Genomic DNA, 72,089 nt, shown 5'->3' on the forward strand with positions numbered 1-72,089 from the left:
TCTCTCGATGGGCAGCGCAGGCGCCTCCACACACACACACACGCTCAGCGCGTGATGTCAGAGCATTCTCATTGGTCAATCAAAATTCAACTAATAACTGCTTTTCTTAAAGTCCCCGTGAACCGGAAGTTGCAAACGACTTTTCTCCAGTGTTGTGAAGTATTTCCGAGAGAAACGGAATACTAAATGAGGCAAAATAGTGGGCGTGGCTTTTTCCCAACTAGCACCTGATTGGATCTAGAAAAGTAGGTGTTTTCATTCAGCCTGTCTACTGTCAGTTGGAGGGGCGTGATTACGGATGTTAAGCAGACGCCCAAACCGTGAAACCTACGTCATCAGGCAAGGTCCTCCAACGCAGAGGGGAGGGGAAATTTCAGATTTTGATTAAAGATTACGAAGCCAAACATTTTTTTTGTGTGGATTGACTTGCATGGATGAATTGTTCACCACAAAACGATCAATTTAGGCAAACAAAGTGTCACGGTTGATGAATTCACTGACTGTTCCTTGCGCTGTGTTTATGTGTGTGTATGTGCACGTGTGTGGGCGTGGTCGCTGATTATCCTCCCGGAGAATCAGCGACAGGCAGTGATGGGAATAACGGCGTTATGAATAAACGGTGTTACTAACGGCGTTATCTTTTTCAGTAACGAGTAATCAAACGAATTACTGTTTCCCCCGTTACAACGCAGTTACCGTTACTGACAAAAAAAATGTGGCGTTACTATAATTGAACTCACTGAAGCGGCTTTCATCGGAGTAGGCTCTCTCTCTTTTCTCTGGTGTGTGTGTGTGTGTATGTGTGTGTGTTTATGAGGCGCCGGAGTGGACAAAAGCGAAGCGATTGGTGCGAGCGCGCTCAATGCGCGAGAGAGACCGAATGTGTCCGAGAGCGCGCTCAACAGTTGCGCAAGAGAGACCGAGGGTGTCCGAGCATTATATAGTTTGTTTATAAATAAATGACACATATCTGCAACGTTAATTAATTTACATGGTTATACAAATAAAATCTAAAAAATTACCGTCAGGTAACGTTCTGTTTAGGTTATAAAATAAACCCGAAAATAACCTGCAGGGAACATTCACAGAAAACATCTTTGTTTGACCGGTTGTAAACACGTGCGGCAAACATGTCTATAATTTGGCTTAAATAACCTCTGATGATGACGTTCGCTATAGGTTATAAAAATAAACCCCCAAAATTTTATATTTTAGTATTATATTTTTTTTGGGTAATTGTTCAGTATTATATTGAGAGAGCACTTGTTAAACTGTTTACTTTTGTTAGGAAGAAAATACTCAGGCTACAGTATGTCTACTAGTTGTGAAGTTGTGTAACAGTTTTATCATTTTAATATGCACAAAGAGTATGTATATTTTTTATTATTATTTATTCATTTTTGGTACATTTCTTAAGAAGCATAATTTATTTTTAAACGTATTTGTTGGCCAGTTGGGGTCTGTGCGATATTAAGTAAACCATCTATAATGTTTTATTGTTCTACTATAGTAATGCTAATATTTAGAATAATATATTGAATTTAATAGGCGTCTCTCACATTGTCCCACAGCAACATTAAAATAGAATAAATTATTATTATAAAACATTGAACACTAATCTACACTATTAAGTGTCCATTTCATTAATTTAACATATTTAATACTGGGGGCATCCAAATTATTTGACATAGGCCTATTTGATTTTTTTTTTTTTTAAGTAACGCAATAGTTACTTTCTCTGGTAATTAGTTACTTTTATAATGATGTAACTCAGTTACTAACTCAGTTACTATTTGTGAGAAGTAACTAGTAAATATAACTAATTCCTTTTTTTAAGTAACATGCTCAACACTGGCGACAGGTGATACTCGTTTCCAGTGCCTATTTATACTCACCTCATGCGTCTTGTGTTTGTCAGATCGTTGTTTGTGGATGTGTCTAGCCTGTTCCAGTTCCTTGGGTCCCAGTCTGTTTCTTCGTCGGATGTTCGCCTCGTTTCATCGTCATCGTGTCTCGTCTTCACGGAGGATTCGCTACACACTGACCGTGCACCTCTGAGTTGCTCACGCAAGCCTGGGTTGCCAACGCTTCTGTTCCTGCACTGTTTCCATTGTTTCTGTGAGTTCGTGAGATCGACTACATCAGACTGAGACTTTGTTCTGGTTATCTTCCTTCACGTTTCTGAGGCTGGCTTATCTTATTGTTCAATAAAGACCAGTTTTACTTGCACTTGTCTCCTCTGTTCACTATCCGTAACACAAAGTAAGTATGGTCAATTTTGAATTCATGGGGACTTTAAATCGCTCACTATTTTTCTTAAATCGCTTTTACACATCACTATTTTACCTTTATTAGGGAAATTAGATGTTAATAAATTAAACTTAACTTCCTTTATTTAACCTGTGTTATAACTAGGTAGGATAACACTGTATTGCATACAGAATATGCTAAAGTTGTTACAGCGAAGGTCACATCAGCTGAAGCTCAAATGATGAATGTCTCAGAAGACCGTCTTGTGGATGAGCTGATGAAGCAGAAGGTGGAAATCTTCATAAAATTCAACTTCACTTGAATCATGTGATCTTGAGAAAGAAGCATTGTTCTGACAATGTGCTTGCATTATTTAACAGGTCAGTGTTGTCCGAAATCTATGCAAGGCCTGTAATATTGATTCTAAGGGTTCTCGTATGGATCTAGTTTCAAGATTAAGAGCGGAGATGGAGAACAGGCAGTCATATGACAAAATGTTCCAGAAAATCTGGGGGAGCATCAGGTGGGCATATTACTTTAATGAGATGATAATTGAGAGATGATCATTTTACATGTCCTTATTCAGTTTTTATTATGGCTTTTCCAGGTGGCTGGTCAGTTATCCTATGCCCACATGGTGTGGTGTATAGTATAAAGTTCAATTTGAGAGCCGAAAGTCCCAGAGATTTTGCGGACCTGTTGTTGTCATGGAAGGACATTCCTAATGTCTATGACTTTGCACGAGGCTTGGCCACACATGGTAATTTGCGTGTACCCACTGCTATTCCATTTCAACCTCATGAAGGGAGACTAGCTGAGCCAACACCAGAGAACATAAGTTCAGCAAAGAAGGGCAAACTAAATGTCTCTCTTCCTTGGTTGTTTGAGAAGACAGACAATTTGAATACCAAATGCCATCCCATCACTGGATCATCTGAGCACTACGTGTTATATGACAAACTTCATGAATCGAACACAAAAGACCCCCAGGAAGTACTCAGAAGAATCAGCCTGGTCCCAGAGCTACAGGGTTGGCTAAATAGTCAAATAGCAGAACAGTTTTTTGCAAGCTTGCGAAAAAGCAACTGTTTCCTGAACAACATGGCACCATCAACGCAAGCTTCTGGAAGTACAGCTGCAACGTGGTCACAGACCTCATGGAATTGAAGATATCATCCTGTCTGACGTGGGACAAGCTATTCTAGGTCAGTAGCCAATAGTTATGCTGCATTGCTTTCTTTTATAAACCATGACTTTACAATAGTAACCTTGTTTTACCCTGGTTTTCTTAGCCCCACGAGCCAGTGAAAGAGAAACCGTCAGGCAACATCCACATCACATAAACCTGGACATTAGTGAGGGAAATTTTTTTCGATGATTTTTGCCTTTTTGCTAATACTACTTTTTTAACATGCAGAAGACTGTGGACCTCAATGTGAAGCATTCACCAAGTGTGAAAATATTTCAGCCTGTCGAGCTTCATGGACTTTGGGAAATCATCCAGCTCAAAAAGAACTAGTTAGTCTCAATAAATTATTAATACAGCTCTGTTTAACTGTGGGATTTTGAATGTTGAAACCTTTTTTTTGTTTGTTTATAGCTAAACTACATACTGGACATTGAGAGACCAGGAAAGGAACTGATCGTTCGAACAACGAATGCTGTCCTAAACCGTGCTGACTTTTGGACACTGGGCTTTAACAGAGACATGGAGTCAACTGTAAGATTACAGCTGTTTTACATTGCTTTATATATTTGTTGTTACATGGATTTATAATTAATATTGTAATTATTTTATTTTTTTTTCAGATTGGAAATGGTTGTTTTCAGTTGATTAAAAGCATTGCATGCTCAAAGGTATTTTAATTGTGTGTATTTATATATATATATATATATATATATATACACTCACCGGCCACTTTATTAGGTACCCCATGCTAGTAACGGGTTGGACCCCCTTTTGCCTTCAGAACTGCCTCAATTCTTCGTGGCATAGATTCAACAAGGTGCTGGAAGCATTCCTCAGGGAGTTTGGTCCATATTGACATGATGGCATCACACAGTTGCCGCAGATTTGTCGGCTGCACATCCATGATGCGAATCTCCCGTTCCACCACATCCCAAAGATGCTCTATTGGGTTGAGATCTGGTGACTGTGGAGGCCATTTTAGTACAGTGAACTCATTGTCATGTTCAAGAAACCAATTTGAAATGATTAGAGCTTTGTGACATGGGGGAAGTAGCCATCAGAGGATGGGTACATGGTGGCCATAAAGGGATGGACATGGTCAGATACAATGCTCAGGTAGGCCGTGGCATTTAAACGATGCCCAATTGGCACTAAGGGGCCTAAAGTGTGCCAGGAAAACATCCCCCACACCATTACACCACCACCACCAGCCTGCACAGTGGTAACAAGGCATGATGGTTCCATGTTCTCATTCTGTTTACGCCAAATTCTGACTCTAACATCTGAATGTCTCAACAGAAATCGAGACTCATCAGACCAGGCAACATTTTTCCAGTCTTCAACTGTTCAATTTTGGTGAGCTCTTGCAAATTGTAGCCTCTTTTTCCTATTTGTAGTGGAGATGAGTGGTACCCGGTGGGGTCTTCTGCTGTTGTAGCCCATCCGCCTCAAGGTTGTGCGTGTTGTGGCTTCACAAATGCTTTGCTGCATACCTCGGTTGTAACGAGTGGTTATTTCAGTCACTGTTGCCCTTCTATCAGCTCGAACCAGTCTGGCCATTCTCCTCTGACCTCTGGCATCAACAAGGCATTTCTGCCCACAGAACTGCCGCATACTGGATGTTTTTTCTTTTTCGGACCATTCTCTGTAAACCCTAGAGATGGTTGTGCGTGAAAATCCCAGTAGATTAGCAGTTTCTGAAATACTCAGACCAGCCCTTCTGGCACCAACAATCATGCCACGTTCAAAGTCACTCAAATCACCTTTCTTCCCCATACTGATGCTCGGTTTGAACTGCAGGAGATTGTCTTGACCATGTCTACATGCCTAAATGCACTGAGTTACCGCCATGTGATTGGCTGCTTAGAAATTAAGTGTTAACGAGCAGTTGGACAGGTGTACCTAATAAAGTGGCCGGTGAGTGTATATATATATATATATTTAGTTACTTAGAAATACCTTCAAGTTGTACAATATTCAGTTTATACAATATTGCAATAGTTGAGTTGACAGTACATATTTTGAATGGCACCTTCTACACACAATACCCTGCAGGGCAAGAACATTTATGTAGCTAATCTTCATGTTGTACCAACATGGCTGCAACCAAACAACTGTGATCCATTTTTGAGTCTACCTGTAAGTACATGTTGTTCTCTTCCCTGTTATGCATGCTGTTATGATGTGTTGACTAAAACTTTCTAATTCATGTCAGGATGATGCTCACTTGAAAGATGCCCTGGTGATTCCGATTTGGACACCAGGGGCCGTATTCACAAATAATTGTATCTTACCACTAGGAGTACTCCTAAATCACACTAAAATATTTTAGCTAGGAGTTTTGTCTTAAAAGTTATTCACAGCGCCTTTCAGACCCACTCTTAGTAAGGAAAAATGACAACTCCTAAACTAAGAGTGAGTCTTCGTTTCTATGGATGACGTCACTTCTCAGGCACGAGCTTCCTCGCAATGATCACGGTGATTGGTTGTTAGATGACAGGGCCATCATGCGGATCATAACACAGACGCAACAAATCATGGAATTACCACATCTAAATATGTCTGTGTCCTACACAAAATAATAATAGTAATGTCATCGAAATACATATATGAAATACACATATGACATGTTTGTGCAGGCCCCAGTGAAGTGTGATTCTAAAAAGGCAGAGAGAGAGAAAAGTCGTGAATTAAAATAAATTAAATCAAGGTAGCCTAATACCCTAATGAAAACCTCCACTTGCCTAATAATGAAAAACAACACTTGCATTAACACTTGCTTGGTTAATTGACATCCTATTAGCCTAAATAGACTAGTTAAAGCAAGGAAATGTTGCTCTTATTGAAGTAATGTAATAGTTGAATGACAGTGGATTATAAAGTCGCCAAAACGTAAAAGAAAGCCCAACTGGACGCAGGATCAGTTACTGCTGCTGGCCGAGTTGGTGCAAAAAAAAAAAAAAAAAACATAATAAAAGTGAAATTCGGCACTGGGATATCAAGCAAAAATATAGCTGCGAGCAGCGATTACGGGCCCAAGCCGGTGGCACCGCAACCCTGGTGCACCAGGGTGGCGGTACCGCCGGCTTTGGCCCTTCATCGCTGCTCGCAGCTATATTTATATATATATATATATATATATATATATATATATATATATAAAGCCGGTGGCTCGCCACCCTGGTGCCATTAGGGTTATTGTGCACGACGTGAAACAAAATATCTGCTCGCTATCTGTCGAACGGCTCTGGTAGTTCCGCTTCAGCACTGATGATGTTGTAGAAATAGTGTGCTCCGCTTGGTCTGGATTATTCGGGATTTTTTATTTTATACAGAAATAAGTTAGTGTTGATTAAAATGAAGGAAAACAAATATATTGATCTGAAATATAGCACATTAATTTTACATTTATTTAGGTTCAATTACCAAACATACAATCTTAATTTAATTTAAAGCAAACAATACATTTAAAATACATGGGTTGTATGAAAATAAAAAATAATGAAAATAGAGACTAGTAGGTTAAAATGATTAAATGTTAAAACGGCTTGCCATATTGGCTCAGAGAGAGAGAGAGAAAATGACATTTTAGATACAAGTAGCTATTAATAGATACTAGTATTTATTCAATAAATACTAGTACTAAGTCATTAGATACTAGTACCTATTAAATAGATACCAGTACTTATTCATTAGCTACTAATACGTATTCAAAATAATATCTAAAGAATACGCACTAGTATCTAAAGAATAAGCACTAGTCGCCAATGAATAAGTACTAGTACTTAATGGAATAGATACTAGTATCTAAAAAATAAGAACTAGTAGCATGAAAATAGACTAGTAGACTAAAATGATTAAATGTTAAAACGGCTTGCCATATTGGCTCAGAGAGCGAGGGAGAGAAAATGACCATATTCAAACCAAAATATCTAACTTCCTCTTGGTCTGAGCTAATGACAGTTAATTAGAAAGTTGTCCGGCTTGATCTGAACCATATGCATACCTGTGTCTGTCGAGTTTCATGCAATTTCAAGCATGCTAAGAGTCTCAAAAGCATCAAACAAGAATATTAAAGTTTGATGTGTTGCCACGGCAACAGTATCTAAGATATCAATAATCCTTTCACAGGTCTACATCTGCCGTGTGTTTACATTATACACATAAAGTTTGAAGCAAATCGGGTAAAAATAAGAGGGTGATTTCAAAGCATTTAGGAAGTGACACACTTCCTGCTGCCAGTTGGTGGCGCTATAACTTTGACTCACAATAGTCACATCCATGTGAGCGGGCTCTTACAACGAACACACTGTTGAAGTTTCATCAAGATCAGTTAATGTATGCAGTAGTTATGACACACTTCCTGTTTCACGTTTCTCGCCATAATTTTGTTTCCTCGCCACGGCCAAACCGTTCGAGATATCAAAAATCCCCTCGCAAACTTTCATCCTCAATGTCTTGACTTAATGCTGACCGAGTTTCGTGCCGTTTGTTTGAATTCTCTAGGAGGAGTATTTCACATTCCATTGCGTGTGTTTTACCAACAACCCTAAATAGCCGACTTCCTGTTGGGCTGGGGTAAAAAGTAAGAGTGTGAAGTATATATGAAACGAGGAGATCTACATGTGTACCGAGTTTCATATTATTACATGCAAGCGTGTTTGATTTATGGACCATGTTTTCGGACCCCGTTCCAGGGGGCGCTGTCGAGCCCCCCTGCCACGCCCGGGTACCATCTTCAGCCCGGCCCTGATGGCCGCGGGTTCTGACATGTGTGCAAAGTTTCAGGAGTTTTTGAGCATGTTAAGGCCTCCAAAAGTGTCCAAAAGGTAGCAGAAAAATAATAAGAAATATAGCTGCGAGCAGCGATTACGGGCCCAAGCCGGTGGCACCGCAACCCCGGTGCCTTTAGTTACCTAAAGGCACCGGGGTGGCGGTACCACCGGCTTTGGCCCTTCATCGCTGCTCGCAGCTATATATATATATATATATATATATATATAAAGCCGGTGGCACCGCCACCCTGGTGCCTTTAGGGTTATTGTGCACGACGTGCAAAAACGTAACCCTGCTTTGACTGTCGAAAAGAAGTGTGCTGTAGAGCTTGTATCAGTGTGGGCTCTGCAAAAGTGTGCATTGAGGGCACATATCAACCACAAAGTATGCGAGAGCAACCTTCTGAAAGGTCAGGTCTACATCCAGGTCTACATCTGCCGTGTGTTTACATCATAGTAGTGAAGTTTGAAGCAATCAGGTGATTTCAAAGCTTTTTGAAAGTGACAGACTTCCTGCTGCCAGTTGGTGGCGCTATAACCGGGGTGGCGGTGCCGCCGGCTTTGGCCCTTTCATCGCTGCTCGCAGCTATATTTATATATATACACACACAAACACACACACACACACACACACACACATATATATATATATATATATATATATATATATACATAAATATATATATATTGTTTTTTTAAGAGACAAGACAGAATATTACTTGCCTGATCTGATTAGAAAAATAGTGTTTGTGTGTGTGTGTGTGTGTGTGTGTGTGTGTGTGTGTGTGTGTGTGTGTGTGTGTGTGTGTGTGTGTGTGTGTGTTTGTGTGTGTGTGTGTGTGTGTGTGGCGTAATTGAACAATGTAGACATAAAAACATACTCCGTCCTTTTGTTCATACAGGACATTATTCAAACTGCAAAGTGTTTACTTATATTTGTGTACACTTGCAATAAAACACAACATTGTGCTTTTGTCAAGCTATAAACTCTTGTCAAACTGTAAACTACAACTGTCACCCAACCAAAATCTCTTACACACACACACACACACACAGTTTAAAAGCAAAAAATATCAAACAATCCTATTTAAAAACAGTCTGTGGGAGCCATCTTTTGGACATTCATCATATCGCATTGGTTTTCATTTCTTGTCATCAAACAGAGCCCTAATCTGTTTATTTTTTCAGTTACACATTCTACATTGATTAAAAAAGAAAAATCAAATGTGTTTTTATTTTATACAGAAATAAATAATCTATCATTCAGATGAGAATAAAGTTAGTGTTAGTTCAAATTTTAAGGAAAACAAATATATGATCTGAAATATAGCACATTCATTTAAAATTCATTCAGGTTCAATTACCAAACATACAATCTTAATGTAATTTAAAGCAAACAATACATTTAAAATATATGGGTTGTATGACTATTTTTTTATATAAAAAGATATATATCCAAAAAGACAAGGCCTAAAGTTTAACAAGGGTTAAACTCTTATCACTGTAACAGACACAATCACACACACAATCACACACACACACACACAAGTCAAATCACTTACATTTTACATGCAATATTGACTTTTTTTCTGTTTCAGCAGCGAAAATAGTTAAACAAAGATCACAGCAGAACCATCGCGCATCTCACAGCAACGCGTTCTCATTACTGAATGATTCAGCATTTTGAACGAATCGGTTGACTCAAAGATTCAATGACCAATCAATCCATAAACATCTATCTCATTCATGAATGACTCAGTCGTTCAAACGAATGAATCAATGACTCGCTCATTAAGACGGTCGCCTGGCGACACCTAATGACGGTTTAGTGTTATGTTTAAAAGTATCATTCTTTCCAACGATTGTTAATTAACTCATATTTGAAACATAAGCTATATTTATATATATACATACATATACACACACATACACAAAAATAAAATAAAAACACATTTGAAACGTGTTTGCTTACTAAATTGTGAGCTGAACGAAAGTTGCAGCAAATATCAGCAACAGGAGTCAAATTTCATTAATCACGAGAGTGAAGTGCTGACTGAAAAGATGATGATGGAATAGGCTATTTTATGTAAAAACGCCTATTTAAGCGAATCTGTCATTGTACTCTTTTATTGTTGTGTTTTCCGTGAAAAATAATAGACTATTGAACTCACAATTCAAGCAATCGGCCCCCGAAATTGCACTAATTTTAGTGACACTAAAAAGTATGCGGCTGCACTGGCATTCATAATGGTGCGCGTCCATGGCGACGAGCGAGCAGAACAGAGCGAACGTTTAGTTAATTTCTACTTCCATAGGAATTCATTCGAGCGCCACCATTTCAATGTCTGTGCGGACGTCCATATTATACTTTCGCTTTCAAGTTAGTGTTTTTAAACCCCCCAGCGGGAGGTTTACACAATTGGTTTACACAATCACACGTTGATTAACCGGTGGGAAAATATTCCCATAGTAACATCCCTAATATATAAATATTTATAAATTCAATAGGCCTACCTGATTTTGAACACAAGAGGGCAGTATAGCACTATATATGATTTGGATTATTATTATTTTTGACTAAACAACCATTCTGGCTGTTTTTAAACTTAAAAATAATTCTTAAATTGAAAAAAAGGAATAAAATGGGTTTAGTTCTAATATTTGTATAATTTTATATAAAAATAAATGGTGTATAATTACATTTTAGAAAGATATGAGACATGCCCTGATTCTTTTTTTGACATTACTTGAATCCCTCAACCATAGCAAAACCGTTTGAGATATTCAATATCTGTTCACAATTTAGCATCTTCAATGTATTTTCATCATGTTGAAAAAGTTTGGCATGAATAAAATAAACTACTTAGGAGGAGTAGCTAAAAACTCAGAATCTGAAATCCACATTCAAACCAAAATATCTGACTTCCTGTTGGTCGTAGCTAATTACGGTAAATTAGAAAGTTGTCCGGCTCGAAGAGTACAATATACATATCGAGTTTTGTTACTGTAGATAAAACTAACCCCCCCACTTTTGTCAAAAGCATTTAGAAAGTGACACACTTCCTGCTGCCAGTTGGTGGCGCTATAACTTTGACTCACAATAGTCACATCCATGTGATCGGCCTCTTACAGCGATCACACTGCTGAAGTTTCATCAAGATCAGTTAATGTATGCAGAAGTTATAACGCACTTCTTGTTTGTTGTTTCTCGCCATAAATTCGTTTCCTCGCCACGGCCAAACCGTTCGAGATATCAAAAATCCCCTCGCAAACTTTCATCCTCAATGTCTTGACTTCATGCTGACCGAGTTTCGTGCCGTTTGTTTGAATTCTCTAGGAGGAGTATTTCACATTCCATTGCGTGTGTTTTACCAACAACCCTAAATAGCCCACTTCCTGTTGGGCTGGGGTAAAAAGTAAGAGTGTGAAGTATATATGAAACGAGGAGATCTACATGTGTACCGAGTTTCATATTATTACATGCAAGCGTGTTTGATTTATGGACCATGTTTTCGGACCCCGTTCCAGGGGGCGCTGTCGAGCCCCCCTGCCACGCCCGGGTACCATCTTCAGCCCGGCCCTGATGGCCGCGGGTTCTGACATGTGTGCAAAGTTTCAGGAGTTTTTGAGCATGTTAAGGCCTCCAAAAGTGTCCAAAAGGTAGCAGAAAAATAATAATAATAATAATAATAATAATAATAATAATAATAATAAATAATCCTAAGGAAAACAATAGGGCCTTCGCCCTTTGGGCTTGGGCCCTAATAATAATAATAATAATAATAAATAATCCTAAGGAAAACAATAGGGCCTTCGCCCTTTGGGCTTGGGCCCTAACTAATCGTGAGACATGGGAGAGGATTTGTTTGCAGATCAATGCCGCATTCCCGCTTGTGTCGCGGACCCCGGACGACTGCGAGAGGCGGAGGTATGCGCTACAATCCTTTGTGAATAGGTCTTAGTGAGTTAGGAGTCCTCTCGACTTCTTTTAAGCTGTCCCAGACTTAGGTGCTACTTTTAGGGCTAAAATGCTTCGTGAATTACTCTTAGTGAAAAAAATTAGGAGTCCTAAAGTTAGGAGTGACACGCCCATTATTTTTAGGAGTTGCTCCTAAATTCGCCAGTTAGGAGCTACTTTTAGCCTTAAAATTCTTTGTGAATACGGCCCCAGATATTGTTATACACCCCAAAACCAAAAAAGGACTAAAATATAGCCTGTCCGTATGGGAGTTAAGGCATATAAACTAGTGCAGATCAATCACACAAGCTCTGAGAGCTTTGAAACTTGGCATGTTTGTTGTCAGGAAGTTGCTTTAACTACTAGAAAAGACTGGATGTGAATATCTTGATGTTGTCACGAATCTGGTCCATGCACTTCCGGTCAATCACCACCAGAGGTCACCAAATCACAGCATGGACTCTTGCACTTCACACAGCTGATTCCACTAATCACGCTCACACCTGAGAACTATCACACACTATCTCACACTCTTCATAAGCCTTGGACTTTCTCTCCCTGATGCCGAGTATTGTATTGCGTTTAGCGCTCCCCTAGTGTTAGCTACTCTACTGAGCCCAGTAGCGGAGTGGCAATCGGGAGAGTCGGGAGTTTTCCCGGTGGGCCGGTATTGTTTCGAGGCCGCGAGGGCCGGTCTGATAAAATATATTCATTGCAAATTCGCAATTTGCACTTGGGGCCCAAGCGAGGGGAAGAAAACATTTTTTTTTTACATTTTCTATAACAGAGCGTATATTTGCACTAAGTGCCTGTCTTTAAAGCAAAAAGACACTCGTTACGAAACAGCTACAGTGGCGTAGGTCGTAGGGCGTGAAGTGCTTGAAAGCAGCTTTTGATGCGCTCGACCCGAGTTCGAATCCGCCTTTTGCCGAACTCTCTCTTCTCCCTTTTCCCAACACATATGTAAAGATGTAAAATGTATAACCTAACATTAAGGTCTCTAGCGTTATATTTTGCCAACGAACTAAAATTTAAACCATGAAATGGCTTTGTGTCTTTATAAAACAGCACAAGACTTTAAGAATAGGCATCCTGTCTGTGCTGGGTGATTACTTTGCTCACGCGATCAGCATGGTTATCTGGTGTTTTCTCCTAAAAGCTCAAGGGTTTATTTCTTGCAAATGAAGAAATTAGGACAAAAATATTTTAATTGTCCTATATTATAGTGTAATGTAGGCTAAAATATACTTTTGAAATATTCATTTTCATTTATATAGTACATTTATAGGCTAAATGGATTTTACGTCATAGGAATAATTATATAAATCATTATTACATTATAATAATAATTGTTTGGCATCCTAAAACATCATTGATAATGTAATGCAGACTGAGACTCTCATAACTAAAAAGATGCCCTCTTTATTGTCCTGGTACAAATCAATGCTTTTTCTTTGTTCAACGAGCAGTTCATGGGTTGAAGCTCTTAATTTTGATCTCTCAAAGAGCACCAGATTGATGCATTTAACCTTAAAATGTAAAAAAAATTCTTGCGGGGGAGCATGCCCCCGAACCCCCCTAGAGGCACAGAGGTCCACCCAACATAGTTTTAAAAATTCCTATGGGAAAGAACGACCATTTATGAACTTTACTCCAGCATAGTACAACAAAGTTACTTTTAAATCAGTAAAACTGTAAATGCCGTATTAAAATGTCCCTGGACAAAATATACATTTGGCCTGCCTAAGAGGGGACCTACAAGACATTGTGCCCAGGGGGCTCTTAATCCGGCCCTGCCGGCGACGAGGGCCGGTGGTCTACGAAATTTCCCGGTAGATTTTTTGGTCCCACTCCGCCCCTGACTGAGCCCATCCAGTGTTCATTGCCTTGCCTGTTTACCTGTGTTCTGATTCTAGCCTGTGTTTCCTGGATTTACCCCTAGCTTAGCCCTTTGGACTCTGTTAGCGCCTCGTTTGGATTTTGCTGGTTACTTGGATTATCTCTCGTTGCTCCTGTTGGATGTTGTTTGCTGATCGTCGACCCACGCTTACCCTAAGGATCACTCTGTGTCATGCCTCTGCCATTCATGTTTGTTGACCTTGCCTGTATACGACCATGTTTTGGAATAAAGCCCTGCAAATGGATCCGCACGTCTCTCCTCTTGTTCAGCCCGTAACAGATGTATGGAATAAATAGAGACATATAAACACATACCTAAAATAAGCGGACATGCACAAATTGAATATCTATGCAGAATGTTTTCATTTACTTTGTGGTTGCTTTGCCAGGGATTATCATAGAAACACATATGATGGCTTATTGAAAAGGTGGGGTTGTGCTGAATCCAGCAATACCAAATATGTAAATATGTATAGCATGACAAATCAGAGTGTCCTGTCACTCAATGTATGAGGTGCCTAAAATGAAAGAAAATGGAACACTGACATAGTTTTCACAAGAGGTACAGTGTTTTGTTACATGACTAGCAACAAAGTCATAATAATTGTAAATGGTTGTTGTTTTTGTTTTGTTTTGTTTTTTGTTGTAAATGTGTTTGTTTTATCACAGTTGTATCTCCCTTGTTCTCCGTGTTATTTCACAGAGTCGATTGATGCCAGATTTGAAGATAGCCAGCAAGTGGTGTTTTGATCAATATAGTGCACTGCATGGTTCTGTTCAGTTGCCCAAAGTACTGTGTATGGAGGAACAAGACGTTGCGGAAGCCATTGAGAGATTGGAGAAGGCTGAGTTTCCACAGGACAGAATCGATGCTCTGGAACCCTTTTGCTTCATCTTTACTGTAATGAATGACATGCAAATGTTTCTTGAACATGTAGTTGATGTCATGAAATTAAAGGTAAACTGTCGAACTACACTAGAGCAAAGTGAATAATGTGCCAATGTGTTTTTATATATTGTCTATTTGTACCTTGTATTTGTCTGTTTTGCACATTAACTGTGTGTACTGTAAATTGACATTTACAATAAAAAGAAAAAAAATGCATCATCTTGATGTTTTTCATTTACAAACTGTTCCCACAAAGTTGGGAGCACAAAATTGTCCAAAATGTCTTGAAAATAACTAAAAATAATTTAATATATAATAATAGTAAAAAATAATTTCTTTCTTTCTCAAAACTGAGTTTTGATTTCTAAGTGATCAATTTATGTACAAGTGTTTTCCGACATGATTATTGGCTGTAGGTCATCAGTAAATTACAGTTTTTCTCAATTGCTAAAACACAATTTCTGAATCCTTGCTCCTTTTTCTGAAAACATTCAACACAAAACCTCATCTTCAAGCACTATTTACAAAACCTCTGACTCTTCTTGCAAAATGAAACTTTCGCCTCAAAACAGTTTTACTTGTGTTCAAAATCAAACACTGCTCTCAAATCATAGACAAAGTGATCAAAATGATATACACTATCAAGCAGTCAGTAAACAATACACCAAAAAATAGAAAACACATTGTTCAAAACATACAGTTCTCGAAAGATATCTACGGACGGCTATTCTGTTTGTAGACTTACCCGTGACACATTACTGTACCATCAAAAGTTCAGGGAGAAGCACATTTTTAATCTTAAAACAAATTTCATATTTGTCCGTCATTGTCTTTTGATGAATGAAAACATCATAGTAGCGCAAAATTGATCAGAAATTACTACTCTGCTTTGCTCTTTGCAATTTTATTTGTTCTTCCTCCTCCTTGTACCCCTATTTTTACAGTACAGTGCCCTGCATCTCACAAACTTCTCCTTTGTCAGTTCTATTGTTTGATACTGTAATTCTTGTTCTTTGTTGATATTAACCTGCAACCAGTAAAATCTATTGAGCATTCAGTACTGTAACAAATGGTACTGTTACAGTAACGCTGTTCGGGGCCATATAATTTGTTAATTGTACAGTATACAGCCAGAGGTGGAAAGAGTAATAAAATATTCTACTCAAGTAAAAGTACTACTACTTCAATGAAATTTTACTTAAGTACAAGTAAAAGTACCGGTCTAAATCTACTCAAGTAAAAGTAAAAAGTAGCTCATTTAAAATTTACTCAGAGTAAAAGTTACTGAGTTACTTTTTTAACAGCGGGTGGGGGAATCCCCCGTGTAGGGTTGTATTAATGGTATGAGATTTTCACAGTAGAAAATATCGCGGTTTACAGTATTAATCAATTATTAAAGGTGCTATATGTATTTTTTAGCGGCCTCTATCTGTGATGTTTCAGATTGCAACCAATTTTTACAAGAGCGCTCGTGCCCGAACACAAGAGCGAGCACTCATGGTACCGGCCACACTGAGACTTTCAACACACCGGAGAAAGCATCACACAACATGCTGGAAACTCATGTAAACTCCCACTGCAACGTTACAAACAATATGATAGTGGGATGAGTGACGTTAGACAGTAGATCTAGTACATAAAATAAAAGTTACATCCTAAAGCACTTGCTATCCTGGAACAGTCTTTTGTATTCATTTCATGTCTCATGTATGTTGTAGTTTACCTTGCTATTTCATTATAGTTTAACATTATTTCAGCATATCTGAAAACTTGTAATTTATCACAATAAAAATAGCGGAGGTCTCTCCTTAATTTAAACGCTCTGCCGATGTTGATCCGTGTTTTCGTCCTAAGTCGATTCGATTCACGTTTGGCCTGACGAGCTTCAGCAGATACATTTTTGTTTTGTTTTTATATTAATGTGGAGTTTGTGTTGGAGTGTGTGTTGTGCTGGAGGCAGGTCGTTTTTGGGTGTTATCAGACTCCATGTGGTCAGCTGCAGTCCCGTCGCATAGACTGTATATAAAAAGGAGAGAGGCTCGGGAGCGCGCGTGCACGTCACATCCGATGGCTTTCGCAGAAAATCCGTCCCGGAGACTTCACATAGAAATAGGAATACCGGCCTTCAGAGGTAATAGCAAAACCCGACAAGTGGATCATTGTAATGTGTGATTACAACCCCTTCACACACAGGCAATAAAAAAAGGATTCATTTTAGAAGAAAAGTTACATATAGCACCTTTAAATAAATAAACAGTATTATTAAATTATGGTTATTATTATTATTATTATCATTAGTTAAAATGACAGTTAAATTAATGAAAACAGAGGGTTTTTTGGTTGAACAAATGCTTTTACTATAACAAACTTGAAACCATTTGTTTGTTTTGTTTATTAAAATTTCAATAAAACATGTCTAATCAATTAAATTCAATAATTGATAATGAATTAGATTAACAACTTATTTTTAACATTAATAATTTATTAAAATGTTTAAGAATAATATAGTCCTATGAAATGTATTTTATTCAGAAAATGAATGTTTCTTTATATGATTTAATCCAAATATATTATCAAAAACGGTGGTAATCAAATGTAAATTTAAACTTTGTGTCCTTTTATTTTTTGGGGAAGCGCTGCAAAAACAGATTTACTAAATTAAACCATGGACAAAAAATATATATATTCCTTTAAATAATGTTTAAATAAAATGTATTATTGTTGTTATTATTATTTTGAGAAGTTCGTTCTATTGTATGCCCAGAATTTCTCCTTAGTAAAACCGAACTTTTATTTTGACAGGTTGTAGTGAAGACCCGTTTCAAAGTGTATTTGACAATGGTTTTTCTCAAATAAAATTATGAAAATGCTCATTAGGCGTTCTCTCAGAGCAGCTCTGGAAATGTTCATGTATTCATGTCCTCAAATTGTTTGTGAGACGCTGAAAACACCATGAACGTCACGCGTACTTGAGTATGTAACGTTAGTAGACAAAGCGGCTCAGCTCAGCAGAACAAATATGTTATATATTTACATGCAGTATTTTTGTGCTTAAATATTCACAGACCATGTCGCGATTGGATTTATTGCACAGTTCTACTTTCCATGTATTCATCCATTCATTCATTCTGCGTTATGTGAATTCCATTTTCATGACTGGATTCCGGGATTCCCTCTGCATCACGTAAGTCATTCGGCCTTAAGTTATAATCGGGACATACCTTTAACGTTATCTGCAGGAAGGATGGTGTCCTATGTATCCTCTTTTTGCAGCCACTTTGCGTCCACATTTTTTGCAAATTGGACATCTATCCTCGAGGACAACCACTCGTTTTTTCTACAAAGTATTTCCATACTGGCCATAATTCGCTTCATAAGAATTCGAGGGCGCTTTCAGCTTCAGCTTCAGCTGGGTCTGCGTCACCTTTCTTGCGCGTTTGTTCTCCCGCCCTTCAAACAATGCAGTAGTTTCCGGAGTGTGATTTTTTTTTTTCTCTCCCTTGTATTATTATTTTTTACTCAGTAACGGATATGATTTCAAATGTAGCGAAGTACAAAACTTCAAACAAAACGTACTTAAGTAAAAGTAAAAGTACAGATTTTAAAAACTACTTAAAAAAGTAGAAGTACACAAAAAAACTACTCAATTACGTAACACGAGTAAATGTAATTCGTTACTTTCCACCTCTGTATACAGCCTACAATGCACTGTACTACAGTATACAATACTAAAAGGGACAAAAATCAAAGGAGTAAACGTGATCAGTGTGCTTCTTCTTGTCTTTGGGCATCATTTGAAACAGGTTAAATCAATTTTGAGTGGTTGCAACCTGCTCGTGTCTGAGAGTGCAAGTCCGAGAGTGCAAGTGACGTCACTTGTCTGCAGCCAGACGCTATTGGAACACCCAGAATCAGTGGACAATAGAATGTCATTTGTGACCTTTAACAATGCTGACTCAGTGCTATGCAGCACTCTAAAACCAGATTGAAATGGGTCTAGAATATTAAAAGTATCCAGGTGTGAGGTAAACTGTAACAGTGCAGCTTTTTCCAAAATCTTTGAAATGAATGGGAGTTTAGAGATAGGCCGGTAGCTGTTGTGCACAGTCTGGTCGAGGTGATGTCCTTTCAATAGGGGCTGTACAATAGCATGTTTAAAACTTTCTGGAAAAACACCATTTATTAAAGAGCTATTTATTATAGATAAGAGAAAATTCAGAAAATTGTATACACGTCTCAAGATTCACATCAGGAACTGAACAAACCACAGGATTAAGAGCCGAATGTATGGTTTTGAACAAAACTTTTGGCCTGTTTGTGTTTTTTGCAATCAAGTTTGAAATTATTCAGATTTTGCCTCACTAACCGAGTGGTGATAGATTGTTAAGCAGTCTTTCAGAATTTGGTAGGAGACTTGAAGCCCATCCCTTTTCCCTAGTAGGCCTCTCTGTGGCAGCAGAAACTGTTTCTTCATCCCCATCGTCCTGTGAAGATGAGCATTTGATTGAGCACATTTTATAATACTATTTGTCGTAATTTCTGGTGTATTGAGTAGGCTACTTACAACTGTCTGGGGTTCTGTTGGGACATGAGGCTCCAAAAGACAGATATTACCACCAGAATCTGTTGGGAGCAACAAAAAACCCAACCCAAAGTAAAATATATCAAAAACAGCCTATATAAAAAATAACACATATGTAGACCTCTTATACATTTTATGAAGGCACTTGAATCTTCGGGAGTGACTGGCTCTGACGAAGTCCCTCCAGGAATTCCCTCAGCCATTGGCCTTCCAGCATTCAGGCTCAGGGCCATCTCTATCTCCTCTGCATCTCCCTCTGCATCTTCATCTCCATCTTCTCTGCATCTCCATCTCCATCTTCTCTGCATCTCTATCTCCTCTGCATCTCCATCTCCATCTTCTCTGCGTCTCCATCTCTATCTCCTCTGCATCTTCATCTCCATCTTCTCTGCGTCTCCATCTTCATCTCCTCTGCATCTTCATCTCCTCTGCATCTTCATCTCCATCTCCTCTGCATCTCCATCTCCTTTGCATCTTCATCTCCTCTGCATCTTCATCTCCTCTGCATCTCCATCTCCTCTGCATCTCCATCTCCTCTGCATCTTCATCTCCTCTGCATCTCCATCTCCTCTGCATCTTCATCTCCATCTCCTCTGCATCTCCATCTCCTTTGCATCTTCATCTCCTCTGCATCTTCATCTCCTTTGCATCTCCATCTCCTCTGCATCTTCATCTCCTCTGCATCTTCATCTCCATCTCCTTTGCATCTTCATCTCCTCTGCATCTTCATCTCCTTTGCATCTCCATCTCCTCTGCATCTTCATCTCCTCTGCATCTTCATCTCCATCTCCTCTGCATCTTCATCTCCATCTCCTCTGCATCTCCATCTCCTCTGCATCTTCATCTCCTCTGCATCTCCATCTCCTCTGCATCTTCATCTCCATCTCCTCTGCATCTCCATCTCCTTTGCATCTTCATCTCCTCTGCATCTTCATCTCCTCTGCATCTTCATCTCCTCTGCATCTCCATCTCCTCTGCATCTTCATCTCCTCTGCATCTTCATCTCCATCTCCTCTGCATCTCCATCTCCTTTGCATCTTCATCTCCATCTCCTCTGCATCTCCATCTCCTTTGCATCTTCATCTCCTCTGCATCTCCATCTCCTCTGCATCTCCATCTCCTCTGCATCTTCATCTCCATCTCCTCTGCATCTCCATCTCCTTTGCATCTTCATCTCCTCTGCATCTTCATCTCCTTTGCATCTCCATCTCCTCTGCATCTTCATCTCCTCTGCATCTTCATCTCCATCTCCTTTGCATCTTCATCTCCTCTGCATCTTCATCTCCTTTGCATCTCCATCTCCTCTGCATCTTCATCTCCTCTGCATCTTCATCTCCATCTCCTCTGCATCTTCATCTCCATCTCCTCTGCATCTCCATCTCCTCTGCATCTTCATCTCCTCTGCATCTCCATCTCCTCTGCATCTTCATCTCCATCTCCTCTGCATCTCCATCTCCTTTGCATCTTCATCTCCTCTGCATCTTCATCTCCTCTGCATCTTCATCTCCTCTGCATCTCCATCTCCTCTGCATCTCCATCTCCTCTGCATCTTCATCTCCATCTCCTCTGCATCTCCATCTCCTTTGCATCTTCATCTCCTCTGCATCTTCATCTCCTCTGCATCTCCATCTCCTCTGCATCTTCATCTCCTTTGCATCTTCATCTCTATATCCTCTGCATCTCCATCTCCTCTGCATCTTCATCTCCTCTGCATCTTCATCTCCATCTCCATCTTCATCTCTAACTCCTCTGCATCTTCATCTCCTCTGCATCTCCATCTCCTCTGCATCTCCATCTCCTCTGCATCTTCATCTCCATCTCCTTTGCATCTTCATCTCCATCTCCTCTGCATCTTCATCTCCTCTGCATCTTCATCTCCTCTGCATCTCCATCTCCTCTGCATCTTCATCTCCATCTCCATCTCTATCTCCTCTGCATCTCCATCTTCTCTGCATCTCCATCTCCTCTGCATCTCCATCTCCTCTCCATCTCCTCTGCATCTCCATCTCCTCTGCATCTCCATCTCCTCTGCATCTTCATCTCCATCTTCTCTGCATCTTCATCTCCATCTTCTCTGCATCTCCATCTTCTTCTCCATCTTCTTTGCATCTTCATCTCCATCTCCTCTGCATCTTCATCTCCATCTCCCCTGCATCTCCATCTCCTTTGCATCTTCATCTCCATCTCCTCTGCATCTTCATCTCCATCTCCCCTGCATCTCCATCTCCTTTGCATCTTCATCTCCATCTCCTCTGCATCTTCATCTCCATCTCCATCTCCTCTGCATCTTCATCTCCATCTCCCCTGCATCTCCATCTCCTTTGCATCTTCATCTCCATCTCCCCTGCATCTCCATCTCCTTTGCATCTTCATCTCCATCTCCTCTGCATCTTCATCTCCATCTCCTCTGCATCTCCATCTCCTCTGCATCTTCATCTCCTCTGCATCTCCATCTCCTCTGCATCTCCATCTCCTCTGCATCTTCATCTCCATCTTCTCTGCATCTTCATCTCCATCTTCTCTGCATCTCCATCTTCTTCTCCATCTTCTCTGCATCTCCATCTTCTTTGCATCTTCATCTCCATCTCCTCTGCATCTTCATCTCCATCTCCCCTGCATCTCCATCTCCTTTGCATCTTCATCTCCATCTCCTCTGCATCTTCATCTCCATCTCCATCTCCTCTGCATCTTCATCTCCATCTCCCCTGCATCTCCATCTCCTTTGCATCTTCATCTCCATCTCCCCTGCATCTCCATCTCCTTTGCATCTTCATCTCCATCTCCTCTGCATCTTCATCTCCATCTCCTCTGCATCTTCATCTCCTCTGCATCTCCATCTCCTCTGCATCTCCATCTCCATCTCTTCTGCATCTCCATCTCCATCTCCTCTGCATCTTCATCTCCTCTGCATCTTCATCTCCATCTCCTCTGCATCTTCATCTCCATCTCCTCTGCATCTTCATCTCCATCTCCTCTGCATCTCCATCTCTTCTGCATCTCCATCTCCTCTGCATCTTCATCTCCTCTGCATCTCCATCTCCTCTGCATCTTCATCTCCTCTGCATCTTCATCTCCATCTCCTCTGCATCTTCATCTCCATCTTCTTCTCCATCTTCATCTCCATCTCCTCTGTATCTCCATCTCTTCTGCATCTCCATCTCCTTTGCATCTTCATCTCCATCTCCTCTGTTTCTCCATCTCCTCTGCATCTCCATCTCCTCTGCATCTTCATCTCCATCTCCTCTGCATCTCCATCTCCTCTGCATCTTCATCTCCTCTGCATCTTCATCTCCTCTGCATCTTCATCTCCTCTGCATCTCCATCTCCTCTGCATCTTCATCTCCTCTGCATCTTCATCTCCTCTGCAACTCCATCTCCTCTGCATCTCCATCTCCTCTGCATCTCCATCTCCTCTGCATCTTCATCTCCTCTGCATCTTCATCTCCTCTGCATCTTCATCTCCATCTCCTCTGCATCTTCATCTCCATCTTCTTCTCCATCTTCATCTCCATCTCCTCTGCATCTTCATCTCCTCTGCATCTCCATCTCCTCTGCATCTCCATCTCCTCTGCATCTTCATCTCCATCTCCTCTGCATCTTCATCTCCATCTCTTCTGCATCTCCATCTCCTTTGCATCTCCATCTTCTTCTCCATCTTCATCTCCATCTCCTCTGCATCTTCATCTCCTCTGCATCTCCATCTCCTCTGCATCTCCATCTCCTCTGCATCTTCATCTCCATCTCCTCTGCATCTTCATCTCCATCTCCTCTGCATCTTCATCTCCATCTCTTCTGCATCTCCATCTCCTCTGCATCTCCATCTCCTTTGCATCTTCATCTCCATCTCTTCTGCATCTCCATCTCCTCTGCATCTCCATCTCCTTTGCATCTTCATCTCCATCTCCTCTGCATCTTCATCTCCTCTGCATCTCCATCTCCCCTGCATCTTCATCTCCTCTGCATCTCCATCTCCTCTGCATCTTCATCTCTATCTCCTCTGCATCTCCATCTCCCTCTGCATCTTCATCTCCTTTGCATCTTCATCTCCATCTCCTCTGCATCTTCATCTCCATCTCCTCTGCATCTCCATCTCCCTCTGCATCTTCATCTCCTTTGCATCTTCATCTCCATCTCCTCTGCATCTCCATCTCCTCTGCATCTTCATCTCCTCTGCATCTTCATCTCCATCTCCTCTGCATCTTCATCTCCATCTTCTTCTCCATCTTCATCTCCATCTCCTCTGCATCTCCATCTCCTTTGCATCTTCATCTCCATCTCCTTTGCATCTTCATCTCCATCTCCTCTGCATCTCCATCTCCTTTGCATCTTCATCTCCATCTCCTCTGCATCTCCATCTCCTTTGCATCTTCATCTCCATCTCCTCTGCATCTCCATCTCCTCTGCATCTTCATCTCCTCTGCATCTTCATCTCCATCTCCTCTGCATCTTCATCTCCATCTTCTTCTCCATCTTCATCTCCATCTCCTCTGCATCTCCATCTCCTTTGCATCTTCATCTCCATCTCCTTTGCATCTTCATCTCCATCTCCTCTGCATCTCCATCTCCTTTGCATCTTCATCTTCATATCCTCTGCATCTTCATCTCCATCTCCTCTGCATCTCCATCTCCTCTGCATCTCCATCTCCTCTGCATCTCCATCTCCATCTCCTCTGCATCTCCATCTCCTCTGCATCTCCATCTCCTCTGCATCTTCATCTCCATCTCCTCTGCATCTTCATCTCCATCTCCATCTCCTCTGCATCTTCATCTCCATCTCCATCTCCTCTGCATCTTCATCTCCATCTCCTCTGCATCTTCATTTCCTCTGCATCTCCATCTTTGTGAGCCTCTTCCTTCTTTCTGTTGGCTGAGTAGAAGTCAAATGAGAATGAACATTTAATTGTGTTAATTAGACCTATGTCAAATGCTTTTGCACTGCTAAACACTGGATGCTATAGTTATTTAACCCTCTGGGGACTAAGTCCTTTTTGGTCCGTTTTCTCTATTTTTACATTTGGGCTTATAAACCATATGTAATGGAGATGGATCACTATGTGTTTGGTATCTATGGATTCAGAAGACCCTAAGATAACATAAGCATGCATGTAATGTGTTTATAAAGGAAGTATGAGTGAAAAATGTACTATAAACTAGAGAATTTCAAAAACGGAAATTAGATTTTTCTCATTTATTTCTGAAAATCACACATCACACAAAAATAATGAACAGTTTTTGAACAAAAAATATATTTGTCAAAGCCTTTGCTTGACAGACATGTGTAATTGTTAAATAAAATGTGTAAAGAACAATGAAAAATGTAACTTTATTTACAAATAGTCCCAGGCGATTTTCTTAGGAATGCTTAGAATTTTCTAAGCATGCTTTCTCCTCGTCACTCTCCAGTAATTGTTCCAGAGCTTGTTCCACCGTAAATCGTTTACTGCTTGCCATCATAAAAGTGCTAAAACAATAAATAATGCTATAATTGTATGTATGTGTATATAAATATATATATATATTATAATTGTTCTGTCTCTCTCTCTCTCTCGTATAAATCTCTGATAATCCGCTCCGTAAGCCTCCGTTCGCTCTCTCTCCTTCTCTCCATTCAACGCTGTTTGCGTCATGTCCCTAACTATATAGTACCACCCCTTGCAAGGCTACAGAGTCCTCTGATTTGCTAGAAAGGCCATGGTAATGAAGGAATACAAATTTATTTAAATGTTTAATTTAGATTTATAGTATATAAACTGAGGAAGTTTATTAGTGTGAATTTTGTAACTAAGGTAAATGTCACAAACCTGCCTTTTCCTGTCTGTCTATTGCAAGTTAAATGCAAACCATTTGTCGTGGGGTTCCTGTCTCAGTGCGGGAAGCCCTGTGGAGCAGGTGTGAACACCTGCTATTTTATTATCCTGACTGTCCTGTCTCAATACGAGAAGGGACAGCCTTTCCTGTTCTCGTGTCTCACCGGGTGAGGACACATGCTGAGCAGGTTCCAAAGCCTGTATACCTCATTTACATGTATTGTTACAGAGTGTTTCCACCTCCATGTAACTCCTCCCCCTTGAAATGCCTATACGATACCATGTAAAGTTACTTTAGATTAGATTTGATTGAGATGCTACAGAGATGAAATAAAGAACGTATACCTCAACAATCTCCTGGTCTGAACTTTGACTTTTCTACACTTGAGAAGAAAATAAGTTTCCAACAGATGCCGCCGTGACCCGGATAGAATTAACTTCACCAGAATCCAGAACTGGACCTCAACAAAGATCTCAAAAAAGCGGACTGAGTTCCAGAACTGAATCTTGAAACTTCAAGCAACAAAGATTTCAACAAAGAATTCCAGAACTGAATCTTGAAACAAGTTCAACAAAGATCTCAACAAAGAAGAACTTTTCGGACTGAGTTCCAGAACTGAATCTCAAAAAAGAGCTCAACAAAGCTGACTGAGTTTCCAGACTGAATCTTTCTGAACAACAAACGATTTGGTGAGTTTCACTCTATTCAAAGAACCACTGAAGACCAGTACAAATTTTATTCCTCTGCGCCGTCAGAGAAAAGTTAACAGACTGCTGTAGAGTTTGGTTAACTAAAGTTACCCTTTAAAAGTTTTCTTTTAGAGATGAAGATCGATCCTCTGTTCAGGCAGGGAAGTTTTTAGCATTATGTGCTAATATTTTGGTTTTATCCTCTGAATAGTCAGGGAAGTTGTTTGTATCCTCTGATTCAATCAGGGAAGATTAGCGTAAAGTGCTAGTAATTTGTGTTACCCTTTGCTCTGCCAAGGAAGGTTAACAATAGTTTGATCTGTGTTAACAAGTGTACCCTCTGTTGATCAGAGAAGTTTTAGTGTTTGTTTGTTTAGCATCATGTGCTAATAAGATTGTACCCTCTGTTGTAGACAGTAGAGAGAAGTTTTTTTTTTTTTTTATTAAATTGGTAACAAAGAAATCCACAAAATGGTTAGGAAGAATGCTAGACTGATTCCAACAACTGAGAAACGTGGATTAGCAAGCCCTTTATGGACAGACAGTGAGTTCAAGTCATTGTTAGGAGAGAAAATGGACTCCATAGTGACTGAGTCAGTTAGATTGGATTTGACAAAGAAATTTGGTATTGATCCAGACAAAGTTTGGTCTATTGAAGAATGTAAGAAGGTGTTAGGTTCATGTATCAGAAAGAAAAACATGAAAGGCATAATCTGTTGCCATAGAGAATATAGCTTATCCATTGCACAAGAACAAGCTAGGTGTATTGATAAGTTAAATGAACAAAATAAACAATTGCACACTCAAGTGTCCTGTCTCAAGAAAAAGGTGGGCCACAACCAGGCCTCAACCAAATGTGACTCAGAAAACCAACAGTCAGATGAAACTTATCCTGATGTACAGTTTTTTTGATAGAATAGAGGACAATGTCAGTGCTGTATTGATGAAAGATGTAAATGCAGTTGAAGTGTGTGGAGCAAGACAAAAGGCTCAGAGTAGGGGAAAAGGGAGTGATCCAGTTCCATCAGCAACCCCCATAATGCAGCTACAAGCAGTCAAATTATCTTTAGCTCCTAAAGAAATATAGAGAATTGCTGAAAGTTTGCCATCAGTACATGGACATTTTTCTGAGTTTAGGAGAGAATTGTCCAGAAAGATGCGGCTCTATGATATGTCTCTAGCTGAAGTCACCCAGCTAATATCACAGATCTTGACTGAGTCAGAATTCAATGATTTTGAAAATGCTGTAAACAATTCTGAACTACAGCATGCCAGAAAAGATGAATTGAGAGAGGGAGTTCTGAGAGTGTTAAAGAACATTGTTGGACCAAAAGTGGACTGGTCAAAGATCACTAGTTGTGTACAGAAGAATTATGAAAATGTATGTGAGTACACAGAAAGATTTTGTCAGACAGCTGCAGCATACAGTGGGATTGTTGACACTTCAGAGAAGGTGCTAGAGGACAATGGTGCCCTCGTTCGCACATGGTATGATGGTCTTTTGTCAGAGCATAGAAATGCATTGCCTTTCTTAGACGTCACATGGGCTACCAGTACCCTGCAAAGTAACCTAGACAGGTTAGCTACTTGGGAAAGAGATTCTGATGTTAAAGAGAGAGTAAGAATTGCAGCAGTTTCCTTTAAGGTCAACGCAGAGAAGCAACAGAAACGCAAATGTCCTAAGAGAGAGGGCAGTTGTTCCTACTGTGGTAAGCCTGGACACTGGAGAAAAGAGTGTAGGAAAAGCAAAAAGAACTTTATTGAGGTTAATAATGTTGCTCAGCTACTACTCAATCTGCTTTCTACTTTGAAGCAGCCACTGCCCACGTCATTAAACGGGTGGGGCAACATGTTGAGGTGCTAACCATTTGTGCTGTGAGTGCTTAATTCTCCCCAGTAACTTGCAACAGAGATAAAAGACTTATTTTTGTTTAATAGAACAAAAGGAAAGTGACTGTCTCAGCTTTCCTTTGTGGGGACAATGGTTAAGTAGACTCACAGCTTTAAATGTTGTCTACAGCACAGGCCCTTCAGTAGTAATGAGCTGGGTCAGGCTGTAAACTTAAAATGGCCTCAATGTATTAACTGCAATAATGAATCAAGCAAAAGTAATTTTTGTCACCATTCTCATGTATGATGTCTCTACAATGACTGAAGTTTTGTTAGAGGATTAAGGAGAAATGACTCACAATTGTGTTACGCAGATAAAGGTACACACTTCACAGGACAGGTAGTCAAGGAAGTGTCTAGAATATTGCAAGACATTAGAGCCTAAATAGCACGGACCACATCAAGTGATGTAAATTAAAGTAGTGGCAGTTGTGTTAGGGAAGATAAACCCGGACTCATTGTGTCACACTGTAAAAGTTGTTCCCCCTCCCACAGGGAAATGACAGGACACGGAACAGTGAGGAGCCCAGGGAAGAACCGATTGCAACAGGCATCGGGGGCCAACCCCTGCGGTGAAGACTACCTCATAGGCCTTCCCCCTCCATAGTCCACCCTACCTCACTGCTTCTATTTAGGTGTCAAACAAATTAAGAAATAGGGAAAGAAGGAACAACAACAGCAGACTCAGAAAAGGATACAGCCGTAGTGTTTTAAACAAATACTGCGACAACCCTAGTGTTTGAACAAATACTGCTCTGTCTTTTGTTTTCTCTCTTCCTCTGTGCAGGTAACACTGGATGGCTGTCCTGAGACCCATACGCACCGACCTCCTGCATATGAAGCCACAACCTTCCAGAAAACAGCTAGAACCAATGACGAGCCAACTATCACAAAAGATAAAGAAAAGAAAAAATACACAACGCAGAGACCCACATACAGAACCTTCAGTCATCCATCAAAATGATCAAGATTTTACCATCATGGACATCGCACAAAGTGTAGACTCCAGAAACCACATATTCTTAGAGAGATGAATATGTCAAGAAACGCCTTGTTTGCTGGAAAGAACGTTGCAGGCCACACCAGAAGATGGCTGCATACCATGATTCACTTGTGTACAAACATGATGTTCCAAAAAGACATTCTTGATCTTTACAACAGATGACTGAAGATAAATTCTTCCGTAAAAATTTCTAATTTCACGGACCCTAATTGCATGTTTTGTTTCTGTGTCAACATGCAATTACAGAAAATCAACACAGAACAAGCTTGTGCCTGTAACTTACACAAGTTACAAGAATGAATTTTTAAGTGTTTAAATTTGTTTATAATGTGGGAGTTATTTTAGAACTCCCAAAGGGGGAATTGAAGGAATACAAATTTATTTAAATGTTTAATTTAGATTTATAGTATATAAACTGAGGAAGTTTATTAGTGTGAATTTTGTAACTAAGGTAAATGTCACAAACCTGCCTTTTCCTGTCTGTCTATTGCAAGTTAAATGCAAACCATTTGTCGTGGGGTTCCTGTCTCAGTGCGGGAAGCCCTGTGGAGCAGGTGTGAACACCTGCTATTTTATTATCCTGACTGTCCTGTCTCAATACGAGAAGGGACAGCCTTTCCTGATCTCGTGTCTCACCGGGTGAGGACACATGCTGAGCAGGTTCCAAAGCCTGTATACCTCATTTACATGTATTGTTACAGAGTGTTTCCACCTCCATGTAACTCCTCCCCCTTGAAATGCCTATAAGATACCATGTAAAGTTACTTTAGATTAGATTTGATTGAGATGCTACAGAGATGAAATAAAGAACGTATACCTCAACAATCTCCTGGTCTGAACTTTGACTTTTCTACACTTGAGAAGAAAATAAGTTTCCAACAGTAACCTTCCTCTGATTGGGTAAGAAAAATATTTCTCCATCGGCAATTTTTCAATTGGTTGTTGTTCGCGGAATCTGCCAAACAACATCGATTTCATTGGCCTTTTACATAGTGGTATTGCGCAACAAGGAAGTGTGTATATTTACAAAGCCGGGTATCACTGTTTTCAGCGGAATCTGAGGAAGACGGTAAAAAAGACCGCAGCTCTCTTTCATTAATAGTTTTTAAGATAATTACACATTTGTAAAAGTATGCCATTTTGGGCGGTACCGCCCAATCCGTCCCCAGAGGGTTAATATGTCAAATGTTTGTAAAGTCAGGTACCCTACATCCATGATATGCTCAAGCCTTACCTGATTGAATTATGTTTTTATATTTCATTTTCAGCTGCTGCCATGTTCTTTTAATGCCTGCAGGATTGCACCTACATGAAAATTAAAATTAGGTTGAATAGCATACTGTTCTTCCAGTTTCACCTCTGATATTATAACAGTTGGGTAAGTTACTCTAAAATAGTTATTAATCACTAACTACAAATGACATCTTCAACAGTGTAATTAGATTAATGTAATAATTACTATCTCTACAAAGTATTGGTCTACTCATTACTAATTACTTTCTAAATCCCATATCGACCTCAACCACTTGAACAATACAAAAAGAGACAATAAACTGCACTTTTAATGCTTTCAAATTAACAATATACAATTGCATGAATTGTTCTTGAATTGACCAAAGTGTGTAGAGAGAGAGGTTACATTAAAAATATACCTTTTAAAAATGTTATGTTAAATCCACATAACTGTATATTGTTTTATACAGAATTGTTCTATAGTCTATGCATGCAGTTGTTTAATGCAATGACATCATATTTACTTTATATTACAGAAGAATTAAGAGTAATCCCTTTAACTAAATTACAGTATTTAGATTACTTGGTAATTACACCCAACACTGTATAACAGTAAATAAAATGTAAACTTACGCATTGACTTTTTTTTTCCAAACTAACTCTCTCGATCGCCGCTGCTGCCGTGTTGCTTAATTATTTTTTATTTTTTTTGCGTACTGGTGAGAAATATGCAGACCTCTTTTTGTCTGGTGCTGTTACCATGGAGACTCATAATATCTGCGCTCCATTGATAATGGCTTTTTATAGTTGGTGTGCACGCGCTTAACTCAGAGTCAGTCAACTTAGAGTTGATTGAACTTACTCATTTCAGCTGTTCTGTAACCGAAAACTCAGAGTTTCCCCATCTCAGGGTAAGTCAACTCAGAGTTCAAGTTTTAACTCAGAGTTGGTTGAACCTCCTTATTGAAACGGGCCCCTGGAGTGCAGTAAACAAAACCCAGACATGCTTGCTAATTTCTTATTTTAGAATGTGTTTTTGTTTCATATTATTTTTGAATAATAATTTGCTGTACACACTTTTCCTAATCATTAAACATGAAATTTAAACTTACATTAAGGTGATGAAAAATATTCTATATAAATATAATATAATTGTTTATGTAAAAAGGGGATAGTTCACCCAAAGATTTTTTTTCTTTGGGTAAACTATCCCTTAATTAGGATACACATCATTAGGTTAATCAGCTGTGCCATATCCCACTCTGAAATGTTTAACCAATAATTAGGGATAACAATGTAATTTAGTGCAGTACCTGTGTGCTCATTTCTCATTATGGCTTTGATTATAAAAGGCATCCACAAAGTTAACAATTGTAGCAAGATGGAGAATGTGTTATTAACACTATCAGACTCCCAGGGAGCAATAACATTAACAGTAAGCAAAGAAATTGCTGAGACAATAAAGAATGGTGTGTAAAAAAAAAAAAAAAAAAAGATTGGTTGCTTGATGATGGAATTAATTTTATTTTATTTATTGAAATTCCTTTTTACAGATAAAAAATATGCAGCATATATAATGCAACAAGTAAGATCTGCAGCACAGAAACAAGGTAAGGCATTTTTTTTAACCATAAAAACATTTAAAATTATCTTTTTAAAATGGGATTTTTTATTTTTTTTTATTGTGTTCTCTTTGGCAGATACTACCCACTGTCCAGCATCTCTGTCTCAGTGTCCCCCTTGTAAGACTGGAAAACTGGTTGAAGAGACCTCACCACTGGTCTAGGAGACAAAGGACCTTGCTGCAAATTAACATTTGAACATCTCACACACACACACTTCTTCCGCGCATCCCCCCCCCCCCCCCCCCTCCTCTTGCAGAGATCTCCCAAACTCACACAAGAATCTACATGGTTTTAATTTGAACAACTATCATACAGTTTTATACATGTGTTTAGTATTAGTTGATATGTCTACAAGTGCGACTGGTACAAGTGTCCTATTTCCAAATAAGTAAAACAAAAGGTAATAAGGTTTTTAAGAGTTTAGAGATAACTAGCACACAAAGGAATGTGGTCTCTAGGCATATGGTCCTACCCCCAAAAGGTGTAAATTCATGAATGCAAATTACCACTGTTAGCAAATGGTCAACTTCTACCCCCAGTAAGTCTGGGGGGTGGGGTGAACAGTAAATTTCCACTGTGAACTCATGTTTACATATGAAATGAGGTCTGGTATATAATGAAATGCAGCGGAAGGATCAGGGCCTTTTCTGTATCTCAGATCAGCCCGTGAATGCTGAGTCGCCGAGACTCAGCATTCATGTATTTCATAATGTCGGGTAAAAGATTTTCCTCTTTGTTCTAGAACATTTGATGGTTTGCATTGATTATCTTTCAATTGATCATGAAATTGTAATAATACTGTCAGGGTTTGGTGTGGTTGAGGAATGACGAACAGGCAAAAGCTCCACTTTAAACAGTTTACTCCAATATATAAATCACAGGTAGAGACAGGCAGGCTGGAACACACACACACTAAACACATCTATGAACGACTAACAGGCAAGACTAACAAAGAACTTCTGGTAGGGTATGACTAACGATCGACCAGGACAGACTGAACAGGAAGGAACTAAATACAAGCACAAATGAACACTAACAAAGTGAAGACATGTGACACAGATGATAATGACGAGAAACAGGTGGCTAATGAGGAAGTGAGTTCAGGTGAGGAGACAAGCGGGATCCTGGGAAGTGTAATGATGACAAAGACAGAAGGTGCAGACGGTGACTGTGACAAATACATTTACCTGACATAATAAATTGTTATATTTGATTATTCTAACAGACTTTGACTTTATTTTCATAGAGTTAAAAGGAATAGTCAAACATTCACGTAGATGTAATGATGCACAGATATCATTGAAAAACCTTTTCATTTATGGAGTCAGATGAAATAACGAGTTAATACATAAGATAAAATGTATTGCATTTAACCCAAAATACTTTGCCTTGAGAAAAGACGGAACACGCGAGAGACCTTCACCGCTAATTTGAATGCCGCCATTGGATCGAATTAGACGGACTTACACCCTCAATGTCCAGCATCTCTGTCTTAGTTTCCCCCTCAACATCCAGCATCTCTGTCTTAGTTTCCCCCTCAACATCCAGCATCTCTGTCTCAGTGTCCCCCTCCTGTTACTACCCTGTCTCAGTGTCCCCCTCAACGTCCAGCATCTCTGTCTCAGTGTCCCCCTCAACGTCCAGCATCTCTGTCTCAGTGTCCCCCTCAACATCCAGCATCTCTGTCTCAGTTTCCCCCTCCTGTTACTACCCTGTCTCAGTGTCCCCCTCAACATCCAGCATCTCTGTCTCAGTGTCCCCCTCCTGTTACTACCCTGTCTCAGTGTCCCCCTCAACATCCAGCATCTCTGTCTCAGTGTCCCCCTCAACGTCCAGCATCTCTGTCTCAGTGTCCCCCTCAACATCCAGCATCTCTGTCTCAGTTTCCCCCTCCTGTTACTACCCTGTCTCAGTGTCCCCCTCAACGTCCAGCATCTCTGTCTCAGTGTCCCCCTCAATGTCCAGCATCTCTGTCTCAGTGTCCCCCTCCTGTTACTACCCTGTCTCAGTGTCCCCCTCAATGTCCAGCATCTCTGTCTCAGTGTCCCCCTCCTGTTACTACCCTGTCTCAGTGTCCCCCTCCTGTTACTACCCTGTCTCAGTGTCCCCCTCAATGTCCAGCATCTCTGTCTCAGTGTCCCCCTCCTGTTACTACCCTGTCTCAGTGTCCCCCTCAATGTCCAGCATCTCTGTCTCAGTGTCCCCCTCAACGTCCAGCATCTCTGTCTCAGTGTCCCCCTCAACGTCCAGCATCTCTGTCTTAGTTTCCCCCTCCTGTTACTACCCTGTCTCAGTGTCCCCCTCAACGTCCAGCATCTCTGTCTCAGTGTCCCCCTCAACGTCCAGCATCTCTGTCTCAGTGTCCCCCTCAACATCCAGCATCTCTGTCTCAGTGTCCCCCTCAACGTCCAGCATCTCTGTCTTAGTTTCCCCCTCCTGTTACTACCCTGTCTCAGTGTCCCCCTCAACGTCCAGCATCTCTGTCTCAGTGTCCCCCTCAACGTCCAGCATCTCTGTCTCAGTTTCCCCCTCCTGTTACTACCCTGTCTCAGTGTCCCCCTCAATGTCCAGCATCTCTGTCTCAGTGTCCCCCTCAACATCCAGCATCTCTGTCTCAGTTTCCCCCTCCTGTTACTACCCTGTCTCAGTGTCCCCCTCAACGTCCAGCATCTCTGTCTCAGTGTCCCCCTCAACGTCCAGCATCTCTGTCTCAGTGTCCCCCTCCTGTTACTACCCTGTCTCAGTGTCCCCCTCCTGTTACTACCCTGTCTCAGTGTCCCCCTCAACGTCCAGCATCTCTGTCTCAGTGTCCCCCTCAACGTTCAGCATCTCTGTCTTAGTTTCCCCCTCAACATCCAGCATCTCTGTCTCAGTGTCCCCCTCCTGTTACTACCCTGTCTCAGTGTCCCCCTCAATGTCCAGCATCTCTGTCTCAGTGTCCCCCTCAATGTCCAGCATCTCTCTCAGTGTCCCCTCAACGTCCAGCATCTGTCTCAGTGTCCCCCTCAACGTCCAGCATCTCTGTCTCAGTGTCCCCCTCAACGTCCAGCATCTCTGTCTCAGTGTCCCCCTCAACGTCCAGCATATCTGTCTCAGTGTCCCCCTCCTGTTACTACCCTGTCTCAGTGTCCCCCTCAACGTCCAGCATCTCTGTCTCAGTGTCCCCCTCCTGTTACTACCCTGTCTCAGTGTCCCCCTCAACGTCCATAATCTCTGTCTCAGTGTCCCCCTCCTGTTACTACCCTGTCTCAGTGTCCCCCTCAACGTCCAGCATCTCTGTCTCAGTGTCCCCCTCCTGTTACTACCCTGTCTCAGTGTCCCCCTCAACGTCCAGCATATCTGTCTCAGTGTCCCCCTCCTATTACTACCCTGTCTCAGTGTCCCCCTCAACATCCAGCATCTCTGTCTCAGTGTCCCCCTCCTGTTACTACCCTGTCTCAGTGTCCCCCTCAACGTCCAGCATATCTGTCTCAGTTTCCCCCTCCTGTTACTACCCTGTCTCAGTGTCCCCCTCAATGTCCAGCATATCTGTCTCAGTGTCCCCCTCCTATTACTACCCTGTCTCAGTGTCCCCTCAACGTCCAGCATCTCTGTCTCAGTTTCCCCCTCCTGTTACTACCCTGTCTCAGTGTCCCCCTCAATGTCCAGCATCTCTGTCTCAGTGTCCCCCTCCTGTTACTACCCTGTCTCAGTGTCCCCTCAACGTCCAGCATCTCTGTCTCAGTTTCCCCCTCCTGTTACTACCCTGTCTCAGTGTCCCCTCAACGTCCAGCATCTCTGTCTCAGTTTCCCCCTCCTGTTACTACCCTGTCTCAGTGTCCCCCTCAATGTCCAGCATCTCTGTCTCAGTGTCCCCCTCAACGTCCAGCATCTCTGTCTCAGTGTCCCCTCAACGTCCAGCATATCTGTCTCAGTTTCCCCCTCCTGTTACTACCCTGTCTCAGTGTCCCCTCAACGTCCAGCATCTCTGTCTCAGTTTCCCCCTCCTGTTACTACCCTGTCTCAGTGTCCCCCTCAATGTCCAGCATCTCTGTCTCAGTGTCCCCCTCGTGCTCTGACATTTAGATGTGTGTTTTTGACACTTTTTCTGTTCAGTTGAAGGCCATAAATGCTGTGTTATAAGTTGTAATGTGATTTAGGTGGTTTGTACTGTTGTTGCTAATGATTTGATAAGATATTGTGTCTGTAAATAGTTGTTTCCACTAAAAAAAGTGTGAATTTTTACATTACAAATCTTTAAATGCTGTTTTCTCAAAATGAGTTTTTTGACATTCTCCTGTATGAAACATCTCAGCCTGTGTAGCACCTATGTACACCAAACTTTCCAGTTATACACTTAGCAGTATTCTGAAGATATTTTCAGAGGGATTTGTTTATAAATCATTCCTGGCCTGATTTATGTGACATTTTAATAAAAAAAATATGGCGAGAATTGATTTTTTAAAGGGTCACTTCACCCATTTGCATTAAGGTTTGTATTGTTAGAAACCCAGTCATATATTATAATGATGGTGGAATTTTGCTTTTTTTTTTTCTGAGATGGGAGAAAAAAGGATTTAAGTGTTTTACTTCCGTCCTATCGTGACGTAAATATCGTCATTTTGCGTCACGATAGGACGGAAGATAAATTTCATTGCATATTAAGAAAACTACAGCCTTTAGCTCATTATTATTCAAGGGCGTGGGACCCACTCACCCCACCGGCCTATTACAGATCAGTGGGTGGGACTAAACCTGAAGAAACTAAACTATTAATCCGCCATCTTGCTTGGAAGACAGCAAGCTAAGCTAACAAGCGCTCAAGGAGTTAGATTTACCATAATGCCTGAATTTACGACACACGATATGGAAGACGAGGATTTTGAAAATCTTTTGCTCGAAACTGATGTTCGTGGCTATTTATACGAGCCACAATATAGCGAAGAGCAGCTGAGGCTGGAGGAGCAGGCGGCGGACGAGGAGCCCGGACTGGCTCGCGCTGAGGTTGCCTGTCGCGGACGAGGAGCCCGGACTGGCTCGAGCTGGGCGGACTGCTGGTGCGTGTGCTCTCGCTGTGCGCTACGGACACAGACTCCGTCTGTTGCAGAGAATTTCAACGATCGCAATTTCTCCTGGACGAAATCTCTGGATCAGACGAGCACACGGACGTTTGTGTTGTGATGTGAACCATCCTAGTGTCGCACCGCATATGTTCTGACTGAACATCCAGGTATCATGCAATAATTCACCATATAGAAAGAAATACAAACGAGGAGTAGCTGCTAATTCGCTAATGAGTTTGCAATGTAACGGGGTTCGTTGTTGTGGGAAGAATGAGACGGGAATCGGCGAACATTTAAACATTTTAATAGTAAAATAAACAAATTCAAAACAAAAGTATAAGCCAGCAGCCCCTCACTGCTGGCCACACACAACAGAAACAAAACACACCATAAAATCAGGCCTGTTCCTCTCTCGATCTGCCCTGTCGCTCCTCGTTTTATGCGTCCGCTCCTCGGTGACAGACGTGAGAGAGACCGGTGCGTCTCACAGGTGTCGTTCATTATCAATGAGATAATGCATAATTTGCATAATTAAACATACAAATTTCAAAAACTTGTAATACATTTTTTTTATATACTTGTGTAAATAATCAACTGAGAAAGTTTCATGGTGATATCTATTATTTAAAAATTTTACCCTATTCACCTGTAGTGTCTCGCCTTAAATAGAGATAAAACACTGTGAATTGCCATTGTGTCTCACATGCATTTACCTTCACTTATTCTCTATTTTGTTTTAATATATTTTGTTTTGTATGTACGGACTTTGCACGTTGTCCAAGACAAATTTCCCAGCGATGGGACAAATAAAGTATAAACTAAACTAACCAGACACCACAGGGCTGGATTGGAGGGAAACCTTGATTCGGTGTCTGGAGAGTGTTGGGTCCCGGTCTGGAACTAAACCCATCCCAGAGTCTCGTCCCGCCGAGACCGCCCGTCCAGAGTCTCGTCCCACCAAGACTGCCCGTCCAACCGAGACCACCCATCCAACCGAGACCGCCCGTCCTCAGAGAGTCTCGTCCCGCCGAGCCTGATCTTCACGTCAAGCCTGACCAGCCTGATCTTCACGTCACGCCTGACCAGCCTGAGCTCCACATCAGCCCTACCGAGCCTGAGCGGGTTCACATCAGTCCTGCTGAGCCTGAGCTTCTTCGCGTCAGTCCTGCCGAGCCTGAGCTTCTTCACATCAGTCCTGCCGAGCCTGAGCTTCTTCGCGTCAGTCCTGCCGAGCCTGAGCTTCTTCACATCAGTCCTGCCGAGCCTGAGCATCACGTCATGCCCGCCCAGCCAGAGAATGTTCACGCCTGGTCAGCCTCCACTGAACCCTCACCTCCGGCCAAGATGGCCGCCTCGCCGCCTGAGCATGTCCCTGAGCCTGTGCCCATAGCTCCGCCCAAGAACATTTTTTTGGGGGGGCTGCCATACCTCCTCTGCCATAGTGGCCAGACCGTCTCCACCATGGCTGCCCGAAGGTCCGTCTCTGTCCTGGCCATCAACACAACCTGCTCAGTCATGGCCATTAGTACTACCTGCTTCGCACTGCCGGTACCGTCCTGGAGTCATCGGTTCCTGGTGACCCTCCGGGGGTGGACTCCAGGACGCCCGCCCCCTTCCCTTGTTTCACCATGTACGGCGCTACGAAGCGCCTGCCGGGAGGGGGGAGTTCATCCAGTCAACTCAATTAACATCAGGAGGTATATAGCAGTTTTTACAGCTGTCCATCATCCCTCCATCATCCCATCACCTCACGTAGTAGTAGGGGTGGGCAAATGAAGCCTCATGAAGCACTGAGGCTTTACCCTGATTATCACCAATGAATATTTTATTTATTGCGTGATATAAAAAAAAGGTGAGGAAAAAGTCACACTTATCTTTTAAATTGTTTTATTATATTGTGGAAACAATATTCTATAATATTATGATAGACTACAAACATTATAATATTATTTTCAAATACATTTTTAAATTATTATTTAAAATTATTATTGTCCCTGGTATAATAGGGTACTCTAGTAAGAAAGTAGCAGTGGCTGGGAAGACTTTCTCCCAGTTTCACAGACAAGGCTTAAGCTAGTCTGAAACAATGCATGTTTGAGCTGTTTTAACTGAAAGCAACTTGCACTGACAAATCTTAAAATATTTGAGTGCCATTGTTTTGTCTCGAGATGCACACCAGTAATGTTTTTTCTAAGGCACGTTTATAAAATCCACTTAAATGTCCTAATTAAATAAGGCCTAATCCCGGTTTAGTCTAAACCCTGTCTGTGAAACCAGACTTTTAAGTATTACCTCCACTTAAAAAGATGCAATCTAATCCTGTTTACATGAAATAAGCTGCTCCCAAGCAACTCCAGGATGAGCTTCAAAGAACCTGTTGCTATGACAGCAACTCCAGAATGAGCTTCAAAGAACCTAACAATCCTGGATCAAATTGTCAACAGTAAAATTCAGATAACTGAGTTATCCATGTACAAAGAATGGGCCCCAGATTTAGGTATACAGAGAGCTGTGTAATAAATAAAAATCATGGATATAATGAAAATAAAAATAAAAATAGATGACTTTCTACATTGGATTTCTTTATTTTCAGATATTTGCATTGGGTAACAAAGTTCCTGCATATATACCCACACATCATATACTATTACAGTCCCAATCACAACAGTACTTTACTGTTTATTACTCAGTTACTCCTTTCATTGTTGTTTTACTGATAAATGCTCATATCATATCGACATCTCATTTTGCACTACTGATTCAACATTTACTTTATGCATACATTGAGAATTCATGTAGTAAATATTAGTATCATGATATTTTACAAAGTACTAGCACTAAATAATCCATAAACATATCTTTACAATTGTAATTGTTGACAGTATTTTAATCCTCAATCAGCATTCATAATCGTACTAATACTATTGTTTGGATCGATTCATTAATTACAAATTAATGTCAGTATGTGCCCCCCAAACAGCTTTTATTTCAAGTACATTAAAATAGATATAGAAAGCAATTTACAAACTGAAGTGAATTAATGTTAAGTCCACAGTCTGCAGAACCTCAATTTTCTATGTTAATGAAATGTGGTGTTAACAGAGTAGTTAGTTAGAGTTTTTTAACCTCTTTAGTCAATATTTCACTACAGTGGAGGGGAGTTTAATGAAATTTATTCATATTAGAATATCTGACAATATAATGAACTAGATTTAGTTGCATTTTTAATTAAGTACTATATCACTAAATATACCCCATTCCACATCAAAATGTCATGATTTTGCAAGAATAGATTCCTTGTTTTGAGGCTAGATCAAGACTTTGGAGAAATACAAAATACAAATCAAAATGCAAATCAAAAGTATGTGGAATTGCTCTCTTCTTCACTCTGATATCCGTCTACACAGTTCTCCTCCAGGATTTTAGTGAGTGTTGCCAGTGTAATATTTGGATCCAGCAGAGTCACTAGAGGGACATTCACACCTCTATCATTGAAGATAAGGTTTTGCAGAGTCATGGCTAACATTGAATCAATTCCTAAATCGAAAAGATGAACATCATCATTCAGCTCATCCATCTCAACACCAGTCGTTTCGCTAATCATGAACCTCAGATAATCACGCGGTGAGGATGATTTCTTGGGTTGTTCAGGTGTAGATAAATTCTCTCCAGCTTTACTAATAGCTTCATGTGCTATTTTGAACAAGCGTACATTCAGTGATTTGTTCTGACTAAGAAAGTTATTCCAGTTGTTTTTCAAATTGAATTTGCAAACAACCTGTTGAGGTCTGTTGATCAAAAGGCACTGCTCAAAACTTTCATGGATTTCTGGAATCTCCAAAAGCATGATTCCCCTTGCCTCCAGAAATCTTTGGACATGGACTTTGTTCAACAAAAGACCAAGATTCAAAGCCCCCCAATTAATGGACTGTCCAGAAAGCCCAATGTTTCTGCGGTACTGACAGAAAGTGTCCATGAATGTATTCGCCGCAGCATAATTAGTTTGTGAGGCATTGCCAATGAAGGCAGCGATGGAGGAATAACACACAAAGTAATCCAGATTGCATTGTATGGTAGAACGGTGAAGGTTAATCACTCCATTTACTTTTGGCCTCATTACTTTCTCATAAAGAGATTTGTCAAGACGTTCAATCAGCCCATCATGCAGGACAACCGCACTGTGAAACACCCCTTTGATGGGACTGGATGGAAATAGTTTTCCAATATTAATAATTGTCTGGTCCACTTGATCAGAAACTGAAACATCACAGGGCAGAGATTTAATGACAGAACCCCAATCGCTACTGAACTGACTTAACTCTTGTTGCATCTGAGGGTTTGGGTTACTTCTAGACAGAATGACAATGTTTCCTCCTCCTTTTTGAGCAATGAACTTTACTGTCTCAAAGCCCAACCCTGTTAGACCACCTGTGACAATATAGACAGCATTTTTCTTGAACAGACTGTGTTTGTGCATTACTGGAATTTCAGACAACTGGTTCTTGTCTTCACTGTTCAGGACTATAATGGGGAGGATCTGGCATCTGAAGTATGATTCAGATTCTTTAACAGACAAAAGATCAGTGCCTTGAGATTTCACTCTTTGAACAGCTGTCGCGTCCGAAGACAAGGACTTTCTGTCTAAATGCATGGATTTCAGCCAACGGTAGATTTGTGGCATTTGCATTTGCAGAGACCCTTTTTGCATTATCTGGGACATGAGGAGGGCATGGAAGCGGACTTCCTCATTTGTACCTCGGAATGTTGTATGTTTGAATGGAAATTCTGTCCGGTTGTCATAGACAAGAACAATGTCTCTGATGCCTCTAACACTGCTAACTATTTCAGCGGTCTCTACATTATAAGGAGGTAAAAGAACAGCTCCCACAACCTCACTAAAATCACAAGACAGCTGATCAGCCTGGGTGCTCACTCTGACATTCCAACCTGATCTGTTTGCAATAGCAATTAACACATTCATCAAAGCTGAGTCAGGAACAGTGGAGAAAATGCCCAATTTCCATTGCTGTTTAGCTTTGGGTAAAGCCTCATGCAGGATCTCCCAAACTAGTACCATATAAGAGACACAAGGTATGTCATTCAGGAATGAAAGCCTTTTTGCTTTGCAGCAAACAGCTGCTGGGAGAACTACTTTAGTGTTGGCAGCCACAGGGTAACAAGACACAACGTGATCACCAACTTTAAATTTGCTGACATCTTTACCCACAGCTGTGACAGTGCCACTGAAGTCAAGGGCTAAGAGCTTATGGTTTTCATTTGTGTGCTTGTTCCAGTACAATGTATTACCATGGTTCAGGTCAGAAATGCTGACTGGAAAGTAATCTGATGAATGAACACAGATTTTACTGAGATGAAGCTCAATATTTTTTCCTTTAATCATTTCAATGGAATTATCCATTTGAGTTGCTGACACATTTGTCATTATATATGGGTCAGATGTCTGCAAGATGAAGACTTCTTCATCCAACATGTGGAGGTTTCTTGAAGAGATTGCCATGGTTAGCAAAGGTGTGTGGGTGATTTCAGGTTTGAGAATTTTGCCCTCCTTCACTACTAGCTCTGGATATTTGTTACAGGGGTATGATCTGAGGACCTGGACCAAAGCTTTGATGTCTTCAAAAGTAGAAGAGCCCATGTCAATCAGCTGGAAGGAAAGTTCTGGCAACTCAGCTGCACATGCTCTTATCATGCCTGACAGAACAAACCCAGGGTTTATGTGGTCCACTATACTCTCAGACGACTTGTAGGTTATTACTCTAATATCACCTGGGAAATTAAGTGCCTTGAGATATCTGACAAGCTTTCGGAAAATCTCACAACACCCCGCCATACTGTCCAAGACCTTCTCTGATTCAAGAGAGGTTAGGTCTGCATCACTCCACATGAACAAAATTTCCTGGAAGTTTTTCTTTACACTTGAAATTTTCAGTTTTGACAAAAGAATTTCAACTCCATCTTCCAACAGTTTGTTACTGTTTGAAGAAGACACATATCTAGATGTTGGGTTCAAGTACTGTTGCAAAGCGTTAGAAATCCCTACCTTGTCAGAAAAGACCAGTGCCTTAATCTGTGTTTTAAATGTGGCAACTTCAGAGATTATATTGAAATTGTTGTGGAAGAAGTACTCCTTGACTTCTTGGGAACGACTTCCTAGCATTCTGATCTTCACATGCCACAGTTCAACCAACACCCTACCCTGTTTGTTGGCTAAGCAGCCACAAATGTCGAAATCATCTTCTCCCACATGGACTGTTCTCAGATATACAACCATCTCCTCTTGCAATGGTTCAAATACAGTCAGGCTTCCTATTTGCACAGGATATTGAGGTCTTGTTGATACACCCCCTATAGTTGCAAGAACAAGTTGCATAACATAATCCAAGACCACAGGGTGAAGGTAATAGTCATGTAATTGAGGCAGTAATTCCTTTGGGACCTTCACAACAGATATAGCCTCTCTAAATTCTTTCCCACAATAAACATCTGCATTATTTCTGAGGACAGACCCATACTCAAATCCTGCTTGACTAAGAAGTTTGTAGAGTTCTTCATTAGTCATGTGGTATGTGCATCTTTTGTAAATACAGTCTAATGAAATCAACTGTTCTTCAGGACTTCTACCTGGTTTTGCTTCTACTGTGCCAAACGCATAGACTGCAGAAGTAGACTGTATTTTGAAGTTACATGTGTTATCAGCCAAATGTTCTGAATGATCCAGCTGTACTTTTAAATCTGGGGCATTCTGGGTGAAAATGAATGGACTCTGGAATGTTATGCTGAGCTTCAGAGAACTTAGTGGAACCTTAGGTTTAGCATATGCCATGTAAGTTGCTAAACCCAACTCTGCATAAAATGCACCAGGAATGATGGCAACCGCACTGTGCTTGTGGTGCTGCAGAAAAGCCACTGATTCAGAGAATAAATCACAGCTGAACACTGAACTGTCTGTAGCCATTTGTGTAACTACTGGATGGTTGCCAGTGGGAACAATCGACTGAAAATGTGAAGCTAAGACATCTCTCTCACATCTCACATTGTCAAACTGGTATCGTGGGTAGCAAATTGGTTCAATCTCAAATCCTTTGTATAACGTTTCCCAGTCTACTTTGACCCCAAGCTCAAACAGTCTGGAAATAGCTGCAAGCATTGTCTCATGATCTTTATCAGGCTGCACTGAGGGAATCACAGTGAAGTCATTCCCTAGAGTCTCAGTGATGTATCTCTGCAAAGATCTTCTTGGACCAATTTCAACAAATATCACACTCCTTCTGTTTTTAGCTGCAGACTTTACAGCTTGTTCAAATTCAACTGGTTCTCTAATATTCCTTGCCCAATACTTACCAGTAATAAAATCTGAAGAACACAAACTGACACCTGTCACTGTTGAGAACAATTCTGTCTCCAAATTATGTGCCTGCAATGAGCCTATACTCTGTTCCACTTGGGATAAAATAGGATCCATCTTGTGACTGTGGTATGCGGCAGGTACATCTAAAATGCGAAGGAACAAATCTTTTCCACTGGCTGAGTTGCTCAAATTCTGTTGCAGCCTGTCAATGTCATCTGCATCTCCTGAGAGGGTGCAAGACTGAGGGCTGTTATAAGCAGCCAGACAAACCCTTCCTGAATAAGATGGAAGAATTTTCAAGATTTCAGAAACAGCCATATTACTGACTACCAGCATCTTCCCTCCTGTCACAGTGCTTTGCAAAGAACTGCGATAGTGGATGACTTTCACTGCATCTTCAAGTGACAGCAAACCAGAACAATGAGCTGCAGCGACTTCTCCAATAGAGTGCCCCAAAACAGCATCAGGACTAATGCCCCAGTGTTTCAGGAGTTTGACAACAGCAACCTGAATAGCAAACAGAAGAGGCTGGACAATCTTTGGATCAGACGGCTCTGTACTTTTCTCAGATTCACATTCCAGCATCTGTATCAGATTCAAACCTCCATCAGATTCACTTTCCAGTATCTCTTTCAGATTCAAACTTCTATAGCTTTGCAATAGAGTTTCAATCTTCAAGATTTCTTCTCTGAAAACTGGCTCTTGTTTTAGGAGCTGCTTGCACATACCCTGATATGTAACACCATTGCCACAAAACACAAAAACTAGCTTGGAGTCTATCTTTGATGGTACAAACTTTTTGTCCACAGCAGCAGTAAGTTTCTCTTGCAGATCTGCCAATGAGGATGTTTGAAACACTTTCCTGTATTTGTGTTTGACATGGCTTCTTCTACATGCAGATGTGTACAGTAAAGACTGTAGATCTGATATTTTACCTGCACTGATCTGTTCTGCCATATCTTCAATTATATTTTTCATGGATTTTTCTGAAGCTGCAGAGACCACAAAATACTGATGGGATTTGCTGATCTGCTGAGCTCTTGGCTTTTTTGACCGCACATATTGTCTGACAATTGCATGTGCATTTGTTCCACCAAACCCAAAGTTATTGATTCCTGCTGACCTCCCTGCTCTGCAGTCACTGATCCATTTTTCTGCTGTGGAGGGGATTCTAATATTGAGAGACTCAGTGTCTATGCTGGAGTTTTCCACGGAGTAGAACAATGATGGCACAATGGTTTCGTGGTGCATCATTAAAATAACCTTTATGAGCCCTGCAACACCTGCGGCAGATTCTGTGTGTCCAATATTGCTTTTAACAGAACCAATGATGAGTGGCCCTGACTTCTGAGGTCTTGCTTTGGCAATGACTTTTGAGATACTGCCTGCCTCTATTGGATCTCCAACTGGAGTCCCAGTCCCATGAGCCTCAATGTACTGGACACTAGTCCGGTCAGTCTCTGTTGAGTAGATTTTTCTAAGCAGCTCCTCCTGCTGTACCATGGATGGTTTGGTGATTGGACTAACGGTGTGGCCATCTTGATTTACTGCAGTTTTGCTGACGATACCCCAAATATGATCATGGTTTTCAAAAGCCTGTCAAAAAACAGACAATATAAGGGTGTTTCTTGCAGTAGTTTATCATTAGGTACATTGCTGTCATAGTTTATATGAGACTTTTTATTTACTTTTTTCAGAGGCTTTAATAGAACAACCCCGCATCCTTCACCTCTGCCATATCCGTTTGCTTTGCTGCTGAAAGGTTTACTCGTTCCATCTGAGGAGATCATTTTTGCCTTGGAGAGAGCCACAAAAAGGGTCGGCTCCAATATACAGGTCACACCGCCACACAAGGCCATATCACAGTCTCCTGTTGAGTGGAATACAGATAACCACAATACTTAGGGGGCGGCCTAATTGCTGATATTTTTTTAATTAATTTAAAACCAAAACATACACGAAACTTCTAATGTATTTTGCACAGTACTGTATATTAGTACACATACAAAGTACAGTATTTGGACAATCTTCCAATAATGTGCAACTAAGTTGATCCACACGGTTTACATACATATCTTTGAGGACTACCTTGTTTTATGGCTTGACAAGCTAAGTGAAGGGCGACGAGGGATGAGGAGCAGGCACAGTCAATGGACAGTGAGGGGCCCGTGAAGTTGAATATGTATGAGATGCGGTTGGCAGCAATGCTCATAGCGACACCAGTGCCATTGGTGTGGTCTATGTGTTTTGGATTAATCCTCACAGTTGCCAGCTCAAAGTCTCTGTTCATTAGGCCTGAAAAAAAGCAAACAAAAAACATGTTAGACATGTTAGCTGGCAAAATGCATTTTTGTCATAGCCACTTACTGTATACCTATACAGTGCAACCTGAGGTTAAGTGCCTTGATGCCCTGAACCGCAATGTAAAAAATACCATCTAAAATTACGAGAATAAAGTTGAAATATTTCCAGAATAATGTTGAAATATTTTTAGAATAAAGTCATAATATTTTGAGAATAAAGTAAAAATTACAAGAATACAGTATTGCATAGAAGTTTTTTTTTTTTTTTTTTAAGAAATGCGCTTGTGAAGACGAACTGCCTCTGACATGGACCAAAACATAATAGTAGCTTTTTACTTTTATTTGGGCTTTCAACAAAAGGAAATTCTACAGGTGCTAATCTACCAACATGGCATTAGCATTTTTCGTTGGACGTTACAAAATATACTGCACCGGAATAGACTTTACTGGCGAAAACACTTTTCAGACTGGATGGAGGTAGCCAGTTTTATATCTGAGGAAATCATGAAATCCGGCCAAATGATTGGATACAGAATGATGCACTTAAAATGTATCCAGAAAGGATTTACAGTGAAGAGGGAGACCATTTACTGTTAAGTCTTCTCGACCCATATGGCGTTGCCTATAGACGAGCACGAAGACACGTACGAGTCAACGTGCCACATAAAGCTTGGACCAGGATTGTGGTACCTGCTCTGTCGGAGTCTTTGTGCTCTGAGGCAGTTTGACTTCACGAGCGCATGGAAGCCCTGAACCACAACGTAGAATTTAGAATTAATTCTCGTAATTTTAGAATTTTTTACAGATTTTTTTTTTTACGTTGCAGTCCAGGTCTTCCGTAGTTTAGGCATATGTGAACACGTTACAAACCAAAGTTCTAGCTTCCGGCCAAACGCAGTCTTCGTGTGTCTAAAGCGCAACTTACGCAACTTGTGACGTCGGAAGTAGCGTAGTGTGTCATGGAGTAGTGTAAATATCATCAGTTTGTTGCATAAATTACTGCGAAAATCTATGTGCTATTTAGCAACGCATCTTAACCAGAGGTTGCTCTGAAGGTACTTCCCATGCAGTTGGTGCATATACTTTTTCACTGGGATTACAATACACCAAAAGTGACTTTTTTATTTATTTTATATTTAGCTTATATGTTACCCAAAAATACTCCTGTCCGTGTTCCACTGGCCTTTTCCATTGGTATCCCAGCATCCTCTAGGGCCCTGTAGGTGCACTGTAACAAAAGTTTGTGCTGAGGGTCCATGGTGATTGTTTCAGCGTTAGTGATGCCGAAGAACTTGGGGTCGAACTCATTCAAGCTACACAGAATAAAGGGTAAATGATGGGGTTATTGCTTTTGGAGTTGAGATACTACAGAGATAGTTCACCCAAAAAGGACAATTCCATCATCACTCATCCTCACATGATGTAATTCCAAACCTTTATGACTTATTTTCTTCAGCAGAACACAAAATATGATACTTTGAAAGTCAGTAGGCTTCAAACAACATTGAACCTCATTGATTTACACTGTATTGGAAAAAAAAACCCTGCATTATCAAGATCCAGTACTCAGAAGTCTTGTGATCAAATGTTTAGTATGTGTTATATGGCCTTATTTCAGTGACTTAATTTTTTTAAGTTGAAAGTTATTTTCTCACGTGTATAATTGTAGCAGAATATATTACTGAAGCCCGGTTTGTGCCTAAAAACACAAGCTAGCGGCTATTTACACTATGTGTAAAGAAAGGGACATTCTGTTCATACTGAGTGTAAATGGTAGTACAGTAGGTGGTCAACCAGAATGCCTATTACCCCCATGCTAGCTGCCGCGGCAAAAAGAAACCAGGCGCATTTCAAAGTCGTTCGCAAAATGACAGCCAGGTGGCGCAAAGGTACATTTTGCAAAACAGTTGCAATTGCCGCATTTTGAAACGTAAGTGGAGCTAATGTAAATTAACAGTAAGGAGCCTACAACAAATATAATAAAAAATAAATTAATAAAAAGAGCTATTGACATTTGCTGTACAATAATGAAACAACCTAAAATTTGGTGTAGTTGAAACTGCATGTTATTTTATTATTAAAAAAATAAAGAAAATGTGGTTAATGTTTAAACAAATGATACATATGACAAACAGAGATATATAATAGTTCACTGTTCGCTAAAAATAATAGAATATGGATATCTGTTTATTAAAAACAAATCATATAGTTTTTATTTATTTTTTGCCTATATTTATAAAATAAATATAGTGGTGCTACGCATTGTTCTAAAATAGGGTTTTATTCTGGCATGTTGAATTAGATTTCGACAAATGCAGCAGCGAATTCACTTTGATTTATTTTTCTCATAACAGCTAAAAGAACTTAATATACTCGTATACATAATAAATAAACTAATATACAATAAATCACCCTGAATTAAAATGTATAAAACAGATCAAATAATTTCTTTGTCAAAATGTTATTGTTTTCATTGAAGTTCATAATTAGTCTATAAATGGTATTTAGTTTAACAGCAGCACGAAATTACCCACTGTGGCTCGAGATTTAGGCCTATTTGAATAAATATATATAAAAAAAACTTTTTCAAAAATCTCTCCTCTCAGAGAGTCTGTGTGGGGGTTTGGAGGGGCAGTTCAGTGGCTTTATCGTGGGGGTGCAGGACAATAAAGTGTTAATCGCTTCTCTTTCATATGGAGTGTCGGATAGCCAGCCTGATGATACAGATTTTATCTTAAAGAGAAGGCAAAGTTCCTTCCAGGATAAATCTCTCGGTGTCAAAATGTAGGCCTTATATCTTATTAAATTGGTTAATGCATTTAAAGGTTTTAATTTTTAATTTTTATTTGAAGTGTTCAATCCAGTTGTTTCAACTGGTTTTGTAGAGTTTAGAGTGTTTGAGCAGTGTGTATGATTGTCAACAATCTGGCATTATCTAAACATGAACTGTTGCCGAAACGCATTCATGCCAACTAAACGAATGCGAGTGATCAGCGGATACAGAGCTCTTTAATTCAAGATCAAACTCGTTTTATTGTAGCCTAAGTTGAATTCAATAAGGCATTCAATTTCTTTTAAACAACAAAGGCTAAATAATAGTTGTTTTTTGTCATTGTTGAGGCAGCGACATACAGTTTTATTAGCTGTATGACGTGTTTCTACCCTGAAAAATTTTATATTGACAGAGACCCGGCGCGTGCAGTGAGGGAGACAAAAGAAACTTGCTAAAAAGAGATCCAGCGAGTCTGTGTGAGAGAGGTAAAGAAAAACAACTGTTCTTAATTTATGTTGCTTTGGTTGCTTTGTATATCACATGGACACGACGACAACGCATCCCTGAAGTGCCAGCCTCATCAACCCTGTGAAGGCCTCATGGACACCTCAACAAACTCATCTCCACACCGGCGTGATGACTCCAACCTAAACCAGATGAACTGGATAAATATTGTGAAAGTTCTGATCCCATCTGACTTCTGACCTATTATGCTGCCTAAATCATAATCATAGACTGTTCCTTCGTTGGCCAAAGCAGGATTGGCCCCTGACTGAGCCTGGGTTCTCCTGAGGGTTTTTTCTCCATTCTGTCACTGAATTCGGCTATGCCGAAGCGATACAATTCTGTATTATAAATTTTATAAAAGTTGCATATTTAAAGCTAGTGGCGTGATTGCTTTCTAAACATTATGTTCATGCAACCGACAGAAACATAAACAAATCAGAAACACATTAGATTTCAGTTATTTTTTTATCACTATAACACATATTGTTATTTTGATTAAATAGTCATCAAGTGTTCTAATATAGAAGCAAATAAAGTGAGAGACTATACATGTAATATACATTTATGTAATTTTAATGCTCTGGCCTTTGCAGATCTTTAAGCATAACTTTGGATAAATATGATAATAATAATAATAATAATCTCATAATATTAATATGAAAGGGTAACACTTTTATAATAAGATTAAATTTTTTGGCATTAACTAAGGTTAATAAATGTTGTAGTATTGTTCATTGTTAGTTTGTTAATTTCAACATGTACTAATACATTTTAAATGGAGTTTTAATTTTAATTTTATATATTAATCTTAGGTAATGTACTACGGAGCCCCTAAAGGGACGTGGTGGTGGAAAAAAATTTAGGATGGGAGAATTTTTTTTTTCAAATCTTTTGCGTTCCCTCGCAAAACTTTTGCGTTCTCCCGAGAAACTTTGCGTTCCCTCGCAAAGATATTAGCGTTCCCTCGCAAAGATATTAGCGTTCCCTCGCAAAGATATTAGCGTTCCCTCGCAAAGATATTAGCGTTCCCTCGCAAAGATATTAGCGTTCCCTCGCAAAGATATTAGCGTTCCCTCGCAAAGATATTAGCGTTCCCACGCAAAGATATTAGCGTTCCCTCGCAAAGATATGAGCGTTCCCTCGCAAAGATATTAGCGTTCCCTCGCAAAGTTATTTGCGTTCCCACGCAAAGATATTTGCGTTCCCACGCAAAACCTGTTGGCAGCTCGGACAGACACTTCCTGTTTAATGTCCCGCTGGCAGTGTTTCAGAGCTCCGTACGTTAATGGAGCGTTTCATAGTGTTTGAACTTGGACTCGAATATAAAGAAATACGGTCAGTGCTTAACTCAAGGTGTTCAATGAAGTTGGCAATATATTCACATGCTATTCGAACTTCCCGGATCAATATTCTTGAGCTAAACGTTGTTAAAACACAAACGACACCTATTTACAATCACAGTAACCTAGACAACGAGCTACAACCCAATTCTCCTCAAAACGAGCTTTATAATATAAATTTGTCTCCATTGACGTACGGAGCTCTGAAACACTGCCAGCGGGACATTAAACAGGAAGTGTCTGTCCGAGCTGCCAACAGGTTTTGCGTGGGAACGCAAAGTTTCTCGGGGGAATGCAAAAGATTAAAAAAATAAAAATTCTCCCATCCTAAAAATTTTTCCACCACCACGTCCCTTTAGGGGCTCCGTAATGTACTGTAACAGACACCTGTCAGTTACTGAGTTTTTTAAACTGCCATCACACTCCTCACCACTAGGGGTATTGGTGAGACCTGGGTGCGTAGATAAAGAGACAGGTGAGCGGTAGAAGAAATTATTGGTGAGGGACTGACACAGTGACAAACATAGCGACAAGTTACTAGGAGGAAAGACTAAGGACTGAAAAGTTAAGGTACTGTAAATACAGTTTAAAATAATAATTAAAGAAGGGGTTGTGTAAGAAACTTGCAGTGGGATTATCGACCGACGGCCTGTATAGGTCCGGAACGGTGGTCTCACGGAGTTCCTTGCAATCCGTAGGTAGGAGATGGCAGGGAATGACTCTGACAGTGAGAGTATTAGCATGGCTTGTAGTGAGGGAGATGAGAGTAGGGTAAATGAATGGGAAAGTGATGGGAAGGGAAAGAAGGGAAAGAGTCGGAAAAGAAAGAAAAAGCATGTATCTAGCATTGGAGATTCGGAAAGTGATGGAAGTGGAAAGGTGGGAAAAACAGTAAGGGAAGGAATGTTGAATGTAGTTGTTAGATTTGAAGGAGAAGGCGGAGTTAAGAAAATCCACCCGATTAAATTAACAAAAGTCATCAAGAATCAGATTGGGGAAGTGAAATATGCAAGGATTCTAGGAGATGGAAATTTGCTAATCGGATGTGAAAATGAGATGCAGTTAGACAAAGCTAAAAAGATGACATATGTTGGGAAAGTTAAGGTTCAGAAGGTTGCAAAAGTTGGAGAAAAGAGATTTAATGGATGCAAAGGAGTGATTTATGGGATTTCCATTAATGTCAATAATAAAGAAATAATGGAAAACATGAGAGTGGGTAATTTCACAGTGAAAAATGTAAAAAGACTGACCAAAGGAATAGAGAAAAAGGAGACAGAGTCAATACTGATTGAATTTGAGGAGAAAGAATTACCTAAAGAGGTATTTTTTGGATATGTAAAATACAATGTGAGAGAATATGTACAGAAACCAATGAGATGCTACAAATGTCAGGAGTTTGGGCATATAGCTAAAATGTGCAAAGGGAAAAGAAGGTGTGCTAGATGTGGAGGTGAACATGATTATGGGATGTGTGGTGAGGGAACACAACCTAAGTGTTGTAACTGTGGAGGAAACCATAGTGTAGCATACTGGGGATGTGAAGCACTTAAAAAAGAGGTAGAAGTACAGAAGATAAGACTAAAAGAGAAGGTGTCATATGCTGAAGCAGTTAAGATGAATGGAAAGAGGAACCAGAATATAGAGGTAAGAATAAATAAAGGACAAGAGGAAATGAATGTTCAGCAAGGGAAGAAGAAAGCATGGATAGAAAAAAAGAAATTGGTCACATTCATTGCAGGAGTAATTAATGCAACTCATGAGATCAAGTCAAAAACAGAAAGAATTCAAGTAATTGTGAAAGCGGCAGAACATCATTTGGACATGGTAGGGCTGAAATGGGAGGAAATAAATGATGAACTCAGGATGCAAGCAAGTCAGGAGACATCAGGATTAGGTTCTTAAACCTAATAATGCTAATTTTACAATGGAATGCGAGAAGTCTTTTGGCTAATGGGCAGGATTTTAAGCAATTTGTTGGTAGTAGGGTAGAAAAACCAGAGATAGTGTGCATTCAAGAAACTTGGTTAAAACCTAAATTAGATTTTGTTTTATATGACTATGTGGCGGTAAGGTATGATAGAAGAGAGGGGGGAGGAGGAGGGTGTGCTACATTTATAAAGCAAGGAATACCGTATAAAATCTTAGGAGTGGGAAATGAACAAGAATATGTAGTAGTAAAAGTATGGGCTGGAAAGAGAGAGTTGGTGATTTTTAATTATTATAATCCCTGTAAAAGGCTAGAGAAAAATAAGCTAGAAGAATTAGAGGGACAAAATTGTAATAATATTATATGGTGTGGGGATTTTAATGGGCATAATACATTGTGGGGGAGTGGAAAAACTGATTATAATGGACAAGTAATAGAAGAAATGCTAGATGAGAAGAATTTAGTGTGCTTAAATAATGGTGTATGTACAAGAATTGATGTTAACACTGGAAAAGAATCAGTACTAGATCTCACATTAGTTTCAAATAGAATTGCAGCAAGATGTGATTGGACAGTACATAAAGATAGCACAATAGGTAGTGATCATTATCCAGTGTGGTGTAAAATAAATATAGAGGTAGTATTGAGTATTGGGGAAGCAAATGGAAAATGGATTTTTGAGAAAGCTGATTGGGGAAAATTTCAGGAGGAAAGTAATAAATTGTTTAGGAAAATTAATGATGAATTGAGTATTGAAATTTTAGACAATCAAATTAAGCAAGGCATAATATCAGCAGCAGAAGAATCCATTCCCAGGAGTAAAGGAAGATGTAAAAAGAAAGCAGTGCCATGGTGGGATAAAAAATGTAAAGAAGCAGTGAAAAATAGAAACAAAGCATTTAGGTTAGTTAAAAGAACACACAATTATCATCATTTGATTCAGTATAAACAAACTCAAGCAATAGTAAGGAGGACAATTAGACAGACAAAAAGAACATTCTGGAAGTCTTATTCTAATACAATAGGAAATACAACTTAAATAGGTGAAATATGGGGAATGATTAAAAAAATGGGGGGGGGATAAAAGAGAATGGAATTACCCAGTTTTGACTGTAGGAAACGAGAATGCGATAACGAATAAGGAAAAGGTAGAGATGATGGCAAAAGGTTTTGTTAGTATAAATAGTTCTAGTAATTTGACAGAGGAAGGAAGAATAGCAATAGAAATAACAAAAACACAGTATAAGGATGTGATATGCAGGAAAGATTATGGGGATGAGGAACAAGATGCTCCTTTTAACATGGGAGAGTTGCAGAGAGCACTGGATAGGTCAGGGAAAACGGCTCCAGGAAAAGATGAAGTGTGTTATAGTATGTTAAAACATCTAAGTATAGAGGGGCTGGGGAAATTATTGAATTTATATAACAAGGTGTGGGAGGAAGGAAGGCTTCCACAAACCTGGAAGGAGGCAGTAATTATTCCATTAAGGAAGCCTGGAAAAGATTCAAGTAATCCTGGCAATTACAGACCAATTGCATTAACATCGCATATTTGCAAGATAATGGAACGCATGATAAATGAAAGACTAATATACTTTTTAGAGAGTAGAAAAAAAATGGCTTTATGTCAAAGTGGTTTTAGAAAAGGAAGAAATACAATGGATCCTGTGATAAGTTTGTAGGAGGAAATAAGGAAAGCACAAGTAAATAAAGAAACTGTAGTAGCAGTTTTTTTCGATGTGGAGAAAGCATACGACATGTTGTGGAAAGAGGGTCTCTTAGTCAAATTACATTTAATGGGAGTTGTAGGGAAAATGTTTAATTGGATTATGGATTTCCTAAATCAAAGGAATATACAGGTTAAAATTGGGGTAGATTTATCAAAGCAATATGTTGTAGAAAATGGGACACCACAGGGGAGTGTGATTAGTCCAACTTTATTTTCCATTATGATTAATTATATTTATTTAAATCTTCCAGGGGATATAGGGAGGTCTTTATTTGCAGATGATGGTGCTATATGGAAGAAAGGTAGAAATGTTGAGTATATTTTAAAGAAGATGCAAGGCATTGATCAAGTTAAAATTTGGGGAATAAAATGGGGATTTAAATTTTCAGTGGAAAAATCGAAAGTAATGGTTTTTTCAAATAAAAAGAAAGATAAGGAAATTAAGTTGGAAATGTATGGAAGTATATTAGAGAAAGTAGAATGTTTTCGTTTCTTGGGATTATATTTTGACACAAAACTAACATGGAGAGAACATATAAAGTATATAGTTAATAAATGTAAAAAAGTGTTAAATGTGATGAGGTGTCTTGCAGGGTTGGGATGGGGAGCAAGTGTTTCAGCTTTAAAATATATCTATATTGCTTTAATACGCTCTAAGTTAGACTATGGGAGTGTTGCATATGGGTCAGCAGCAAAGTCAACATTAGCTGAATTGGACATTGTGCAATCGTGTGCTTTAAGAATATGCTTGGGGGCAATCAAAACTTCTCCAGTATGTGCACTTCAGGTTGAGGGAGGTGAAATGCCATTGTGGCTTAGACGGAAACAATTGGCAGCAAACTATTGGATAAATCTTAGAGGGCACGAGGATAGTCATCCAACAAAAAAGGTGTTACAGAAGTGCTGGGAAAAGGAGAGAAGAAAGAAAGAAAGTTTTGGTTGGACAGGTGATTTAAATGCAAAAGAAATGGAAGTGTATAATAAAAGATTTGCTAATACTGTGTTATGGCCTGTTAAACCAATTTGGACTTTGGAAATTCCGAAAGTTGATTTAGAGCTTTTATTAATTAAAGGATGTAACAGAAATATAGATATAACCAATGAATACTATAAATATAAGAACATCAGTATAAGGACAGTATTCAGATTTTTACAGATGGGTCAAAGGACCTACAATCAGATGCAACAGGGTCTGCGGTATACATCCCTAAATATGAGATAGGCATTAGTAAAAGAACATCTGACAACCTAAATGTTTATGCTGTTGAATTATGTGCTATAGGTATTGCATTAGAATGGATTGAACAATCCAGGGATAGTAACATTTTAGTATGTAGTGACTCTGTATCAGCTCTAATGAGTATGAAGACTGGAAAAGCTAGTAGTCATCAAGAAATATTATATGAAATCTTGTTTATAAATTCAAGGGTATGTAGACAAGGGAAAAATATTATATATATGTGGATACCAGCACATGTGGGCATACAGGGAAATGAGAAAGTTGATAGATTGGCAAAAAAGGCATCAAAAAAAGAGCATGTTGACATTGAAATTAAATTGTCAAAATCAGAAGGTAAGAGTCTAGTGTGGAAAAAGGTAATGGGATCATGAAAGTAAAGGAAGACATCTATACATGATTCAAAATAAAGTAGGTATTATAAGAGAGATGTCAAATAGAAGGAAAGAGCAAGTTGTATTAACAAGACTTAGGATTGGACATAGTAAGTTAAATGGAACTCTTTGTATTTTAGGAAAACATCCCACAGGTCAATGTGATGAATGTCAAGAGGAGGAAACAGTCATTCACATTTTTATGTCATGCAGGAAATTTACTCAAGAAAGGCAAGAGTTGAAACATAATTTACAAGGAATTGGTATAGGACAATATAATGTAAAAAATATATTAGAATATGGGAAGAGTGAACAAGGAAATAATTATTTATTTTATTTTTTAAAGAGGACTGGACTGGAAAGACGAATTTAAGTATGAAGTGACAATAAGTGCTAATAAACAGTAGATGGCAGTAATGCAACTTTTTGGATGCCAACTGCCCTAAAACACCAAGGAAGAAGAAGAAGAAGAAGAAGAAGAAGAAGAAATTATTATGGCTGACCTTCTTGTTCAAACAAAGTCCTGGTTGGGAAACGTTCTGTTTCATGCTCAACTGTAAGTAAAAAGTTTTATTTTCTAGTGAAAAATTCTTTTTTTGTGCTTATTGAATATAGTGGCTTTAATGCAGATAATTAACAGGAGCCATTTTTGTGTTTTGTAGAAGGACTTTTTTGGTATATGCTGAGTCAAACTTTGTGGTCCTGCTTGGGATTGTTCCACATCTGAGGACTAATACGAGGTTCATGGTTGGAAATAGCTACATTTGACAGTTTGATTACCCTCTGATGGGAAAGCTATGTTGGACTAAGGTCACGCTTCGTTGGATTTCATCAAACCTCCACATCCTTTTTGACTCCTTAACAGGAGTTAAGACTTGCACCTGACATTCACACTCTCAACTTAACATTCTCCAACTGTGAATGTGATAAAGACTGAAATATATATTGCTGGGACTTCAAGTCATCTATAGAACCATAGATGTCTTTGTGTGCTGGGTGTTTTTGTAACACTGTTTGAATATGGTTGCTTGGTTATGAGTCTATTTGGTGTTTAAATAAAGTCAGAAAAGGTGTTTTCATTACTGTTTTTATTTACTCATTGGATTAAATGTTTATGCTGATGACCCTCCCTACAAACAGATGATTAATTAGCATTTACTCAGTGTAGCATGTGTTGGTTATAGAACTATGAACTAACATGAATGATCAAGGTACAATTGTATTGCTCAAATATTAATACATGCAGTAAAAATGTATATTGGATAATGCATATAGTTCATGAAAGCTAGTTAATACATCCTTGTTAACAAATGCGACTTGCAATGTGTTACCTATGAAATGTATGTATGTTTCTAGGTTATAACTAAAGAAACCTGTACAATTTTAATGTTTAAATTATTTTCTGTAGAATTTGTTCTGTAGAACTTCTCATTTTAATATATTTATATATTTATTTCATTTAGCACATTTCAGTTCAGCACTGTTTTACTTGGAGTGTTATGTTTGTTTTTAATACAGTATCCATTTTTAAAAATACCGGTTGATTAATCGGTTATCCGCACGTACAATCAAACCTAATTATTGGTAGATAACGATAGTGGTAAAATCCACTATCGGTCGACCTCTAATGTGTAGACTGCACACATATACAGAGTTCCCGCTGTTTGTGCATACTCCTACAGTGCTTCTTTTATGTGTTTTAAACAGCAGGCTTAATATGTATCTGTTTCAGGTCCTGATTAGGGGACGACGAGCACATGAACCTTTATGTGGTAAAGGCTTAAAATAAGCCTTTATCAGTAAAACTCCCCTTCCCGCACCCAAAATAGAGTGTGTGTGGATGAACGTATGAAAGAAGGACTGATAGGATGTTTTTCTGCTCCACTTCACAGACAATAGCTGCGTTTACCTGGACCCTTATAAACACCTTAATCGATCTGATTGATAGTGGTTTATTCGTTTTGTAATCCCATCGAGAGAACACGAACATTTGATCGGATTGAAAACCGAAACTGAAAAGATTGCGCATGTGCACTGACGTTGAAATAGCGTGATGACGTATGACGCACGGAACGAGCTGTTGAATAAAGTGTTATTCTCAAATTCTCATATCGCTCAGCGTCTGTGGAGCAGAACAACGCTGTAGTTTCCTTTGCTGTAAACATTTAAACAATGTGGAAGAAATGTCTTCACTATGTCTACTGTTTCCATTATGTCTTTCACTTTCTGCTCAATAAAAAAAAAGATTTACTATTTGCCATGTACACCAGGAAAGACAAATTATAATGTAAAGAAGTAAACCAGTCATTCATTAATGTTAATAGGCATTTTAATTAAGAAATGTAAATGGCATTTCTATTTCTGTATTGTGTTATATTTTTATGTTAGTAAGCGGTGTTATAATGATCTGGTGGGTTTATGGTGTGTTGCAGACGAGTGTGATGGGCCAGAACGTCCAGTGCCACTTTTTAGCCCGTCACACACACACACAGACGCTCACACAGACACATGCACGCACACACACACACACTCTCACTCACACACACACACACACACACACACGCACACTCTCTCACACACGCACACTCACACACACACACTCACACACACGCACACTCTCACACACACGCACACACGCACGCTGTAACTTTGTTTCTAACTGCTGGTGTCGCTGTTAGAAGGTGTAACTTTAGTAAAATAAGTGATTTATACACTTTCAAATGTCGCATTTCAGAGAGTCCGAGACAGATCGATAAACGCTCATGTATTATTGAAATTTTTGAACTTGTCAAACACAAATGAACATCATAAGTTCTTTTAATGAGGACAAATGAGTTGAAGACTTACCCATCTATAAGTGCTGCCTTTGCTGTGTGTGTCTTTCCAGCTTTACTCTCATCCGGATCGTACCATTGAGAGAGATTAAACCTGTCGTCTGGGATCCGGACTGCACAGTTCTCTCCATGAAGGAGGACTCGCCAGAAGTTCTCAAGTCCCTCGCCTAAAGTGGTGGAGAACATACAATATAAATGCAATTTAGGCCAAAATCATAACATGAACAAATAATAAAACACTATAAATTGTTAACAGTTACCTCCTGGAAAGTGGCATCCAATGCCAACAACAGCGATTTCTACATCATCATCCATCATGATCCATATGCCATGTGTGTTGCAATCTATAGACAGCAAAAACAAACACTGAGGCATAACTAAATATTCATCCATGGCATTTCATATTTTGTCTGTCTTCCTCTTTCATGCATTTCTTTCTGCTTGAACTGATAAATACGCTTTTTAAAAGTAGATTTGTATGTGAAGTTTTATATTTATTGTATTAAGAATATTTATCATATATATTGTTAACCTGAAGGTGTCTATATTTTTCTTTTGTATAATATTTTATTTTATTTTTTTATTCTGACTCAGAGAACGAGAACAATTATAAAGCAAATGAAAAATGAAAAACATTGGCTTACCTGGATACACATGTTGAATATTGTCTTGTTGAAAATGCTTCCATGAGGCTGAGTCTACCCAATATTTATAAAGTTAAATGTAATGAGTTACTAGTATTAACAAGTACAATATTTAATTTAGCTGGAAATCATTACGTGTTGTTCAGGTTTTTTGAAGGAGATTTCCTGTAAGCTCATGAAATAATGTCTTAGGAAAACCCCTGACTGTAATTAGTCTCTTATGTAAGATGCTGTGATTTACACGGGAATAGGTAAAGTTGACTCAACTCTTTATCGCTTGTTTGATATTTAGATATAAACCAACCCAATGCAGCTTTATATTTCCCCAGATGTGCTGAAACTGAACCATACTGTATGCTAATTGTCAATGGTGTTTGACGATACGGGTCCTAAATGGGTTTGTGGTCCTGAGTCACAATTGACGAATTTTGCAACATTGACACTGTGATTGAACTGAAGCAACGCTGACTTGAGCTGATTCATTGATTAACACTATTGTCTGTATTGTACTCTATACTATTGTACTGAATATGAATTTGCATCATTGATTATTATTTTCCTGATGATTACTGTGAAGCTACTCTGAAACAAATCTGTGCCATAAAGCATTTTAGAAATGAAGGTGACTTGATGCTGTCTGCCTCTGATACTGAATAACTGATTCATATATTCATTACATTAGATTGCTGTGATTTGTTGTTAGATGGATGTCCTGCAGGCTAAATAAGCTATAATAAAAATATAATAAAAAATATAATAAACAATAAGCTTATTTAAATAAGAAATACTCTATGGTCATATCAGCCCAATACTTTTGTCTCTATATTGGCTACCTGTCAGGTTTTTTATTTTTTCAAATTTCAGATAATTATTTACAAAGCTTTGCGCTATAATCCTTCACGTTCACTTTAGTTCACATCACGAAACAGTAATTGTGTCTGAAATTCGTTTTGTCTCTATATCTATGTTTACTAAAAATGAAAGCTATATTCTATAATCCTCAAAATATTTGCATAAATTAAACAAAGTTATTGTCTCCCAAAAGACATAATCGATTCTGAACTCTGTAATTCCAGTCTCACTTCTATTCCCACATAGCCTGGGAAAACCCAGACAACTTCCGGCAAATTTAGATTTGCTCTGAAAGTTAGTCTGGCAAAGAGCTCATTCAAGACCATTTCCAATCCGCCAAAATCACGGCACCAATCAGAAGCGTTGGGGCGGGCTTTACACGATGACGACAGCGCTGGGATTTTGAAGCAGATCTTGTAGCCTATATTACAAAGATGGATGCCGCCGTCGAACATCACTCGTTCCAATCAGCTATCGCGTCTGTTTTAAGCGATTTGAACGTTTCCTTTTTGTTAAAAACCGAGCAAAGAACAACACTCGGAGATGTGTCTCCGCCGCTCTGCATACGTCATCTCCTTCATCGCTCTAATTGGGTTTAGGTCTATCCGCGACGTCCGCTGGTGACGCCCCTCTGGAAATGATTCGTCTATGACGCTTTGCCAGACCATAACTCAGTTACAACTGAGATGGTCTGGTTTTAACCAGGCTAATTCCCACAGCATTCATACATAAAAATGTAACAAATTTGCATACTCATCACCTATTGGCTGCCCACGAACAACGCTACTTTGCCCCTCAAACACTGCAGCTGGTTCGAGTTGTGTACATGTCGAGAAGACGCTGTTTTCTGCTCTGATAAAGCTCATCTCTTTGTAAACCCTTCTAAAGGATGAGGATGTGAAGAGTCAGAGGTTAGGATCACCACAGCAGAATAACCTTCAGCTGCTTCACAAACCTCTGATTTACCTCTGATTTTTCAATCAATTTCAATTCTTATCCATTAAAGACGGGTCAGTACACACTTTATTTGGATAGAATCACAACCTGAAAGTATGATTAATTATTGATGTATACATTTTCTCTCATGTGTTCGAAATATGTAGTTTTGTGTTTTATATTGTGTAGGTCTCTGACTAACCGGCAAAATAGTTCTGCTAATCAGTTGTGGGCCACTATTACCTAAAACTGTCTATTAATGCAGATTGACAATTCAATTACACTACTTTGTCCCCAGCAAAACGATAGAAGATCTTACTGACACAAACGCTTAAAGGGACAGTTCACCCAAAAATGAAAATTAGCCCATGATTTACTTAACCTCAAGTCATCCTAGGTGTATATGACATTCTTCTTTCAGGCGAATACAATCAGAGTTATATAAAAAAATGTCCTGGCTCTTCCAAGCTTAATAATGGCAGTGAATGGGTTTATGTCTTTGGAAGTCCATAAAAGTTCATCCATCCATGATAAAAGTCCTCGACAAGGCTCTGGCGGGTTAATAAAGGCCTTCTGTTCGCCGGAGTGAGGAGATAGTTAGTAGATTGTGTTCACTCAATGGCTGACTGTCTAAGTGGTGTCCGCAAAATAATATAGAATTCATAGACAATTGGAAAAGTTTTTGGGGCAAGCCTGACCTGTTGAAAAGAGATGGTATCCATCCCTCCTGGGCTGGTGCTGCTCTTCTCTCTAGTAATTTGGCTCATAGTCTTAAGGGGCTTTCACACAGGACGCGGAATGCGCTGTGCTGGGTTCAACGTTGCCCTTCAGATACAACGTGATTTGCGCTGCGCTATGCCAGAGCAAAGTAGGCGGAGTTTTCAAAAACTTTAAGCGGGAGTTCTACACGTCAGTATAATAACGTTAGTTATTTTGATTGTTGTTCCTCCTTTCGGTCAGCAGTAAACTAAGTATCTGTCCCGTGCACAGTGCTAGCCGTTCATCCATTTTGATTTCCGTGTTTGTTTGGAAGTCCCGTTTCTTTTGGCCGCGCTGGTAATCGTAACAGAGCGCACCGGCAAAAGTTGAACTATTTTGAACTTTGACCGCGGCGTGTGCGCGCGAGCTGCGCACCGCTGCGCTTGCGCTTTGGTCGACGCAGCAACAAAACGTCTTCGCGCGGCGCAAGCCATTGAAATGAATGGGTTTCATAGCGCAGCGCATTCCGCGTCCTGTGTGAAAGGCCCATTAGAGCTAAAACATGACAATCTGGGGCTCAGGTCAGGAAGCAGACAGACTGGCTAAACCGACCGTCTGCCAGCGGCCTCACGTCACCAAGGTCAGATAAATCCCATCACATAGAGCCTCTTTCACCTAGATATCATCATATAGAGACTGTGTCTGTTCCCTGAATTTGGAAATCCAAAAAAACGTCCAAACCTATCTAAGGTTAAAAATGTAATTGATGTTCAACACATAAAAAGCAGATATAATACAGATGAGCAAACGATAAAGCTTGGGTTGCTGAATATTCGATCCCTTACTTCAAAAGCACTCATAGTTAATGATATGATTTCGGGGGGGGGGGGGGGGGTGGTTCTGTAAGGATCTATTTGCTAATGTTTAATTGACCTAAAGGCACAGAATAGATGGATTACTCTTTAACTTAAATCAACACTTTTTAACATTAGTGCTGATTTACATTCCAACAGGATCAGGAACAAGGAAATGTTGACCAGGAAATATTGTCTCTGCTATATATAATGGCATCCAGGAGAAAACATTAGCGGCAGAGGGGTTTATGCATTCATGCATATACCGTGTCAATAAATTACTTACTTACAATTTACTTCAGTGACAATTGTGCTGAGATCAAGATCTTTTAATGCAAACATAAAATTCCCAATGTTCAGTAATGTGGTCTAATCAATGTACTTGAATGTAACTGGATTACAAATGCAAAGTTGTCTTTGCATTGACATGTTTAAATTAATAGATGTGCATATAATAAATAGAACTGGATGAAAAGGGATTTAAAAAAAGTTTTGATTAAAACAAACACACAAAAACATGTAAGATGCAGTGTATACATAAGAACAGAACAGTATGATTCCTATTACTTGCGTGGTCAAACAAAAGTGATGAATGTAGAGTGTAAGCATCCATAGATACTGACTGCCAAATAAACGAGTGCCTTAACCTACACTTTTGTTAAGAAAGGGACGTAATAGTTTTTAAAGAATGAATCCATTGGCATTTCAAATGCAACACAACAGCCTCCATCATCACCAGTGGCTTCTGGGACTTTCATGCAGGTCAGCCAGTGTCTGTTGCCTTTCTCTCTCCAACCATTCAGTGCGAGACACGCGCCAAAGAAGGTGATGTTGAAGAGGTAGTAGAACAGAAGAGCTGTGCTGGTGTACATGCAGAAGGACTGAACTGAGCGGAAGGGCGTCAAGAGACCGATGTAGAAAGCCAGCACATCTGTCAGCGTGGTGATAGTGATGGACACTGAACACAGCCACCCACACCTTCATCCTGACAGTCTAACCTGTGGGAAGAGACAAGGGATAAATGACATAGCTACTGATAGAAACATGTGCTAATGTGATTTTTACTTCTTTATGATACCTTAAACAAGACAGAATTGGGTAACAATTTAGAAATACTATTCTGTCATTAATTAATAACTGTACAGGAACAAATGAGTAACGCATTATTAATACTGTAAGTCAAGTCAAGTCACCTTTATTTATATAGTGCTTTTTACGACACAAATTGTTTCAAAGCAGCTTTACAGAGATAACAGGAAAATAATGTTGTAATAGTACTGTTAAATTTAAAATTAAATGTTATATGTCCCCAACTAAGCAAGCCAAAAGCCAGTGGCGACAAAGGTGAAGAAAGGCGAAAAAGGCGACAGTGGCAAGGAACCAAAACTCCATCAGGTGACAGAATGGAGAAAAAAACCTTGGGAGAACCCAGACTCAGTCAGGGGGCCAGTCCTCCTTTGGCCAACGAAGGAACAGTCTCTGATTTTGATTTAGGCAGCATAATAGGTCAGAAGTCAGATGGGATCAGAACTTTCACGATATTTATCCAGTTCATCTGGTTTAGGTTGGAGTCATCACGCCGGTGTGGAGATGAGTTTGTTGAGGTGTCCATGAGGCCTTCACAGGGTTGATGAGGCTGGCACTTCAGGGATGCGTTGTCGTCGTGTCCATGTGATGGTCCTTCCTCAGATCTGGATATGGTCTGGATCCGGCGGTTTGCGGTAAACCTCGGGATAAACAGAGAGACTAATATTAGCGTAGACGCCATCCTTCTTAAGATGTACAAAGTACATCAGGAATTATGAGAAGTGTTCCCGGTTCCGGCTGATCTAAAACTATACAGCCTAACATTGAATTATAGAAATCTATAATGTGTTATGTGTATGCTAAGCCAAAGAGATGTGTTTTTAGTCTAGATTTAAGCTGTCAGACTGTGTCTGCTTCCCGGACCATGTTAGGAAGATTGTTCCAAAGTTTTGGTGCTAAATAGGAAAAGGATCTCCCGCCAGAAGTCGATTTTGAAATTCTAGGTATTATCAACTGGCCAGAATTTTGAGATTGCAATAGACGTGAAGGACTATAATGCGTTAAGAGCTCGCTCAAGTACTGCGGAGCTAAACCATTTAGTGCTTTGTAAGTAATCAACAATATTTAAAAATTTATACGATATTAATAGGGAGCCAATGCAGTGTTGACAGAACCGGGCTAATATGGTCATACTTCCTGGTTCTGGTAAGAACTGTAGCGGCTACGCTTCGAACTAGCTGTAGTTTGTTTATTAAGCGTGCAGGGCACCCACCCAGTAGAGCATTACAATAATCTAGTCTTGATGTCAAGAACGGATGAACTAATTGTTCTGCATTTGTTAATGAGAGCATATGGCGTAATTTAGATATATTTTTAAGATGGAAAAATGCGGTTTTACAGATACTAGACACGTGACTTTCAAATGAAAGATTGGTATCAAAGAGCACACCCAGGTTCCTAACCGACGACGAAGACTTGACAGAGCAACATTAAGTGTTAGACAGTATTCTAGGTTTTTGTGGAAACCTGTGGAAGTTTTTTGTCCAATAATTAGAATCTCTGTTTTTTCAGAATTTAGTAGTAGGAAATTACTAGTCATCCAATTTTTTATATCACCTATGCATTTCGTTCATTTTGTGAATTGGTAAGTTTCGTTAGGTTTTGAAGAAATATACAGCTGAGTATCATCAGCATAACAGTGAACGCTAATTCCATGTTTCCTAATGATATCTCCTAATGGTAGTGTGGCATCAGGGGCTCGGGCTCATTGAAGAATACTAACCGCCCTAAGGGCGCACAGATTCGTTATCAACGTGGGCAAAGAGACGTGGGTGAAACACATGTGCAAAAATAAGTATTTTTTTATTTCTCATATGCATTTACATAATAAATAATTAAAAAGGTCACATAATCTCAGGCTCAACTTCACAGTAACATGTACCATCTGTATCATACAACAACAACAACATACTCACAAGAAACCCTTTGACCGGAGTGGTGGTACCTGGAGGTACAGGCTAGCCGCTAATTTAATATGAGCCCCTATCCCCATACACGCGCTCCCACACACACGTGAAGATTAGCTGCAAACAGACACACGGCATAGGTGTAACCACCCCACACACAATGGCAGCTAGCCACCCCTCTCCAGGAACCTCCAGCTCCTACAAAAGAAGAAATCACACAAAAATGGATCAGCACATTTAAAACACAATATAAACTCACCATAACACACAGAAAAAATACAAATCACTGTTCTCCTAAGAGAAAACATATTCAAAGCACACAGTTCACTCAATCAACAGCAATCAATACAATGCACAGAATGCACGGCAAACTATAACGAATAACAAGCAATCATAAACATCAACTCCATTCACAACTATAGTATCACGGTTGAAACGGTGGCCGCGGGTAAAGGCAGACCAACCAGCACACAGTATCTTTACGGCGTGCACAGTCATCCGGAGATTAATCGTAAAAGCAAGACATACATCAGAGTTGGACAGGTGGCCGCGGTTAAAAGCAGACCGACCAGCACACCGGATCGTCACGGCGTGCGCAGTTACCAGGAGATACCCAATAGAAGCAAAACAGCAACATAGTCCCACTCAACCGTTCCCCAAGTTAGATTTGTCGCTCGATCCCATTAGATACAACGGGGGAGCCCTCAGATATGCCGATAACCCTGCCGAGCATAACAATATGTTAATGAAAGTAATATAACTAAGGTCGACAGATATAATTATACATACCAGCAGATGTAATCGGCCCATTCATGGCCACGCGCCATGCGGGGATACAGACGCTCAGTCGGAAGCATGCCGCTGTAATTGACAGACTATGAATATCTCGCTGAGAGCAGCAAGGGATAACTCACACGTAAACAAACTAATGTTACCTGAGACGAATCGGCTGCACGCGCCCAGCAGACAGGGAGACCAGACCGCGGTTAACCCTTAGGCGGCCACGGATGAAAGTGACATCCGACGCCGCCAAGGCACACATCCGGTCGCCCAAATCCCCTTCCTTTATATGCCATCCCACGGCGCCCAATCAACTACTTGCATGTGCATGCTCTCAGTAGGTGGAGTTAGTCCACCCTGCTACAGTAGGATGTGCAGAGTGAACAGCAATGGTCCTAGAACTGAGCCTTGTGGTACACCATACTGAACTTGTGATCGATAAGACATCTCTTCATTTACTGCTACAAACTGATAACGGTCAGATAAGTATGATTTAAACCATGCTAGTGCAATTCCACTAATGCCAAGATAGTTTTCTAGTCTATTTAAAAGAATGTTGTGGTCGATAGTATCAAATGCACCACTAAGATCAAGTAACACTAATAGAGAGATACAACCACGATCGGATGATAAGAGCAAATCATTTGTGACTCTAATGAGAGCAGTCTCAGTACTATGATACGGTCTAAATCCTGACTGAAAATCCTCGCAGATATAATTTCTTTCTAAAAAGGAACACGGTTGTGAGGATACTGCTTTTTCCAGTATCTTTGACAGAAAAGGCAGATTCGAGATCGGCCTGTAATTGACTAATTCTGTATGATCAAGTTGCGTTTTTTTAACAAGCGGTTTAATCATAGCCAGCTTAAAGGTTTTTGGTACGTATCCTAGAGACATCTACTTTAGTAACTACTATTAACTAAAAATAAACTCTATTAACGTATTAGTGAGTAGGGAGGGTGGGGTAAGATGAGCCAGTGGGTAAGTTGACCCAGCCCCTTTATCTTGGCAACTGTACACTTGTATTGTCATGTGACAATATATTTTGGAACCACCCATCATTTCTACCAGACTGAAAAGGAAAAGCACATGGGAAGCACCCATTTACTTTAAAAACTGTTTTTGGATTGTCAAAATAAAATTTGAGCAGAACCAATGTTATTGTTGTTACGTCTAAGCAAATTTGTCCAGGTCTAAATGATCCATATTGGTGATATAGCAATGTATAAAACCATGCAAATCATTTGGCTAAATATTAGCCTGAATTGGTAAGCTAGCTAGTTTTGTCCAAAATGTCAGCTTGAAGTCCCTGTAAATGCAATAAAAAATAATAATAATAATAATACTAAAAAAAATGTAAACACATTATAAATGTTAGAAATGTATTGCTAAAACATATTACAAAGACTGTGAACTGTAAAGTACTGAATTGTGGAGTTAGACCGTTAAACAGTTTTTCACCATTGCTGTGTTCCGGATTTTTTGCAGGGCTAAAACTGGAGTCCCTGAGCTCCTGGACACGCCCCTACTTGATGACGCACTGGAGCCCCTGAGCTCCTGGACACGCCTCTACTTGATGACGCACTGGAGTCCCTGAGCTCCTGGACACGCCCCTACTTGATGACGCACTGGAGCCCCTGAGCTCCTGGACACGCCTCTACTTGATGACTCAATGGAGTCCCTGAGCTCCTGGACACGCCCCTACTTGATGACGCACTGGAGTCCCTGAGCTCCTGGACACGCCCCTACTTGATGACGCACTGGAGTCCCTGAGCTCCTGGACACGCCCCTACTTGATGACGCACTGGAGCCCCTGAGCTCCTGGACACGCCCCTACTTGATGACGCACTGGAGTCCCTGAGCTCCTGGACACGCCCCTACTTGATAACGCACTGGAGCCCCTGAGCTCCTGGACACGCCCCTACTTGATGATGCACTGGAGCCACTGAGGCTGGCCCCTCCCCTAACAATATAAATAGAGCACATTCACATCAGTTTGCCACTCAATCGCGAGTTACTTTCGGTAGTATTAGTTACTACAGCCTACAGTTTGCTAGTTAGCTATGCCTTCGTCATGGAAATGCGTACTACCTGGATGCGACCACGTACAAAACAGATCGGTGTCCTTATTTAAATTTCCGAAAAACGATCACATCAAGAAGAATTGGATTCATTTTGTGAAGAGCCACCTTGATGTAGAGCTGAGGATCACCGCCAAAACCTTCCTCTGTAGTGATCATTTTACACAGGATAGTTTTATAAACTTAGATTCACTGGGATTCACTGATAATCCGATGTTACTGGTGAATGGGGCCGAACCGACTATCTCCTGCCTCGGCCTTCATCCTCCCATCGTGCCGAAAACTGGTGTATCATCGGCAGTGCGTGCCCACCGTGCGAGCATTCATTCCGGCTGTAGCAGTGACAGTTGAGTGTGGCAACGGCAGCTTTCTTGCGAGTGGGCGTGGTTTCAGCGAAGCCAGTGGACACGCCCCCAGCTTTAGAGAGCAGAGACTACTGCTATTTTTTTCAAGATTTTGATAGCTTATTTTATGTACTTGCCGGCTTTTTTTATCATTCAAATTTGACTGGGTGGCTAATAACACATTTTTCTGTGGTGTGACAAACTCAGAACACATACTTAATTTTGACTTTACAGGGACTTTAACACAAGTCATTATTATCCAAAACCGTCATTATTATCCAAAAGCTTACAAAAATACCACATTCGACTGAGCGCTATTATTCACTAATTCATTAATCAGAGCTTCTTGTTAGTTAACAGTAGCTAATAGAGTGTTAATAATGAGTTACTCATTTGTTCCTGTGTAGTTATTAATTAAAGACGGAAGAGTATTCTAAAGTTTTCCCCAGAATTTAAATGGTAATGGACAAGAAATATGTAACAGAGAAGAGGGGGATCACAGAGTCTGAATTGGTCTCGAACTCATTCCGTCTTGGTATTGATGTGAAGACAGACACATTGACCTGTAGAAATGAAAAGAAAAAAAAAACCTGTTCTGAATAATTACTGTACACATGTTTCATTGTGTATTCAGTTAATGATTTCTGTATACTTGAATTGCTGTCCAAATGAGTTTTGGTGCTTGACTTATTGGAAATGCTTGGATAAATGTCATATGAGCTTTAGATCTTCTCAGTTCTCGCTCATGCGTCGTGGCTCTCGAGAACTCACGTCAAAGGCTCACATGGAAGAAAATGAGTAGTTGAATAAAGTCATTATTTTTGTGGGGTTTTGCGCACAAAAAGTATTCTAGTCACTTGATAAACTTAAGGTTGAGCCACTGAAGTCACTTGGACTATTTTAACGATGTCTTTACTAACTTTTCTGGGCTGGCAGATGAAATGACCTTGTAGCCTATGAAAGAGTGAGCCAGTTCTCAGATTTCATCAAAAATATTATAATTTGTGTTCCGAAGATAAACAAAAGTCTTACGGAGTTGGAACAACATGGGTTAGTAATTACTGACAGAATTTATTTTTTGGGTGAACTAACCCTTTCAGTTCCTCTGAGGCCCCGTTTACACGAGAACGATTCCGGGTGAAAACGTAAAAATATTTGATCGTATGTGCCTTTCGTTTACATGGCAACGGCGTTTTGGGGGCTTAAAAACGCAAAAAAGTGAAACCACCCTCCAGAGTGGAAATCTTAAAAACGCTCCACCGTCGCGTTCCCGTCTAAACGGTAAAAACGCAAATCTGCTCACGGTGGCTCTCGTCGCGTACGCGTTTACGTCATATGCATGCGCCAGTACAGGAAAATAACAACCAACATGTCAGATTATTTCCATACGTCGGACCTTCAAGTTGCCCTAGCAGCTCTGAAAAACATACAAGAGTCTTTTCAGCAGTTAAAAGACTAAGATAAGGCTAAGATATTGGTGTTGTTGTGTGGCAGTGCTTCACATTGCCACCTAGCCACCTGGAGTGCATACTACATCGAATTTCACACACTTTTGCGTCACCATATGCACGCGGATTTCCCAACCATAACGCTCGTCTAAACGCAGAATAAAAAGTGATAACGCAACGCCACTTTTGTGTTTTCTCTTCAGATTGTTTCCGTGTAAACATAGCATGAAGCTCAGCCGATGTAGTTGCTGCAGTAAACATTGTTGAATCATCTGCATACATAACTAAATTAGCATTATCAACACACTATAAATCATTTATAAAAATAGAAAATAAAAGTGGACCTAAACAACTTCCCTGTGGAACACCGCAGTAAGTATTTTTGGTCTCAGAAAAAGATCCATTATAAAATAGATTCTGATTCCTATTAGAAAGATAACTTCCAGTCCAGGCTGTACGTGAAAAACCATAACATTTCAGTTTGGCAACAAGAATATCATGGTCAATAACATCAAAGGCTGCTGTAAAATCTAAAAGAACAGAACCCACCAGTTTCTTATCATCTAGACATGCTAACCCTTGCTAACCCATGTGTATAAGAGTATTACAAATAGAATGTCCTGGTCTATAAGCATGTTGTGCATTAGCAAGCAATCTATTTATACTAAAATAATGTAAAACTTGCTTAAAAGTAATCTTCTCTAAAATCTTACTCAGAATAGGAAGTATACTAATTGGCCTACAGTTAGAATCTGAAAGGTATATTTTCCCCTTTTAAAGTAATATATATCATTTTGGTATAAATTTAGATTCTTTCCAAATATTTGGATATACACCACTATGCAAACATCTATTAAAAATATGACGGATTGGTTGAGAGAGCTGACTAGTGTTGAGGGGCTAGTCTTTTTGGGAAATCACTTTCTCAGAGATCTTTGATGCCAGAAATATTAGACTTTATTTTACAACAAAGCCGAGCATCCCCTGCAGGAGATCACTCCCCCAGCATGAGGTCACATCCTCCCGCAGGCGATCACTCCCGATTTTAGCTTGGTTCATACTTATATACATACATCCTTTTCCAAAGATGGTCATACACTTATAGATAGTTTTGGGTGAAGGTCTTGTACCATCTGACTTCTCAGAATAGAATTTTCTGCTGCCTCAACATTCAAGGTCTTTTTACAGGTTTCCAGACACACACAGAGGACATCCAAAGTCACACACAGAGGA

The 72,089-nt window shown here is 39.9% G+C and overlaps 3 protein-coding genes across 4 annotated transcripts in view; 1 reads left to right on the forward strand and 2 right to left on the reverse strand.

Moving 5' to 3' along the window:
* The first annotated feature begins 3,214 nt into the window (after positions 1–3,214).
* On the forward strand, positions 3,215–28,505 carry LOC130076546 (uncharacterized). The gene is made up of 9 exons (XM_056241664.1): positions 3,215–3,280; positions 3,371–3,455; positions 3,543–3,605; positions 3,668–3,768; positions 3,851–3,970; positions 4,060–4,107; positions 5,495–5,578; positions 5,655–5,708; positions 28,425–28,505. Exons 1-9 carry the CDS (start codon positions 3,215–3,217, stop codon positions 28,503–28,505), a joined length of 702 nt encoding a protein of 233 aa, XP_056097639.1.
* An 11,677-nt stretch (positions 28,506–40,182) lies between these two features.
* fasn2 (fatty acid synthase 2) lies at positions 40,183–59,556 on the reverse strand. Of its 2 annotated transcripts, XM_056241670.1 has the most exons (7): positions 59,486–59,556; positions 59,239–59,392; positions 47,657–47,817; positions 46,290–46,496; positions 45,890–46,071; positions 44,846–45,797; positions 40,183–44,803 (listed from the first exon to the last, which is right to left on the reverse strand). In XM_056241670.1, exons 1-7 carry the CDS (start codon positions 59,541–59,543, stop codon positions 40,188–40,190), a joined length of 6,330 nt encoding a protein of 2,109 aa, XP_056097645.1. In that variant the 5' UTR covers positions 59,544–59,556; the 3' UTR covers positions 40,183–40,187. The 2 variants fall into 2 exon arrangements, with proteins under 2 accessions (XP_056097645.1, XP_056097644.1); XM_056241669.1 differs by having other exon boundaries at positions 40,183–45,797.
* Positions 59,557–63,857: 4,301 nt separating this feature from the next.
* The window catches only part of LOC130076547 (patched domain-containing protein 3-like), a 22,448-nt gene continuing 14,216 nt past the window's right edge, over positions 63,858–72,089 (reverse strand). The window contains exons 5-6 of the mRNA XM_056241665.1: positions 66,329–66,401; positions 63,858–64,168 (exon numbers count right to left, since the gene is read on the reverse strand). Coding sequence (XP_056097640.1) covers positions 63,858–64,168; positions 66,329–66,401 — 384 coding nt within the window. The remainder of the gene's footprint in view (positions 64,169–66,328; positions 66,402–72,089) is intronic.

The sequence above is a fragment of the Rhinichthys klamathensis genome, unplaced genomic scaffold (assembly GCF_029890125.1).
Source record: "Rhinichthys klamathensis goyatoka isolate OS25496 unplaced genomic scaffold, OSU_Roscu_1.1 h1tg000661l_1, whole genome shotgun sequence".
NCBI lineage: Eukaryota > Metazoa > Chordata > Actinopteri > Cypriniformes > Leuciscidae > Rhinichthys > Rhinichthys klamathensis.

Bases quoted from the DNA above. Each gene is read 5' to 3' on its own strand.
- LOC130076546 (XM_056241664.1), top strand. From the start codon at position 3,215: ATGAATCGAACACAAAAGACCCCCAGGAAGTACTCAGAAGAATCAGCC. The intron at 3,281-3,370 runs GTTGGCTAAATA...CATCAACGCAAG, and splicing joins CCTGGTCCCAGAGCTACAGG to CTTCTGGAAGTACAGCTGCA. The intron at 3,606-3,667 runs GTGAGGGAAATT...TTTAACATGCAG, and splicing joins TCACATAAACCTGGACATTA to AAGACTGTGGACCTCAATGT.
- fasn2 (XM_056241669.1), bottom strand. From the start codon at position 59,543: ATGATGGATGATGATGTAGAAATCGCTGTTGTTGGCATTGGATGCCAC. The intron at 46,497-47,656 runs GTAACATATAAG...GCTTTTTTTCAG, and splicing joins ACGGACAGGAGTATTTTTGG to GCCTAATGAACAGAGACTTT. The intron at 45,798-45,889 runs GTAAATAAAAAG...GTTTTTTGACAG, and splicing joins TATTAAAGCCTCTGAAAAAA to GCTTTTGAAAACCATGATCA.